Source organism: Hemiscyllium ocellatum, chromosome 6 (genome assembly GCF_020745735.1).
Source record: "Hemiscyllium ocellatum isolate sHemOce1 chromosome 6, sHemOce1.pat.X.cur, whole genome shotgun sequence".
NCBI lineage: Eukaryota > Metazoa > Chordata > Chondrichthyes > Orectolobiformes > Hemiscylliidae > Hemiscyllium > Hemiscyllium ocellatum.
In genome coordinates, this window is record NC_083406.1 from 7,025,873 (window position 1) to 7,097,961 (window position 72,089).

The 72,089-nt window shown below is 44.8% G+C and overlaps 1 protein-coding gene across 1 annotated transcript; it reads left to right on the forward strand.

Moving 5' to 3' along the window:
* The first annotated feature begins 33,091 nt into the window (after positions 1-33,091).
* On the forward strand, positions 33,092-43,327 carry LOC132816353 (protocadherin-8-like). Its single transcript, XM_060825807.1, has 4 exons — positions 33,092-35,728; positions 39,100-39,185; positions 40,836-40,972; positions 42,830-43,327. The coding sequence occupies exons 1-4, from the start codon at positions 33,233-33,235 to the stop codon at positions 43,180-43,182; spliced, it is 3,072 nt and encodes a 1,023-aa protein (XP_060681790.1). The 5' UTR covers positions 33,092-33,232; the 3' UTR covers positions 43,183-43,327.
* Positions 43,328-72,089: the final 28,762 nt, after the last annotated feature.

Below are 72,089 nucleotides of genomic sequence, written 5' to 3' on the forward strand. Positions count from 1 at the left end.
TTACTTACCCAACCCGAGGGTTTTTTTTCCTTTGCATATATTGAAGTAATAGGAAAATTATATCAACTTATTTTGTTCTCCTTAGTCATTGTGGAAAATGGGTACTGATGTGATAGGAGGAAAAATGTTCATAAGAAAGTAACTGGGATGTAAATCATGTGACCAGCAGCCATTGCACAATCTGATTTGTACCATGTAATTAAGAGAGTTTTAGCTATGCTTTTTCTTGTAACAACAATTGTTGAACATTTATAGTGACCCTGTCAGCTAAGTTATCCTGCAATATATCTTAGATAAATAGAATCTACATTTGGTTTACACATCCTGGTGAGAGATTGGTAAGTTAATATTAAGCAAATGTAGAAACACAACATGCTGGCAGCAATGTAAGTTTAAAGACCACAGGAAGAGCCACTGGGAAAACTTTGAACAACACAGAGACAGTATACAACAATAAAACCCTAAAGGTTCCTCTACAAACTGTTCTAACTAAACAGTGAGATATAAGATTTATAGATTTGATGTCATTCCCAAACAAAAAAAAGTATAAAACATGAAAACTCACTTGAAAATAGAACAGGAGAAAACAGACAGAAAGAAACACACCAAATATATTGCTGAATCTCCTTGCAGAATAGCAAGATTGTAAATCCCCAACATATTGACAGTATTTGGAAAAGAGAGGCAACATCAGAAGATGATGACCAAATCTCTTAATGTGGACTTAAAGGCCATGAATGGCTGACACAAATTTACAGTTTTTCAACAAAGGTTGAAACTATGGTTTATTGATGGATAATTGAGACTCATCCATGACAGACAAAATTAGTGCAGTATTTTGTCTGTGCAGTACACTGAAAGAGATTGTATTTCACAATGGACCACAGCATACTGGCAGAACTCTTGGGAACATGAGTGCTAAATGGGGTATAAACCATGTCTAGCCACACTATCACAGACCTAACAATCTCAGCATGCAAATGGTTCACACCGTGAAGACATTAATCATTAGCTACTTGGAGTGAAAATAGGATTTCCATTTTCCTAAGCCATACTTATGTGTGTACCTTAAGATACAGACATAATCTCCGTGGAAATCATTGTCAGAAAGCAAGTTAGAACAACCTTGAAATTGTTTCAAAATAATTTGTTGAATAGGCAATGCTTTGGAATGTGCTGAGAATGCAAAAGAAACCATCTAGGTGTAAGTTCTTGCTTGTCATTTTATGTTTGAATAACACATACAATATCAATAATGTACTCAAATTTCTGCAATAACTCATGTTTCTTTTCAAATATAATATGCAGGTACCTACTTAAAATAAGTAGGTTTCCAGATATTCAAGCAGTTCATTACTGGATGTCTGTATCTACTCTATAACAATATGCCTTTGCCTTTCTTTTCTTCTGAGGTTATGTATTATTAACTAAATGTATTCACCACTGAGGGCAGATCAGAATTTCATTAAATCAGTGTCATTTATAACAAGGAAATTTGTGCTTGCATATACATAAGGCAGTTATACAAAGTTTTTGCATGTAAATGGTCTAATTTTCAACATAAAAGATCCCAGTTGGATTATATAACTTGTAGCTGTACAGCTCTCCAGGTAGTGCTGTCGTTCATATTGAATACATATTTAGAGGTGGATTTTTCTTGGGTTGGTCTGAAAAGAACAAAAGAAAATTATCAGAAAGAAACCTGCAACAGACAGGTGCCAAATGAGGCTTCATGCTGAAGGTACCTTGCCTGCTAATATGTTACAATATAACACCTAGTCAGAAATGGAGGTATAATTCAGAGGACAGATTAGTAATCTAGCTCTTGAATATCCATTGTGGTAAACATACTGTCAATAGTGGCTTTGTTTGCTGTGAGCTTTGACAATGTGCTCAGGAAACCATACAACAGATCCACTTTCTCCTTTTCCCGCAGGATCTTGGGGGTGCCATGGGCTGACCACTTCCAGATGGACTTGTGGTTAAAAGTGTTTTTCTTTGCAAAATTCTCACATGAGGGACAGGTGATGCAGAACAGTCCAATTACTTGGAACATTCTGTGGTGCTGAGGCCAGTCCATCCTTTGCAACATCGGGGACAGGTAGAACCTCAGGACATGGTGACACTTGGTGCTTGTGTACCAAGGGTCGACGTTCAGCTTGATGCAGTCGCAACAGAATGCCTCGTCACCAGAACTTTCCAGCAAGCACCAAGATATCACTTGGCTGGTGATCAAAGGGGCACCAACTGTGAGATCCTCCATGTACGTGCAGATTCTCTGTGTCACTACATGCTGCCCTTGAAGTACTGTGGGGAGTGAAGACTGTCATACACCTCCTGTTGGAATGCGAAGGAAACTGAAGAAAGATGCTATGGTTTTTACTGAAGTTCGTCCCTACGGTCTGTTCCCTGGGATACATGCTGAAACAAACATCGACTGCGCTTGGAGGACATTAACTCAGTAAAAGACAATCTTTGGTCTATCTGAAACTTGTTGCTGTTCCAGAGCAGCGAGTTGACCTTGACTAATCGTTGCAGACTTGTACATTTCAAGGCTCAGGACGACCAGCTGAGGGACATACTAAAGCCTTGGGGCAGCTGTTGCCAATTTGCAGTGGAGAAGGACCACTGTCTGAGGTCTTTTGGCCAAATTACAGTGCGGGTCCATTCAGTTATTGGACCCTCCTGGTGCCTCAGATATATGTATATAATATGCTACATAAGTAAGATGTATCTTTGGGTTGTTGGAACTGTTGGAAAAGTCAAACTCCATATGCTAAGACTGTACAGAACCAAACTGCTCCCGTGACTACGTATGTATTTAAAGATTTTTTTTTCTGAATAAAGTATATTTTTAAAATTTAAAAAAGTGGTTTTGTTTGCTGTGACCTACCTTAGGTCAAATGCATATGTAATATCTAATTTTCCAGAACCAGAGAAGCAAAGTTCATCAAAAGCGAGGCAACTTCTCGCAAATCCAGCACATTGATGTTGCACATTTGTTTATGCATTTCATTTGGATATTATTTAAATAACTCTGCTCCACATGTGAATGCTTGGAATGAGAAATGTAAATATAAACAGATTGCAGCTAATCTCTGTACAGCTGTCTTTACCATGTTCCAGATTTATTTAAAATAAACTTTTAAATAAATAGTTAATAGAAACTGGAATAAAAACAGAAAATGTGAAGGAAATGCATCAGTCTGCAACATCTATGAAGAGAAAGACAATGGGTGGAAACTTGTAGAGACCTAAATGGCATGGGCAATAGCAAGAAGTCTGGGAAAACTGTGATAGAAATCAAATGGGAGAAAGTGAGGACTGCAGATGCTGGAGACCAGAGTTGAAAAGTGTGGTGCTGGAAAAACACAGCAGGCCAGGCAGCATCCGAGGAGCAAGAGAATTGATGTTTCGTGCATAAGCTGTTCTTCAGGAATAGAAATCAAATGGTGTATTTCTCGAAATCAGGAGCAATTAGTTACATTTACCAACAGAGTTCTATATGTTAAGACAAGATACTCACGAGGCAAAGGTGAGATGCCTATTAAGGGAAATTATTGCTGGTTATCACCCTCGTTAACATTAAATCACACCTCATTAATAAGTGGGATCAGATCTACCATCTATCACTTGGAAACTAGAAACTGAGAAATCCTGACACGGGAGTCATGTACCTGGTGGTAACTTCAGCTTTCCATCTTCTCCTCCAAACCACCTTAATGGACATACAACAAAAACATCTCGGGGCACACTCTATGGACAGCTTACACATGTACCCCATACATAAACACGCTGGCATTGGACATCTGCCAGCCTCACCTCCACCATGACACGTCTCAAGAGTCATAGAGATGTACAGCACAGAAACAGACCATTTGGTCCAACCCATCCATACCGACCAGATGTCCCAACCTGACTGCCAGCACCCGGCCCATATCCCTCCAAACCCTTTCTATTCATATACCCAACAATTGCCTTTTAGATGTTGCAATTGTACCAGCCTCCACCACTTTCTCTGGCAGCTCATTCCATACCCGTACCACCCTCTGTGTGAAAAAGTTGCCCGTAGGTCTCTTTTATATCTTTCCCCTCTCACCCTAAACCTATGCCCTCTAGTTCTGGACTCTCCCACCCCAGGGAAAAGACTTTGCTTATTTATTCTATCCATACTCCGCATGATTTTGTAAACCTCTGTAAGGTTACCGCTCAGCCTCCAATGCTCCAGGGAACACAGCCCCAGACTATTCAGCCTCTCCCCATAGCTCAAATCCTCCAACCCTGGCAACATCCTTTTAGTCTTTTCTGAACCCTTTCAAGTTTCACAACATCCTTCCAACAGGAAGGAGACCAGAATTGCATGCAATATTCCAACAGTGGCCTAACCAATGTCCTGTACAGCCGCAACATGACCTCCCAACTCCTGTACTCAATACACTGACCAATAAAGGAAGGCATACCAAACGCCTCTTTCACTATCCTATATAGCTGCAACTCCACTGTCAAAGGTCTCTTTGTTCAGCAAAACTCCCTAGGATCTTACCATTAAGTGTATAAGTCCTGCTAAGATTTGCTTTCCTAAAACGCAGCACCTACATTTATCTGAATTAAACTCCACCTGACATTTCTCAGCCCATTGGCCCATCTGATCAAGATCCCTTTGTAATCTGGGGTAACCTTCTTCGCTGTCCACCACACCTCCAATTTTTGTGTTATCTGCAAACTTACTAACTAATGCTCACATCCAAATCATTTATACAAATGATGAAAAGTAGTGGACTCAGTATCGATCCTTGTGGCACTCCACTGGTCACAGCATTCCAGTCTGAAAATCTCTAATCCACTTACAGAATGCCTCAGCACTGTGATGCTGCCCTTTAGTGCACATTGGCAATAATAATTGCAGAGCAACTGCAAAGACATTTAATTTGTAAGGGCAAGCATCGTGATCAAGACTGGTCCAGGCTGCATCTCTTAGAGCTCACACACTTTGCCCCTCACCTCTTCTTACTTTGCCTTGCTTTTTTTTGCATATCCCCCCCCCCTCAGCCAGAGCATAATGGTTCAGAGTATGGCTCAGAGTATTGCCTTGCTGTTCAATGCCAATATGAAGCCAGGCAACTTGTCATGGTCACCAGCAGTCATCAGCCAAGGGAGTGGACATTTCACCATACCCCTTCTTTCAATGTCCATCTCATCCCTGCAGTTAACATGGCAAACACACTGCATGTCCTGTAAGCAAATGGCCATGTCTGGAAGCCTTAGGGAAGTAATTCTTAGCTCATGTCAAGGGAGGCACCCATCAGCCCGGGGTCCTGGTACAATAAGACAGGGGTTGTTTCCAAATTCAGTGCAAGGGCTTGAGCACAGTCCAGTATCCATGCAGGGCACAGTCAAGAGTACCTCTACAGACTGGGAAGTGGGTCATGATCTTGCCAATGCAGTCAGTCTGGGGAGTTGAGGGAATAAATTCAGGGAGCTAACAAGATACCAGTCAGAAATCTGACCATTCAACATTCAGGGCTATCTGATTATGTTGTTTAAGGCCCATGGTTAGTCTGGGAGGAAGGGCCTATCTACTAAATGTCAACTTAGGAAAGGTTTATTGGGGTGCAGGATGGAAGCTGATGCACGTAACGGTAAGGAGGCACTATGCAAAGAGAAATTAGAATAGTGGGGTGTGTGTGTGTGTGTGTGGGGGGGGGGTCAACTCATTATATGAGGAGCGGGGGGAAGAGATGATAGGATATGATCATGGGTAAAGGGTCACATGGGAGAGGGAAGTGTCAATAGCAAGCAGCATCCTGGTTTCCATGGGTTGGGGAAGAACAGCGGTTGATGCCTCATTCACATTATATACCAGGAGTGGGGAAAGGTGGGCAGATTCAGTCTCAAAGAAATGGGTTGAGTGGGGACTTGAGGAGCTACAATGTCTATAAGATTGACAGTGAGGGCACCAGGAAGGTCTGAGAAGTGGCTGCTGTGACCTTCAATAATCTTGTCAATTACAAGTGCATAATGAGAATGAACGTGGCTATAACCACACTAGGATTGGATGGGTAAGTGTTGTTATCTGAGGGGAGAGCTGCAAGGAAAAGCTCTGTGTCCTTCAAAGGGCAACTCCAGCAGATACGCATGTACCAAGGTGAACACACTTATGAGAATAGTGACCCTTGTGATCTCAGTCATTAGCTGACCATACGCTGCCCAGCTCCTTGCCCCAATCCTCCCTGACCATTTTTTGCCTGAATCTCACTGATGCCTGTGAGACAAGAGTACTGTCTGTGCCTCTGGAAAGATGGAGTTGAGTTGCCCAAGTCAGAGGCCCTGTGATTACCTCACTGCCTGCTCTGGGTGCAGCAATTGCTGACTTCATACGTTGGTCAATGGGCGATCATCTAGAGATGAGGATGAATGGATTCAGGACCTTTAAGGTTGCATTTGAAGCTATACAGTTTACAAATAGATGACGGTCAGAAATGAGCATGTATTCCCAAACATAAGACCATAAGACATGGGAGCTGAAATTAGGCCATTCAGCCCACTGAGTCTGCTCCACCATTCAATCATGGCTGACAAGTTTCTCAATCCCATTCTTCTGCTTTCTCCATATAATCATTGATTTATTTGACAATCAAGAACCTATCAATCTCTATCTTAGATATACTCAATGACCTGGCCTCCACAGCCTTCTGTGGCAATGAATTCCATAGATTCACCACTCTTTGGCTGAAGAAGTTTCTCCTTGTCTCCATTCTAAAAGGTATTTCCTTTGCACCCTCAGGTCCCAGTTCTCCAACCAATGGAAACATTTCCCCAGCATCCACTTTGTCCAGGCCATCCAGCATTCTGTAAGTTTCAATTAAATCCCCATTCATTTTTCTAAACTCCATCAAGTATAGACCCAGAGTCCTCAAATATTCCTCATATATTAAGCGTTTCCTTCCTGGGACCATTCTTGCAAACTTCCTCTGAACAAGTTCCAGAGCCAGTACATCCTTTCTGAGATAAGGGGCCCAAACGTGGTCTGACCAGAGCCTTATAGAGCCTCAGAAGTACATCTCTGCTTTTATATTCAAGTCCTCCCAAAATAAATGCCATCATTGCATTTACCTTCCTAACTACTGACCCAACTGCAAGTTTATCTTGAGAGAATCCTGGACTAGAACTCCCTTTGCACATCAGACTTCTGAATTTTCTCCCTATTTAGAAAATAGTCCAGGCTTCTATTCTTCTTACCAAAGTTCATGACCTCACACTTTCCCACAAAGCACTCCATCTGCCACTTCTTTGCCCACTCTCCTAACCGGTCCAAATGCTTTTTCAGCTACCTGTCCCTCTACCTATCTTTGTATCATCTGCAAATTTAGCCAGAATGCCCTAAGTTCCTTCATCGAGATCGTTATTGTATCAAGTAAAAAGCAGTGGTCCAAACACTGACCCTTGTGGAACACCACTTGCTACCGGCTGCCATCCTGGGAAGGACCCTTTTATCCCCACTCTCTGCTTTCTGCCAGACAGCCAAGTGTCCCTCCATCCTAGGACCTTGCCTCTTACACCATGGGAAAGTGAGGATGGCCCACAAGCCTCATTCCTGATGAAAAAACTTTACCAACACCATCCATGCCAACCTCAAATTCACTCAGACCTCTCCATCTCCGGCAACTGACTAACCACAGACATTTACTACAAGCCCACCGACTCCCATGGCTACCTAGACTACACCACCTCCCACTCTACCTCCTGTAAAAACGCCATCCCTTATTCCCAATTAATCCGCCTCCACCGTATGCGTTTCCAGGATGACCAATTCCACCTCAGAAAGTCCCAGATGGCCTCCTTCTTCCAAAATCGCAACTTCCCTTCCCACGTGGTTGATGATGCCCTTCGGCCCATTTCTTAGACTTCATGCACCACCGCCCTTGAACCCCACCCTGCCCAACATAACAAGGACAGGACCCCTGGTCCTCACATCGCACCCCAACAACCTCCGCATACATCGCATCATCCTCTATCACTTCCGCCACCTCCACACAGACCCCGCCATCAAAGATATATTTCCCTCCCCACCCCGATCAGCATTCCAGAGAGACAATTCCCTCCGTGACTCCCTCATCAGGTCCACATCCTCCATCAACTCACATTTCTCTCCTGGCACCTTTCCATACCCCACTGCAGGAAGTGCAAAACCTGCTGCCACACCACTCCCCTCACCCCCATCCAAGGCCCCAAGGGATCCTTCCATATCCACCAGAAATTTACCTGTGCCTCTATCAATGTTATCTACTGCATCCGTTGCACTCAGTGTGGTCTCCTCTACATCAGGGTGACAGGACGCCCTCTTGCGGATCGTTTCAGAGAACATCTCTGAGACACGTACACCCACCAATCCCACCGTCCCATGGATGAACACTTCAACTCCCCCTCTCACACCATCAAGACATGCAGATCCTGGGCCTCTCTACTTCCTCCTCTGATGCCTGGAGGAAGAATGCCTCATATTTCACCTTGGGAGCCTGCAACCACAACGGATCAATATGGATTTCAACAGCTTCTTCATTTCCTTTCCCCAACAGTTACCCCAGTCCCAAGCATCCAACTCAGCACAGCCTTGCAGACCTGTCCATCACTCCACTTCTGACCTATCACCTTCTCCCTCACGTTCATCCACCTGTCACTTTCTCAGCTACCTTCCCCCAACTCCAACCCCCAGCCATTTATCTATCAGCCCCTAGCCCACAAGCCTCATTCCTGATAGAGTCATAGAGACAAACAGCATGGAAACAGATCCTTCAGTCCAACCTGTCTACACCGACTAGATATCCCAATCCAATCGAGTTCCACCTGCCAGCACCTGGCCCATATCCCTCCAAACCCTTCCTATTCATATACCCATCCAAATGCCTCTTAAAAGTTGTAAGCGTACCAGTCTCCACCACATCCTCTGGCAGCCCATTCCATACATGTACCATTCTCTGCGTGAAAAAGTTGCCCCTTAGTCTCTTTTATATCTTTCCCCTCTTACCCTAAACCTATGCCCTCTAGTTCTGGACTCCCCGATCCCATGGAAAAGACTTTGCCTATTTACCCTATCCATGCCCCTCATAATTTTGTAAACATCAATAAGGTCACCCCTCAGCCTCTGACACCCCAGGGAAAACAGCCCCTGCCTGTTCAGCATCTCCCTATAGCTCAAATCCTTCAACCCTGGCAACATCCTTGTAAATCTTTTCTGAACTCTTTTCACAACGTCTTTCTGATAGGAAGGAGACCAGAATTGCATGCAATATTCCAACAGTGGCCTAACCAATGTCCTCAACAGCCGCAACATGACCTCTCACCTCCTGTACTCAATATTCTGACCAATAAAGGAAAGCATCCCAAATGCCTTCTTCACTATTCTATCTACCTGCGACTCCACTTTCAAGGAGCTATGAACCTGCACTCCAAGGTTTCTTTGTTCAGCAACACTCCCTAGGACCTTATTAAATGTATTAGTCCTGCTAAGATTTGCTTTCCCAAAATGCAGCACCTCGCATTTATCTGAATTAAACTCCATTTGCCACTTCTCAGCCCATTGGCCCATCTGGTCCAGATCCTGTTGTAATCTGAGGTAACCACTACACCTCCAATTTTGGTGTCATCTGCAAAATTACTAACTATACCTCTTATGCTTGAATCCAAATCATTTATGTAAATGACAAAAAGTAGAGGACCCAGCACCAATCCTTGTGACACTCCACTGGTCACAGGCCTCCAGTCTGAAAAACAACCCTCCACCACCACTCTCTGTCTCCAAATGGCTAGTTCTCCCTGTATTCCATGAGATCTAATGCTGCTAATCAGTCTCCCATGGGAACTTTATCGAACGACTTATTGAAGTCCATATAGATCATATCTACTGCTCTGCCCTCATTAATTTTCTTTGTTACTTATTCAAAAAGCTTAATCAAGTTTGTGAGACATGATTTCCCAAGCACAAAGCCATGTTGACTATCCTTAATCAGTCCTTGCCTTTCCAAATACATGTACATCTTTCTGATAGGAAGGAGACCAGAATTGCATGCAATATTCCAACAGTGGCCTAACCAATGTACATGTTGGATGGGTATATGTCCTTCAGGTCTATAGTTCCCTGGCTTGTCTTTACCGTCCTTCTTCAACAATGGCACCACGTTTACCAACCTCCAGTCTTCCGGCACCTCACCTGTGACTATCGATGATACAAATACCTCAGCAAGAGGCCCAGCAATCACTTCTCTAGCTTCCCACAGAGTTCTCGGGTACACCTGATCAGGTCCTGGGGATTTATCCACCTTTAACCATTTCAAGACATCCAGCACTTCCTCCTCTGCAATATGGGCATTTTGCAAGATGTCACCATCTATTTCCCTACAGTCTATATCTTCTATATCCTTTTCCATCGTAAATACTGATGCAAAATATTCATTTAGTATCTCCCCCATTTTCTGTGTCTTTGAAGTGCTTATGTCCAAAACATCAATTCTCCTGCTCCTCAAATGCTCCCTGACCTGCTGTGCTTTCCCAGCAACACAATCTCAACTCTTACACCATGGGCCCTTATCTTACTCAGCAGCCTCCTGTGCGGGTACCTTGTGAAAGGCCTTCTTGAAGTTCAGGTAACATCCATTGGCTGTCCTTGGTGAAACCTGCTCGTTACTTCCTCAAAGAATTTTAGCAGATTTGTCAGGCATACTCTCTCCTAGATAAAACCATGCTGACTTTGCCCTATTTTGCCATACATGAGAACTTATTTACAATTAAGGGTCACCCATGTGCTCTCAGTCTTCTCTCTCACACACACGTACTCTGTCTATAACTCGTCCCTGGTCTGCAGCTGGGGTGAAGGGACCCTGCTTGATAGCGGACCCCAATGGCTTTGTTTGGCCAAGCACAAAGTCATTTGTTTCTAGAGAGTCCAGAGATGCTGAGTGTGTCTTTGCCAGAGACAAGTGCTACCATGTCAGCATGGGCTCTCAAAGGGTTGAAGTTGGCAGGCAGGGTACGGGTGGAAGGATGACCATCTTTGAAGTGTCCTGCTGGAAGACTTCAGTGTGGTAAATCCTCTGGAACTACTCTGTCTCATTGTGAGAAAGGGGCATTTTGCTGAGGTCCAGGACCCTTGATCTCCTTTTGCCTTTCTGTTCCTGCTGAAGACCATTGTCTAGGGCTATGTAATGCAGCTTGATCAGTATATCCAGCAAATTGTAAGAATTCAATTATTTCTTAAAGTTGAATGGGATTTGACATAAAGGACAGCTCCATACCATCAAATGGCCCGGAAGAAAGAGCAGTCCAAACTTTGGAGGCTGGTTTGAAGAAATAGCCTACAACATCACTAGATACCAAGCTATCACAGTTGTTCATATTATTATAAGACCACCCCACTATAGGAATAGCAACAGCAAAGTTGTTAATAGGTAGAAAGCTCCGTACTAGGTTAAGTCTTATTTTTCTGACGTGTGACGTATAAAGTTTGGATAGTTGTGATGGTCCTGAAGAAGCAAATGGACCATACAAAAGCTGCGAATTTGCAAATGGTGAGGTAGCAAAATGTGCCCTTCCCCTCAGAACAGCCCCTCAGAAAGGCTTCTGGAATCCATGGGATCACCCTGTCCATCAAATGCTGTTGAGTCCTCAGAATCCAAAGTGGACATTACAGAAGTAGTTGCTTCAATACCTTTGCCGCTGGAAGAAATAAGTAAAATTCTGCCGAGGTGCTCCTGGTGGAAGAGATGAGCTCCCGTGTATTACACACAACCCGTACTGAGTCAGAGAAACCTGGCCCAGTGCCAACACGCCCTGAGTCTCTCCAAGGAAAAGGACCAGCCTATGTCCTTAGAATCAGAGGTGGAGGAATGCAGTGATGGTAAAGAGGTCAGCCTACTGGACCCCATACAATATGAGTTCACTGATTTGGGATGTTAATCTGGTCCAATCACAGAGTCCTGGCTGACAGATGAAAAAGGGGAATGAAGGGCACTGCTTGTCACTGGCCACTCGGGTGTTTATCTATCACTTGGGCTGGACCAGTGGCAGTGTGTAGCTGTGCAAGAAGAGGAAGACAGAGAAAAGAAGAGAGAAGAAGGAGGTGGAAGGAGGCGAGAGCTTGGAGTCCTGGGCCTAGTTTTGGAGCTGCAGCCTGGGCCTTGCCCAGGTCAAGTCAGTGTTGCAGCTGACCTGGGGCCCACACCCACTGCTGGTCTCTGAGACCCCACACGGGCCTGCCCCCACCACCGCTGCCTGGGACTTGCCTGAGGCCCCTTCCCACAACCTCCACCACTGGTACGACCTGAGGCCCACCTCCACCGCTGCTGCCTGGGACTTGCCTGGGAATCCCTCCCCAACAGGTCTGCCTCCACTGCTGGGACCGAGGGCCAGCCTGGGACTTGCCAGAGCCTGCCTCAACTGCTGCTGTCGCCTGAGGCCTGCCTCCACCACCACTGCCTGAGGCCACTCCCCAACCAAGGGCCTGCCTGGGACTCGACAGAGGCCTGCCTCAACTGCTGTCGCCTGAGGCCTGCCTCCACCACTGCAGCCTGGGACTCGCCTGAGGCCACTCCCCACAACCTCCACCACTGCTGCGACCCGAGGCCCACCTCCACCGCTGCTGCCCAGGACTCAATTTTGGGGCTGCCTGGGACTTGTCTTGGGGCCCCCCCAACAGGCCTGCCCCCAACACTGCAATTGAGGGCCTGCCGAGGACTTGCCTGAGGCCTGCCTCCACCACCGCTGCCTAGGACTCGCCTCGGGTGACTGGCCTCGGGCACCTCCCCAAGGACTTCATCGCTAATACTGCCAGAGGCCCACCTCCACCGCTGCTGCCGGGGGCCGACGGAGTATGGCGAGCCCGAAGGTCGCAGGGCCCAGCCGGACCTACGCCGGGGTAGCCGCTGCCTTGGGCTCGGCTGGCCCAACCCCGGCCGCAACTGCATCCCCCTTCAGGCACCTGACCAAACGCCTGGGGGTCAAGGCCTATCCCCATCCCAACATGACCATCGAGGCCTGCAGTAAGGCCATGGCTGGTGTGGTCGGCCCACTGGCCATCGTCGCTACGGCCCGCATGTACGGGAAGGCCGTCTTCTTCCTTAAGACCGAGCAGGCGGTCCACCTGGCCGTGGAGAGGGGGCTCACTGTGGGCGGGACATATTTGCCAGTCGACCCCTTGGAGGTCACGGCCCAGAGAGTCGTGATCTCCAACGTCCCGCCCTTCATTGCCAGCGAGCTCCTTCTTCCCCACCTCAACACCTTGGGGGAGATCCGGTCAGGTGTTCAACCGCTCCTGCTCGGTCTTAAGGACCCCACCCTCCGCCATGTATACTCCTTCCGACGCCAGGTGTTTATTTGCCTGGCCCGGGAGGAGGTCACGGAGGGATCCTTCACCATCCTCCACGAGGGCGCGGCCTACCGCGCCTTCTGGACGGCGGACGGCGTGCGGTGCCACCTGTGCCGCGAGGTGGGGCATATTAGAAAAAACTGCCCCACCCAGAAGGCTGCCCAGCCCACACCAACGGCTGCGGGTGGTGCCGCCGCACCCACTCCCCCTCCCCCAAAGTCAACACCACAAGCCCCGGCACCGGGGGCTAAGCCAGAGGCTCCCAATGCCTCAGCCTCTGGCAGGGAGGGGGGTGAGCGTCCGACCGAACGGAAGGCGCTCAGGAAGACGCAACGCGTCAAGCCCGCCCACGGGGAGACCACCCTATCCCCATCCCCTTCCCCTTCCCCTCCACGTAGCCCACGACCTGCCCCGCCCCGGCACGACAATGCCCCTGCGGCCGTGCCAGCGTCGCCCCGGCGCGGGAACCCTGACCCCCGAACCCCCAAACCCGTACCTGATCCCGGTCCCACTGACCCCGACCCCAACACCGACACCGACCCCCACCTCGTTAAGGAAACTCCTGGGGCTTCAATCCCCCCTCCAGAAACTGAGCCCCGCCCCACCCAGCCACCCCCTGGCACTAACCTGGGGGGAACCATCGCTGCTCCACTTCCTGCAGCGACCGTGTCTCTGGGCCCCGGAGAGGGAACTGGGCCCCTGCCCCGCCCGCCATCACCTGATATACCAGGGGCGGGGCAGGAAGTGACACGGCTGACCCTCCCCACCCTGGCCACGCCCCCTGCCTTCCCCCAGCCAATCGTATTCCGGGAAAGGTGGGGGGGGGGGGGACCTCGGGCCCCATGACCACCAAGGCGGGCGGGGAGGAGAAGGCTCATAAATTCCCCCCTGTCTCTCTGGGGAAGAGGCACTGGCCCTTGGAGGGGGGAGAAATCCCATCAGCGCGCCGGCGGCGCTGCCCCTCTCCAGGGGATGAGCCGACGGTGTCTCCCCACTGTCCTGCACCATGGCCTGACCTGCCCAAACCCCCAGGGGCGACAGCCGGGCCTTCCACTGCCATAACTTCTCCAGCCCCTGGGGAGGATTTTAATAACAACACGGGCCATGGTGCAGGTGACCGCCTCCTTTTCACTATTGGGTCGTCGAGCGGTGGAGGGGAGGGAGGTGTTATCCTCGCTCCTCCCTCCCAGACTGTTTTTCCGGGGGCCTTGGCCCTGGGGGAGGACCTTTTCCCCGAGGAGCCGGGCTTCCCGGTGTCGGGAGAGGAGCGGGGCCCCGAGCCTCTGCCGCCCGGCGACCCGAACTCGGGGCGTTCCGGGAAGGGGTGCGCCGAGGAAGGGACTGAAGGTGACCCTGGGGGTGGGGTCACTGGAGGTTTGAGGCCAGTTGGCGGTGCCGGACCAGCCCCCATCCTCTCGGTGGGGGAGGGGTCGGTGACCGAAGGCGACCTCCCGGAGGAGGGTTCTGGATCGGTGGCGGACACCGGGGATGACGCGGAGTCCGTCTCCAGCGACATTTTCGAGTCCCAGGTGCCCCCCACCGATCTCCCCCTCATCCCCCTCGAGGAACTCCGGGAATTTGTCGAGGAAACTCGGAGTCGCCGGGATAGAGCCCAACTGGCGCTCGACCGCTGGAGCTCCTTCGAAAGAGTCTACTGGTCGGCCCACGCTGCGCGCCAGGTGCCGGGGCTTGATGTTAACGAGCGAAAGCGAGTCAGGAACTTCCTGGGAGCACTCCTGGTGAGGGCGAGGGACTTCTGTGCCCCTCTCTCGTCCTCCCAGTAAAAATGTATATAGTTTAACTGTGTGTACTGGTGGTGGTTGCACTATACTTCCGACATGGAGACAACTATAGCCAGCCTCAACATCAACGGCAGCAGGGAGTCACAGCGCAGATTCCAGACCCTCTCGGTCCTTCGGGACGGGAGGTATGCGGTGTGCTTCCTGCAAGAAACCCACACTACCCCGGGAGACGAAGCCACCTGGCTCCTGGAGTGGCGAGGGGGGGTCTACATGAGTCACCTCACCCGCAGATCTGGCGGGGTGGCCATCTTGTTGGCCCCGCATTTTCAGCCGGAGATCTTGGGGGTCAGGGAGCCAGTGCCAGGCCGTTTGCTTCACCTGACGGTTCGGCTGGGGGGCGCGGTGCTTCACTTGGTGAACGTCTACGCTCCCCTGGCCGGGCCGAGGCAAGCGAGCTTCTTCGAAGAAGTGTCCGCTCATCTCGCTTCCATCGACGAGAACCAGTGCGTCGTCCTTGGGGGAGATTTTAACTGCGTCCTCGAGGACAGGGACCACGGCGGTGCCCGCACGAGTTCGACGTCGGGGAGGAGGTTGGGGGACTTGGTCAAGTCCTTGGACCTGGTGGACGTCTGGCGGAATCTCCATCCTGACTCCATCGCCTTCACCTTCGTGAGGCCTGGGGTTCGGAGCGTCCAGAATCGACCGCCTGTACGTTTCGCGGGCGTACGCCTCCTGTTTTCCGAAGGCCTCCACGCGGCAGGTGTCGTGCACGGACCATCACCTGGTGTGGGCGGAACTCCTTCCGTTCGGCGCCAGGTTGGGCTCCGCGTACTGGCACTTTAACAACCTGCTGCTGGAGGACGAGTGGTTCCGGGACTCGTTTCGTCGTTTCTGGGCCGGCTGGAGAAGGAAGCGGGGAAGCTTCCCCTCCCTGAGGCTATGGTGGGACGTGGGCAAGGCTCACGTCCGCGTCTTCTGTCAGGAGTACGCGAGGGGGTCGACGAAGAGGCGGAAATCCAGGATCGGGGAGTTGGAGAGGGAGATGCTCGACCTGGAGTCACGCCTCGGTCAGCCTGACGCGGACCCAGCCCTGCGCGGGGTGTACGAAGAGAAGAAGGCCGCGCTCCGGGACCTGCAGCTCGTCGGGGCTCGGGGCGCGTACGTGAGGTCGCGGCTCCAGCTCCTCCAGGACCTGGACCACGGCTCCCCCTTATTCTACTCGCTGGAAAAAAGGCGCGGCACCTGTCAGCAGCTCCTTGTGCTGCTGGCCGACGACGGGTCCCTCGTCTCGGATCCGGAGGGTATCAGGGCCCACGTCCGATCCTATTACACGGCCCTGTTCTCTCCGGATCCGTCCAGCGAGGATGCTCGCAGAGTTCTGTGGGAGGACCTGCCGCAGCTCAGCCCGGAGGACGCCGGAAGGCTCGACGCTCCCGTCACCTTAGAGGAGCTGACCGGCGCCCTCGACCGGCTCTCGAGGGGCAAATCCCCGGGGCTGGATGGGCTGACTGTGGAGTTCTTCAGGGCGTTCTGGGACGTCCTGGGGAGCGACTACGCACAGGTCCTGGGGGAGTGTCTAAATGCCGGAGAGCTGCCCCTTTCTTGGCGCAGGGCGGTCATCGTCCTGCTGCCAAAGAAGGGGGACCTTCGTTCGTTGAAGAACTGGCGTCCGGTCTCCCTCCTCAGCACGGACTACAAAATCTTTGCCAGGGTGTTGTCTTCTCGCCTGGCTTCCATGCTGGCCCACATGATTCACCCGGACCAGTCCTACACGGTCCCGGGCCGGAGGATACAAGACAACGTCCATCTGGTCCGGGACCTGATCCATTTCTGTCGACGGGCTGGTCTGCCAGCGCCTTCCTGTCTCTCGACCAGGAGAAGGCGTTCGACAGGGTCGATCACGAGTACCTGCTCGGGACTCTGCGGGCGTTCGGGTTCGGGACGCAGTTCGTCGCCCGGATCCGACTTTTGTACGCCGCCGCAGAGTGTCTGGTTAAAGTTAACGGGTCCCTGACGGCGCCCCTTCGCTTCGGGAGAGGAGTGCGTCAAGGCTGCCCCCTGTCCGGCCAGCTGTATTCCCTGTGCATGGAGCCTTTCCTGCGCCTCTTGCGGAGGAGGTTGTCGGGGCTGGTTCTGCGCGGCGCGGGCACGGGGGTGGTCCTCTCGGCCTACGCCGACGACGTGCTCCTCACTTTCACCAACCCGGCTGACCTGGGGAGGATGCGCGAGTGCCAGGCCGTGTACTCGGCGGCGTCTTCCGCCAGGATCAACTGGGCCAAATGTTCCGGGCTACTGGTGGGTCCGTGGCGGGTGGACTCCCGGCCGGAGGGGTTTCGGGGGTTCAGCTGGAGTACCACCCATCTCCTCTACCTGGGGGTCTACCTCAGCCCGACCGAGGAATCCTGGCCGGCCAACTGGCAGGAGCTGGAGGCCAAAGTCTCGGCTCGCCTAGGCCGCTGGACAGGACTGCTCCGAGTGCTATCTTACAGGAGCCGAGTGCTGGTCATAAACCAGCTGGTGGCCGCCATGCTGTGGTACCGGCTGGTCACTTTGGTCCCTCCTCCTGGCTTTGTCGCTGACATCCAGAGAACGTTGGTCGACTTCTGGGACAAAAAGATGCACTGGGTCGCTGCACAGGTTCTGAGTCTCCCCATTGAGGAGGGCGGTCAGTCGCTGGTGTGCGTCCGCACCCAGGTCGCGACCTTCCGCCTTCAGACCTTGCAGCGATACCTTTACGTCGAGCCTCCTCCTAGGTGGTGCGCCCTGGCGACGTATTTCTTCCGCCAGGTGCGTAACCTCAACTACGACACGCAGCTCCTGTTCATCGATCGTGACGGTTTGGAGGTCACCCTCAAGGTGCTGCCTGTCTTTTACCAGGACCTGATCACTGTCTGGAACATGGTCGAATCGCGTCGCGCCTACCCTCCGGCAGGAGTAGCGGCTGTCGTCAGGGAGCCGTTGCTCAGGAATCCGCACCTCCGTGCTCGCGGGTTCGAGTGGCTGTCGGAGGGGAGGGCCGTGGCGGCGAGGGTGACCAGGGTCGGGGACGTGCTGGGTGCCGGGGGCCTGGGCTGGACGTTGCCGCAAGACCTAGCGAGCAGGGCAGCGGTAGACGTCCGGTACGTGGCCACCGGCATCCGACGCCTTAAAACGGCGGTGCTCGGACCCGACGTAGTGCACCAGTTGGAGGACGCTCAGGTGTGCGGTGGGATCCCGTCCACGCTCACCCCTGCCCGGACGGAATTTCACATCGGCCCCAAGGTCCCGTACTTCCCGCGGGAGCCTGTGCCCCACAACCTGAGCCGCCTCCGTAATTTTAATTTTGTCCCCTTCAAGGACGTTAAAAGGTGGGTTCTGTACAGACTGCTGCTGCACACCGTCCACCTCTTCTCCCTCCTCCACCGCCCGGACACGCCCTGGCGTGCCCATTTGCCACCGGGCGGTGGGGATCCCCAGTGGAGGGTCCTCTACGCTGGAGTCCTCCCCCTTTCTCTCGGGGATCTGGGGTGGAGGGTGCTGCATGCAGCAGTCCCCTGCAACCGCAGATTGCGGTGGTTCACGGACTCCCAGCCCAACTGCTTGTTCTGTGGTGCTGTGGAGTCCGTGGACCATGTGTATGTTGGGTGTGGGCGTTTGCACTCCCTTTTTGATTTTCTTAAAAACCTCCTCCTTTGCTTTTGGTTGCACTTCAGTCCCACGCTCCTGATCTTAAGGCACCCGGTGCGGAGGAGGGAGGGCAGGTCTGAAGACCTCCTCGTGGGTCTGCTCCTGGGCCTGGCCAAACTGGCCATAAACAGGTCCAGGCAGCGGGCCATGGAGGGGGTCGTTAGGGCCGACTGCCTGCCCCTCTTCCGCGGTTACGTTAGGGCCCGGGTGTCCTTGGAGAAGGAGCACGCGGTGTCCACCAACACCCTGGAGTTGTTCAGGGAGAGGTGGGCGCCGCAGGGAGTGGAGTGCATCATTTCCCCCTCCAACGCGATTTTAATTTAGTCCTTGCCCTCCCCTTCACTGTTTTGATCACACAGCATTGCCTTTTGTGAAGGGCGCTGCTTGTCACAGGCCACTCGGGTGTTTTCCTATTTTTCCTGGTGGTGGAAATTAAATAAAGATTTGTACACCTTGTGTCTCTCACTGTGTCTCACACCTGCTCACACACACCATGGGTGCTGGGGAAAATAAGCACTACCGCAGTTAGGCAGTAGTGTGGGGGTTAAATAATCATAATAAAAAGAAAAAACAATAAAAAATAAAAATAAAAAAGGGGAATGTCAGGGATGCTGACATTCTGGTATTTGACTCTGAACTGAGGCAATACTAAAGCATAGGATTTTCATGCGTAAATGAAGGGTGACTTGGTGACAGATTCCAACATCTGTAGATTATTTAAACAACTCTCTCATTGGTTCCTGAGGAGCTGAATAGCTTTTGGGTGTGAACAAAGCAGTGAGAAGCCTTCAGACCACTGTCAGAGCAGGCTGCATGCCACCCTCTCTACAATATAAATACCTAAATTATGAAAAAAGCCAGCTTCTTCTCCCACCCAATTGTGGTAAACTGTTTCCCTTAGCCAATAATGAAGAGACTTTGTCATTTAGGTTCCAATTACTCTGTGCCTCCTATAAAGAAGTGATGGAATTTGGAAAAAGCAAATTGGAGATGAAAAGGTCTGGGCAAGGCAAAAGGGTTATTGTCATGACCTCTTTGGAGTTGTCTTTTTGAACTATAGCTCTCAATTCATTTTTTTTCTCTCTGCCCATAAAGCCAATGATATTGCGTGTGTGTGTGTATCAAGATGTCAGTATAGGGAGTTTTAAAAGTGAGCTAGAATTTCAACTAGTAGAAGCATCAGTTAATTGTTTAAAGCTATTTACTTTTGATTAGAATTTACTTACTTGCAATAGACAGTAATTCTTGTTAAGTACAAGAAACTTGTCAGTGTTTTCTGTTAACATGAATCCAACCAAGTGGGGACTTTGCCAGTGTTGATTAACCCTAGCAGCAGCCCTAGGGTTAATGGTACTTGAGTTTCAGCACATGCAGTCACTCTTCCCCAATCTTGAATCCTTAATCCTTTTACATATAATCATATAGCATTGAAATAGACCCTTTAGTCCAACTAGTCTATGCCAAACACGTTCCTAAACTAAACTAGCCTCACCTGCCTGTGCATGCCCCATTTCCCTCCACACCTTTTAAATTTTTGCACTTATCCAAATATCTCTTAAACATTGTAATTGTACCTGCATCCATCACTTCCTCTGGCAGTTTATTCCGCACATGAATAGCCTGCTATGTAAAAACATTGCCCTTTGTGTCCCTTTCAAACTTTTTCCTCACCTTAAAAATATGTTCCCTAGATTTTCCCCTGCCCTACAGAAAAGACTCTTGCTATTCACCTTTATCTATGCTTCTCATGATTTTATAAACCTCAATACGGTCACTCCTCAGTTGGACTGAGGGATCTGTTTCCATGCTATATAACTCAAGAGGTAATCCAGCCTTCATTAATTATATGCATCATAGTGCTGCATACTAAATTTTTTTCAGATTGATATGATAGATCTTTGTTAGGTAGCATATCAAAAGACATGAACCAGAGGTGAGTAAGACAGTGATAGTTGGATTTTTTTTCATCTCTCGGATAATGAAAGAATATTGTGAATGAACAGTAAAGTTGGTTTGAGGCTGAAGAGCAGTCTGAATGGTACTGAATGGGAGAACAGACTCAAAGCATCACATGGTTGATTCCAATTTCTTGTGTTAAATAAACATTCTATACATGCAATAATTCCAGAACAACTGAAACAAAACCTTAGAAAGAGAAAGTACTCATTAGGTCAAGCAGCATCTCATTTCACAGATCTGAAATATTTTTTTTTTCCCTTGTCAGATGCTGGCAGATCTATTGATTATTTCCAGCTTTTTGTTTGATGATCAGTGTAGACTTTCAAATGCATATGAATTTCAGAGTACTATACGGTCCTGATAGTAGTAACCTAAAATAAATAATGTGTAAATGCTCCTTTTAAGGTACACATTTTCTTTGTTTGTTTAGGGGTAAAGGCTATTTAATTTGGAATATAAAATGATAGAAATGGAAGTATTCCAGAAAATGAACCTTTTTTTGTTGAAACACAAAGGTGCAGAAGTGGAGCTTCCTGGTTGTGAAAGGTCCTGTGACTTGTGGAGAAGTCAAACTGTTTTTGTTTTGTGAGACAATCTGGTGCACTCAGACTTGTGGAAAGCTTCCAAGCCAAGATGGATCTCTCTTTCCCACCATCTCTGATATATAAACAAAAACACTGTCAAAACTCTGAAAAGAAAAGATTATAACTCAAACGAAAAACCTAGGTCCAACTGACCAGCCGCAGAATTGAGGTTATTCTGAGTCTGCCTGCATCCTCCACCATGGGTAGCATGGTGGCACAGTGGTTAGCACTGCTCTCTCACAGTGCCAGGTTCTATCAGGTGACTGTCTGTGTGGAGTTTGCACATTCGCCTCATGCCTGTGTGGGTTTCCTCTGATAGTCCAAAGAAAAGCAAGTTAGGTGAAATGGCCATGCTAAATTGCCCTAAGTGTTGATGGAAGTGTAGGTCAGGTGCATTAGTCAGGGGAAACATAAAGTAACAGGATAGGGGAATGAGTCTGGATGGGATAATCATTGGAGGGTCAGTGTGGACTTGTTGGGCCAAATGGCCTGTTTTCATACTGTAGGGATTCTATAATTCTATGACAACAACGTATCACTAAAAACAAAACTGAGAAAGTCACCTCATTTCCAGGCTTATGGGACTCTCAACCCACAAATTTGTTTCCCAACCATGATACTCTTTCAGAGAGGAGAAAGATACGGGAGATCAGAGTCAAGAGTGTGGTGCTAGAAAAGCACAACAGGTCAGGCAGCATCTGAGGAGCAGGAGAATGGTTTATCTGACCTAGTTGTGAATTAATGTGTGAATATGTGTTGGAAGGGGATTTAAGTGTCCATGGCACCACTAATAATCCATTTTGCCATTTGTTAAGGGATAGGTTGCTTACAAAAACTGCATTTTGTTTTCATATTCATTGATTAATTTTTTTTGAAATAGCAGTCAAAGTCATGCCATTAACCATTTTAGTGATTCAATTTTGTTTTTAATCAACCTGCTCAGAAATGTACACCTTAGGAGGCCTGAGTTCAAGTCCTACCTTCTTCAGGTATGTCTAATTCCTTCTCTGAATATGTTGGCTAGAAAATTGTTTGTGGTTCCTGTGGGGCAGGGCATTGTTCCTACCTCTGAACCAGGAGACCTGGGTTCAAGTCCCACCTAAACAGGCTTATTAAAAATACTAATGGGACTTGTACCCTCTCTTCTAGTGAACAGTGGAGCTTAATTCCCAATGCACTCTTTTGTGATTATTATCTGTCAGATTAGGTGTAATACAAATTGGAAACTTCTTTCCTCTTGTTAAGATTGCAATTTTTGTAGCATTGTTAATTGAATAAGCGCATTACTTTGATTCTAGTCATGATGGTTACCAAGGCAATTCATTATGACCTATAATCAAGTGCAGTTCTTGAAGTTTGCCAATTTTAGTAACAGGGCTGAAAATGTGTTGCGGGAAAAGCGCAGCAGGTCAGGCAGCATCCAAGGAACAGGAAATTCGACGTTTCGGGCATAAGCCCTTCATTTTAGTAACAGTCCAGACTAGATCACAGGCAAAACTGCCTTGGCACACATCCTTGATTGAAAATGTGTTGCTGGTTAAAGCACAGCAGGTCAGGCAGCATCCCAGGAATAGGAAATTCGACGATTCAGGCATAAGCCCTTCATCAGGAATGAGGAGAGGGTGCCAGGCAGGCTAAGATAAATGGTAGGGAGGAGGGACTTGGGGGAGGGGCGATGGAGATGTGATAGGTGGAAGGAGGTCAAGGTGAGGGTGATAGGCCAGAGTGGGGTGGGGCGGAGAGGTTAGGAAGAAGATTGCAGGTTAGGAGGGCGGTGCTGAGTTAAGATGACCTGGGGGGGGGGGGGGTGCAGTGAGAGAGAGACTCACTGAAATCCTTGTAGAGGGAGGAAGAGAGCTTCTTCAAGGAAGGCATCCTTGCAAGAGGATTCGCAGTAGGTTAAAATCACACATCCTGTCAATTTGATAGCAGGTGTGTTGGAAACATTTGAATCTTCCATCTTTAACTCAATTGTTAAGTGAAATAAATATTAAATAGAATCCAATCATTGGGATGTTTTTGACTTGGTTTATTATTGTCACATGTACCTAGGTACAGTAAAAACCTTTGTTTTGTGTGTAGTACAGGCAGATACCATAAGGGTAATAGAACAGAGCAAGGAATATAGTTTCTTCAGCAATGTGAAATTAATGCCTTGGAAATTCTCAGCAGGTCTAGCAGCTATCTGTGGAGAGAGGAAGTGTTAACCTTTCCAGTGCAATATAGCTCATATTTTGCAGAAAATTCCTCGCACTTGGGGTTTCAATACGGATTGCCCACATCTGGAGTATTTTGTTTTATTCCCTTTAAGCGGAGTATTTGTATGGAAGTTTTCCAGCAACGTAGCTTCCAGATGTAAAATATTTTCCCAAACTGTTAAACATTTCATTCTTTGACATAATTGGATGGTTCGGAGGATGTTAAATCCTTCTCCTCAGCATTGTTTTGCTAAACGCTAAAACATCGACTAAAATTTGGCGACACTAATGTTACAAAACTTGCCAGAAGCAAAGTATCAGAAATGTGTCAATTGTCGTGAACCTGTAAAACAACGGTGATGCGGTCTGCTTCTTTATAGGATGTTTTTCAAAAATAACATTATTGTCCCCCACTGCTTCACTTTCCCATCATCTGAAGACGATGGTGCTTTGTTCTATTCCTCGCCAATCTGTGCGGAGGCTTCTGCCAGATTTCTAATGACTTTTCAAGCATGATTTAAGGAGGATTTGCGATGCCTTTCTTGAACCCTGAATGTGCCCATCAGCCGTTGCTGCCTGGCTCTGACATTGTCAACCCCATTCACACGCACACACCTTTTGTTCACGGAGCGCTTCATTGACTTGAATCAGTATGCCACAATTCTGGTTAGGGTCACCAGATCAATGTGTTTCAGAAAGTGCTCAGTTCCATTCCCTCACATTTCTAACAATAAAATCGAAGATTTTTTTTTTAACCAAATGTCTCCATTGCTGGCGACACTATAGCGATGCACTCATTCATTACCTTTTCTCAGTTTGAGGAACTGGACTTTGTTATTGGCGTCTTTACTTCCACTTCTAAGTTTTGTGTCCCTGTGCAAGCAATTGTCAGGGGATCGTATTAAATTTCAAACTTAAGTGTACAAGCTTTGATCTTGCCTATTAAATAAAGTAATGAATTAGTACCGGCCAACTGGAAAACATTTTACTTGTGATAAGTTTATGGGGTACTTTAATGATAAAGAAAATATGGAATTTAACATCGAAAACATTTTAAATTTTGAAGTACAGTAGGTAAACGTTTCCTATTGTTTGCATAAAACACTGCTGCTATTTCATTATATCTAAATGCCTAGACAGCAGAGCTAAATGGGTTGCATAATGGGAAATAATACAGATTCTGACCTGGACCTGCCAGTTCCCAGCATCTTTTTTTGTTGTTTTGTTTCATAGAGCGAGTGATGTATTGCTGATAACTAAATCCCACATCTCGCTCTCAAGAGCCCTAAGGCGACTGTCAAACCGCGAGTCCTTGGGTGATCTTACCATTCAATTTCTCTGAACTAGGGGGAAAAAATTGACACATTTGGAATGATTTTTTTGCGCGTGAGCTAGGACGTTGACACATGATTGCCGGAGTACATTATAGTTCGTTTGCAGCGGGGGATTTAGAGATAAACCTGCTTGTTGTTTAGGGTTCTGATGTGCGTTAACAAAACAACAAAAAAAAGCCTCACAACAGCCAAATCAAAGAAAACTAAACTGTTTATAAACAATCTGCGTTCCCCGGAACTTCGTCTGCACAGCTTGGCTTGTCTGACAAAAAAAGGAGCTAATTTAAATAAACTGCTTAGGAGGAAGAAATAAACCAATTAGTTTAACAAATCCCAAGGCATTTCCTTTTATTTTGCTTTATATTAGTGATGACATTTCGTCGGGTTGACCTGCAATTATAAAGTACTGCAAAAAAAAGTTTTCTTCGGATAAGCGATAAAGTCTTGCTCATCACGTGATTTTACTTCCAGCTCCCTCTCTGCACGCGTTTTGCACAATACCGGCATTAGACACAGTTCGACTAAATCCAACTTCTTGGCATCCAGCATTTGCTTTCCCTGAAAGAAATGGGCCCATTGTAGCCGTGTTTACTCTCGTGATCACTGCTAAGTTACTTGGAAAATGAGTCTTTGAGATGGCTGCGCTTCTCTATTGACATGGTAACGAGACCATTAAGCCGTTCTTTGTCCTCCAGACAAGTGATCGGTTTTTTTTAAAGAAACGTTTCTCTGCGGGGATTTGGGTGGTGAGGACGCCTTTCACATACCCACCGACATAATCCCCGGTCCAGCTCTGGAAACGCAAACCTTTTGCAACAATCTAGTCTCGTTCCACTCGCGTGGCGTCACTCTAGTTAAATTATTGAAAATCACAATTTGGAAAGCACATTTAATAAAACTGTCACAATAAGTATCCTATATCATATTCGATATCTCAAAATGTGATTGGGATTCAGAGATCTGCTAACAATCCTACGATAACCCACTGCTAAAATACATCTTGTACTTTTCTAGAAAGTTCAGTGATTTTTTTGTGACAACTCCATCTTTCTGCACCCCTGCTAAATGATGTCTTACAACACTCGGATCATATTGTTGCTGTTATTGTATAAAAGCAATCTGCTTTTAAGAATGGCTGGGATTCGTGCTCCCCAATTAATTCAATGGAAAAAAAACTAACCCAGTACTGTTGAAACAAAAACAAAGACAGTTCTTTCAGAAGAGTTGTTGCTTTCGGTGTAACTTTTTTTTTGGAAATATTTAACCAATGAATGGTTTGTGTGTGGGGCAGCGCTTTTCTATTATGAAGGGAGCGTGCAAAAGGCACATTAAAAAGAACCAAAGTTGTGGGCTCGATTACATAAATTCAAACGACAAGACTCCTTACATCGCCATGGGCACAAACAAAGCTCCCGAGATCCCGAGGCATTTCGACCCGCTGAATTGAACTAAATGGACAGGGGGGGGGGGGGGGGTACAAACACTATCACGCGACCTGTTTCCTGATTCTTTAGCTCTTTAAAGCAGATGGTCTCATTCCCTCGAGTCGAACAATCCAAACCGCCTACTGGTGTTTTGTGTATCCATGAAAAAAAAACGGAGCCAAGTGTTAGCGTTCACGAAAGGTGGGAAATAAAGTCCCGAGATAGGCGTAACAGGCCTATCTGTGGGGTGGATCGCTAAATGTATTTTAATATCCAGCGCGATTGTATTCAATTCAGCACACATCATCGTTTAGTCAAAGAGTTAGGGCAGTTGATTGTGTCCGCCTAGAAACACAGAATGGATCCATGTGGCGATTGCTCATTATATTAAACTTAGCGCGGGACCTCTGTGGAAATTGTCGAATATCCTTTTTAGTTCCCTGCATTGAAATAAAACAGACACTGATGCCTCAAATGGGGTGCCCTGCCAAGCTATTATAAACGTATCGCTAACGAGACTTTCATAAGCGATTGAACTAATCTGAGCATTGAAACCCCGGTAAATCTGCTAATGCTTAAACAAAATCCTATTAGAAACGGCTGTTCTTCACCTGCCACTATTTTCTATTCAGGCTGCTTTGCGCGAAAGAGATCAGCGGGAGAAGTGACCAAAAAAAAACACAAAGAAGTATTGGAGTAAAATGCAGCATTTATCACGAACTAAATTGGTACATGCAAATCCAACCAAATGCAGCTAAAGTTCGGCATGGGCCAAGTTTGTAAACAGAAATAGTTTCAGTTTCAGCCACACTCTGCCATCACCATCCTTGGGGAATATGCCCAGTCCTATCCCAGACCATTGTCACTCAGTAAGTACAGCACAGAAACAGACCCTTTGGTCCAACTCATCCATGCTGACCAGATATCCTAAACTGATCTAGTCCCATTTGCCAGCATTTGGCTGATATCCCTCTGAATCCTTCCTATTCAGGTACCCATTCCAACTCCTATTAATCAATGTACTGACCAATGAAGGCAAATGTGCCAACTGTCTTTTTCACCACCCTGTCTACCTGTGACTCCATTTTCTAGGAACTATGTACCTCCATAGGTCTCTTTTCTTCAACACACACAGCACCCTACCATTAGGTGTATAAGTCCTGGTCTGGTTTGCCTTGCCAAAATGCAACAGCTCACATTTACCTACTCCTTGACCAATTGGCCCATCTGATCAAGATCCCATTGTACTCCAAGATAACCTTGTTCCCTGGGTACCACACCACCAATTTTGGTGTAATCTGCAAACTTACTAACCATACCGCCTACCTGTACACTCAAATCCAAATCATTTATATAAATGACAAAAAGCAGTGGAGCCAATGGGATAGAATCAGGGGAGTTTAATCTTCAGAGGTATTACACATCCACTTTGGACTCCATGAAATCTCATGGATCAGGTCAAACACGGGCATGGAAACCTCCTGCTGATTATCTAGACCATTCTCTTTCAGCTGATGAATCAGCAGCACTTGGGAGAGTCCACTGAGGATAGCAAGTGCACAGAATGTAGGCTGAGAATGGGAGTTCAAATTCATCAGCACACATGGTTCAGCAGCACAATGACTAATCAATTACACTGGGCCTCTGGTAGGTAGCAACAACTGCACAGATCTTTTGGAAACAAGCTCTACCTTTATACTGAAAATTCTGGGCATTGTGATATGTGGCACGACAACTGTGCTTAATGGGAAAAATTCAGCACAGGGATAAGAACCCATAGTTGGGCATCCATTAAATACTATGGCTCATTAGCAACAAACTTGTATTCCACCACAATCTGTATCTCTATGGCACAGCATACACTGTATTCTATCACTAAGACCAAACCAGGGGACTGGCCTCTAGTTCAATGAGAGGTCAGGGAGAGGATTCCAGTTGAAGCACCAGGCATACCTAGAAAAAAATGAGTTGGGAATCTGGTGAAGCTCCAACATAGAGCACTGCATATCATAAAAGTGTTGGAACCCAACAATAACCCATCCAAAGTGCTGAAGACTTATGTTTCAGAATGAGATAAACCTTTAACTAATACATCTAAAACACAGACAAGGTGAAAAAAACCCAATAAAAACAAATTCAATCCAGTAAATTTACTATCACATCTAATTATCATCTACAGCAAAGTGTTAGAAGATATTATGTACAGTACTACCAAATGACCTTACCAATAAACGGCTCAGCAAGGGAAGCAAGCACAAGGAAATAGCACCTCTTCAAAGTTCCTCTCAAAGTTACCCATCACCCTGACTTGGAAGTTATGTTACTGCTGCTTCCATCACCACTGAAACATCCTTTCTAACAGCACCATGTGTGTACCCACACCACACAGAATGCAGCAATTCAAGAAAGCATTTCACCGCCACTGTTACCAATAAGCTGCCTGGATGTGGGCGAGTACAGCAACCAGGGATATGCTATGAAGGAAACAAGGCATAAGTGAGGACTGCAGATGCTGGAGATCAGAGTCTAGATTAGAGTGGTGTTGGAAAAGCACAGCAGGTCAGGCAGCATCCGAGGAGCAGGAAAATCGACATTTCAAGCAGAAGCTCTTCATCAGGAAAGAAGGAAACAATCAGAGTTCATGTAGGACAAAAAAGGTTCAGACTGTGAAGAGTAGTTAGAGGGACATTATTCACCCCATCTCCTCAGTAGCAATGATAAAAGTGTTATAATTGTATCCCTGCTATATTGTACAATTAATGTACATTATGCTTTCTGGTAATTTCAACATCCTTTGAATGAACAAAAAAATGTGACATATATTAGTGGACACTGTTTAGCTAGAATAACAGCAGCTACTTGCATACACCCAGCATTTAATATCCCAAGGTGCTGAATAAACTAATGACAAAGTAGGTTAGTAAATAAAATTTGACACAAAGGAAATATTTGGATGGGTAAGCAAAACTCTAGTTTAAAAAGTTATGTTTTCAAGAGTGGCTTAAAATATAAGAGAGCTAGAGAGGTTTAGAATGGTAATTTTAAAGTTTATAGCTGAGGTGGCAGAATCCCTGGCCACCAACATGGAACAATGAATTGGAGTAGAGAGATCTCAAGAGTTGCAAGGCCAAAAGAGGCCAGAGAACTACAGAGGGAAGAAATTACTGAAGGTTTTGAAAGCATTGATGAAAATCAAAACAGAAGCTTTGTTGAATGGGGAGTCAATACAGGTCAACAAATTAATATAGTTCAGGCTGGTGAGTGAAAGGGACTTATTAGAAGTTAGAATACTACCATTGTGGATGAATGCTCATTTATATAGAATGTAAGGTGAAAGACACATTAAAATATTCAAATTTTGAAGCTCAGTGTTAACAAAAATATCATGAGGATTTCAACAGCAAACGAACGGATGGGGACAGCTGATGTTACAGAGGTAGAAGTAGGGAGTCTTGTTGGTGGCAAAAATATTTTCTAGAATTCCACTTCAGATCAATGTGAAAGCTTTCAATGACTTGGCTCAGCTTCAGACAGTAAGAGTTGGTGGTTTTCAGAGAGGTTGTAGAGAGGACTAAAAACAATAGCTTTGATCTTCCCAACATGGAGAAAATTTCTACTCATCCTAGATATTCAGGGAATCAATATATGGGACTATAAGGTGAGAAAGTAAATCAAAGTAGAGGAATACCCATGATCTGAGTGAATAGCACAGGAGACTCCAACAGCTGAATGTTCTCCTGCTCATATTCTTTACTGTTCTATCAGACAAGCACAATAACAAAAATAGGGTGATGGTGATGGGGAGGGGGCTGTCCATTCAGTTCCCAAAATGTATACAAACTTTTTTTTCCTGTATGAGTTAAAAGTGTCTTTATTCTTTGCAACTGCATGGTAGCTCTGGGATCTAGATATGGATATTTTTCTCATCTTTTGCTTTTCTTTTATTTCTGCTTTTCATATAAAATTCTGGCTTTGCAACCAAGATTGCACTGGAAAATGGTGACTTTGTACACATTTCACTGTTCTCATGTATTCCTATACTTGAGTACATGTGAGAATAAAATCTAATTTTAATTTCAATATGGTGCTTGATTTTCTTTTCACTTAAAGTGTACAAAACAGATTGAAAACTTTTTATATGTACTAATAGGTTTTTATAAATAAAGTTTTTTATGCAAGGTGCAAATAACAAATATGGTTAACATGTGAAATTGCAGTTGTGTACATTAGTACAAATGTCTTATAACCTTAACTTGAAAATAGACATATAGTTATATATACGGGTGGTACAGTGGTCAGCTCTGCTGCCTCACAGCGCTAACGGTCCCAGGTTCAATTCCTGCCTCAGGCGACTCTCTGTGTGGAGTTTACACGTTCTCCCCGTGTCTGCGTGGATTTGCTCCCCACAATCCAAAAATATGCAGGTTAGGTGAACTGGCCGTGCTAAATTGCCCGTAGTGTTGGGTAAAGGTACTACCTTTAAGGTATGAGAATGGGTTGTGGGTCGGTGTGGACTTGTTGGGCCGAACGGCCTGTTTCTAATCTAATCAGATGAGTGCTTGTGGATTACAGTTGTATTTTGTGATAACTGTTAAAGTCGTTAGTGTATAGTGCTGTTTACAGCTTTAGTATGTGAAACAAAGACTTAATACAATAGTAAAAATAATTCACAGCATTAATCTGTAAAACTCTAATAAGATTGTTCTATCACTCTGTTAGATTACACCTAATCTATATTTTATCTGCATCTACTCACTTTGATCGTGAAACTTAAAGCCGCCAACTATCAAAAGTCTGACAATTTGCATATCAAAACTGAACTCACCCATTTTCAGTTTTTGGGGGTAAAAAATGTTTCCATGTTTGTATAACTCTGACTCTACACTTGAAGTGAACTATTTCTTGCCAATCCCCTTGGATGCTGACTGACCTGCTGTGCTTTTCCAGTACCACAGCATCTCCTCCTCACCTTCTCCTTTGCTCTAATTATGCCCTCTTGTGTTAGACTTCCTCCAGAAGAGCAAATAGGTTCTATCCATCTTACCAAACCCTTTAATCTTGAACACATCCATTAGGTCAAAGTCTAATCCTCTATATTCAAAGGAATACCAGCACAATCTATGTCAACTGTCATGGTACGGAGGTGCCAGTGTTAGACTGGGGAGGACAAAGTCAAAAGTCACATGACACAGGTTTATTTGAAATTGCAAGCTGTGTTCTTTCAGAGCCCTGTTCCTTCTTTAGGCAGCTATTTGTGCCGTGTGATTTTTGACGATGTCAACAGTCCTCATTGTGTAACAGTTTCAACTACAGTATATTTCTGATGAATCGACAATACATATTTTCTATGGGCAATACATCATTCCCAAGGTCTTGTTGCCAAAACTAAATGGCTCAAAGGATAGAAGCAGAGCATTAATGAGCTGTGGCATAACTTGCTCCCTTTTGCAATTCACTTACCTTAAGATAAAAATAAACATTCCACTGGATTTTGAATTATTTTTATGCCTGTCTGCTAATTTTAATTGGGCCCAAAGTCTACCTACTCTTCCACAGATCTTGACTGTTCATCATTTAGAAAATTACTACAGATGCTGGAAATCTGAAATAAACACTAAGTCACACCAGACTCAAAATGTTAACTCTCATTTCTCTCTCCACAGATGTTGCCAGAACTGCTGAGTTTCTCCGGATTAGTGGTGCTGGAAAAGCACAGCAGTTCAGGCAGCATCCAAGGAGCAGTAAAATCGACTTTTCGGGCAAAAGTCCTTCATCAGTTTCTCCATCATTCGCAAGACTATTTGTTGCTTTACCTGCTTACAAAGTAAATCATCATATATTATCACATCCAGAATTAATTCTGCTCTTCAAGATCTGTAATATTTCAACCAATTTTTTTTCTTGTGTCACTGGACAAGCACACCATGCAAACATGGGTCTGAATCTATAGAATCACTTCTCTGTTCCCCTATCAAAAATTCTACCATAACTGAACTTCCACTCTCCTGTGTGCTCTCCTGAGCTGCCCGCTTTCCCAGGCTGTAATGCTCTAAACTGTAGCATCCCAATATATCATCCTATCAGCACTGGCAGACAGTTTGAGAGTATTGCACTTCTTGGAAATTCCTGCGCTTCATTCCTAATATGCCAGATAACCACGCCTTTGATTTGTTCCAAACTCATTATTAATAGAGTAAAGCAGAAATGATGCAAGTTTCACCAGGATGAGCAGTTCAAATTCATAGCACGAGCAGACCATAAGCTAACTATCCAAATTAAAGTACCGTGCACGCTTAAAAACCTTGACATGACAAGTAAATCTCTCTATATTAAAAATACACCCACTTCCAGGGTAGTAACTGAAATCATTTAGCATTGTCTCCTTTTCTCAAATGTACCCTACTTTTCTAAATAGTGATGGCATTTTCAAATTATTGAGCATTACAAAGAACGTACTTTATTTCTTTATTTACAATATTTATTGGACATTCATACAAATACCCAATCTGACACCGTGCCCTTAAAAAATTGACTCGGCCTGTCATATATCTTATACAGCTTTTACATCTTATATAGTCATATTGGTTTCCACAGTTTAACATACAGAACACAAACAGCCAAGTAGTTAAAAAAAGTAAACCACACACAACAGTGGTTTTTAAGCATGCACTAGAATTGATGTACTGTATTGGATATCTTCAGCCTCCTCAGTGAGAAAGACTGTCCCCATCTCCTGAAATACGATTGGCTGTGCATTGTTAACATTTCCAGAGGACTTGTCAATAAAATAGCGCTGGGCCCTCTCAGTCTGCACACTTGGAGATTGATTCTCAAAGTCTGAAGTTCGCTTGATACTTTGAGGCGCGCAACTTGAGTGTTTCAAGTGCACGCACGACATTAAAGACATTCTCTGACTGTCACTTTGAGTTGGGGCGTAAGAAAAGCAAGTGAACAAAGTAACAGAGAATATGAGCGGTGGGAGCGGTAGAGTCAGGGTTGCTGTGCCGGTGTGCAGTCCCTCCAGGGAGCCCCGCTGCCTGCTCCTTCTCCTCCTTCTCGCCCCGATCCTGAGCGAGTGTAAGACGGTCAGATATTCCACGTACGAGGAGCAAGAGGCCGGCACGGTGATCGGGAACCTGGCCGCCGACCTGCAGCTGGAGGCGGCCGGCGGGGCTGAGAGCGGCTTCCGCCTGATGCCCGAGTGTAACGGCTCGGTGCCGCTGACGGTCAGGGTGACGGTGAGGGAGAGGGACGGTGAGCTGACGGTGGCGAGCCGCATTGACCGGGAGCAGCTTTGCGGTCAGCAGGAACCGTGCCTGCTGCTGCTGGATGTGGTCAGCTTCTCCCGGGACAGGTTCCTGCTGATCCACGTGGAGATCCAAGTGCTGGACATTAATGACCATTGGCCCGAGTTCCCCCACAGCCACATCGAGCTGGAAATCTCCGAGAGCTCGGCCCCGGGCACACGGCTCCCTCTGCCCGCCGCTCGGGACGCCGACACCGGCTCGCACTCGGTGCGGGGCTACGAGCTCTCGGTGAACGGTCACCTGGAGCTGGAGCTGCCGCCCGGGGCCGGGCCCGGGGCCGGGGAGCAGCCGCTCCCGCTGCTGGTCCTGGTGAAGCCCCTGGACCGGGAGACCCAGGACGAGCTGAAGCTGCAGCTCCGAGCCCGGGACGGGGGCGAGCCGCCTCGGAGCGGGGACGCGCGGCTCACCGTGCGCGTCCTCGACGACAACGACAACGCTCCGGCCTTCGAGAGCGGCTCCTTGGAGCTGGAGCTGCCGGAGGACACGGCCCCGGGCTCGGTGCTGCTACAACTCGAGGCCCGGGACCCGGACCAAGGCGCGAACGGCGAGCTCCGGTACAGCTTCAGCCCGAGGCTCGAGGCCGCGGCTCGCCGCCTCTTCCGCCTGGAGCCGCGCTCCGGCCGCCTCAGCCTGCACGCGCCGCTCGACCACGAGGCGCGCGACCGCTTCGAGCTGGAGGTGGAGGCGCGCGACCTGGGCGCCCGGCCGCGCGCCTCGAGCTGCCGGGTGACGGTGCGCGTGCTGGACGTCAACGACAACGCGCCGGAGATCCGCGTGAGCGCGCTGTGGCCGGGGCTGGCGGGCACGAGCACGGGCACGGGCACGAGCGAGGCGGCGGCGGCCTCGGGCCTGGCGTCCATCACCGAGGCGGCGGAGCCGGGCAGCTTCGTGGCGCTGGTGAGTGTGTGGGACCGGGACTCCGGAGCTAACGGCCGCCTCTCGGTGTCACTGCTCGGGCCCCGGCAGCTCGAGCTGAGAGCGGCCTACGGCAACAACCACCACATGATCCTCACGGCGGAGCGGCTCGACCGGGAGCGGCACAGCGACTATAACGTGACGCTGGTGGCCGAGGACCAGGGCCCGGAGCCCCGCCGCACCGTGCGGCCCTTCACCGTCACCGTCACCGATGTGAACGACAACGCGCCCGCCTTCCCCCGCTCCGTCTACCGCCTGTCGCTGGCGGAGAACAACCCGCCCGGGGCCCAGCTCGGTACCGTCCGGGCCCGTGACCCTGACCTGGGCGTGAACGGCCGCCTGACCTACCGCCTGCTGCAGCAGCGGGAGCCGGGGCCGGGGCCTGGGCCTGGGCGGGGGCCCGGGCCGGAGCCGGGGCCTGGCCTGCAGCCTCCTGCCGTCGCTGTGGAGCCTCACAGCGGCTCCCTGTTGGCGCTGCGGCCCCTGGACCGTGAGGAGCTGCCCGAGCTCGAGCTGCTGCTGCAGGCGACAGACGGCGGTTCCCCGCCGCTCAGCGGCTCCACCACCGTCCGCCTGGTCATCACCGACCGGAACGACAACGCGCCGCTCATCACTCACCCCCCGGGCCCGCTCCCGGCCCCGGGCCCGGGCCCGGCTCCTCCCGGGAACCGCTCCGCCGCCGCCGCCTCCGCCGCCAAGATGGCGCTGCCCGGGGGCGCGCCCCGCGGTTACCTGGCGGCGCGCGTGCGGGCCCAGGACCCGGACGAGGGGCCGAACGGCCGCCTCAGTTACCGGATCGTGAGCGGGGAGCCGCCCGGGCTGTTCACCATCCGCTCGGACACCGGGGAGGTGTACCTGGGCCGCCCGCTGCCGCCCCCCGTGTCCCCCGGGCCCGGGGCCGGGGCCCTCCGCCTGGTGGTGGCGGTCAGTGACGGCGGCCTGCCCTCCCTGTCCTCCACCGTCACCCTGAGCTTCACGGTGGGGCCCGAGCCGCCCCCCGAGGCTCCGGCCGCCGCCGCCGCCTCCCCGGGCCCGGGACAGCGGAGCTGGGACACCTCCTTCACCGTGATCGCGGTGCTGGCCGCCGGCTGCGTGGCCTTGCTGCTGGCCATCGTCGGGATCGCCTCCAGCTGCGGCACCGGCGGCAAGACCGGCCGGGAGGGAGACGCTGCGGCGGCGGCGGGCGGAGACAAGGCGAATGGTTACCCGCCGGGGGAGAGCGGCAGAGCAGCGGAGCCGGAGGTGAGTATCACTGTCAGCAGCTTCAGTCAGGGAGCTGGCCATGGTACCTGTCCTCATCCTCCCCCCTCACTCACAATAACTGTTAGTGTCTCTGTTTCCCTGATGTCTCCCCTCCCTCTGGTCTGAGTCATCAAGCGCTGGCCATGGTACCTGTCCTCATCATTCCCCCTCGCTCACAATAACTGTTAGTGTCTCTGTTTCTCTGATGTGTCCCCTCTCCCTCTGGTCTGAGTCATCAAGCGCTGGCCATGGTACCTGTCCTCATCATTCCCCCTCGCTCACAATAACTGTTAGTGTCTCTGTTTCTCTGATGTGTCCCCTCTCCCTCTGGTCTGAGTCATCAAGCGCTGGCCATGGTACATGTCCTCATCATTCCCCTTCACTCACAATAACTATTAGTGTCTCTGTTTCTCTGATGTCTCCCCTCCCTCTGGTCTGAGTCATCAAGCGCTGGCCATGGTACCTGTCCTCATCATTCCCCTTAGCTCACAATAACTATTAGTATCTCTGTTTCTCTGATGTGTCCCCGCTAACTCTGGTCTGAGTCATCAAGCCCTGGCCATGGTACCTGTCCTCATCATTCCCCCTCACTCACAATAACTATTAGTATCTCTGTTTCCCTGATGTGTCCCCTCTATCTCTGGTCTGAGTCATCAAGCACTGGCCATGGTACCTGTCCTCATCATTCCCCCTCGCTCACAATAACTATTAGTGTCTCTGTTTCTCTGATGTCTCCCCTCCCTCTGGTCTGAGTCATCAAGCGCTGGCCATGGTACCTGTCCTCATCATTCCCCTTAGCTCACAATAACTATTAGTATCTCTGTTTCTCTGATGTGTCCCCGCTAACTCTGGTCTGAGTCATCAAGCCCTGGCCATGGTACCTGTCCTCATCATTCCCCCTCACTCACAATAACTATTAGTATCTCTGTTTCCCTGATGTGTCCCCTCTATCTCTGGTCTGAGTCATCAAGCACTGGCCATGGTACCTGTCCTCATCATTCCCCCTCGCTCACAATAAGTATTAGTGTCTCTGTTTCTGTGATGTGTCCCCTCTACCTCTGGCCTGAGTCATCAAGTGCTGGCCATGGTACCTGTCCTCATCTTTCCCCTTCACTCACAATAACTGTTAGTGTCTTTGTTTCTCTGATGTGTCCCCTCTACCTCTGGGTTGAGTCATCAAGCGCTGGCCATGGTACCTGTCCTCATCAATCCCCCTCGCTCACAATAACTATTAGTATCTCTGTTTCTCTGATGTCTCCCCTCTATCTCTGGCCTGAGTCATCAAGTGCTGGCCATGGTACCTGTCCTCACCTTTCCCCTTCACTCACAATAACTGTTAGTGTCTCTGTTTCTCTGGTGTGTCCCCTCTACCTCTGGTCTGAGTCATCAAGCGCTGGCCATGGTACCTGTCCTCATCAATCCCCCTCGCTCACAATAACTATTAGTATCTCTGTTTCTCTGATGTCTCCCCTCTCCCTCTGGTCTGAGTCATCAAGCGCTGGCCATGGTACATGTCCTCATCATTCCCCCTCGCTCATAATAACAATTAGTATCTCTGTTTCTCTGATGTGTCCCCTCTATCTCTGGTCTGAGTCATCAAGCACTGGCCATGGTACCTGTCCTCATCATTCCCCTTAGCTCACAATAATTATTAGTATCTCTGTTTCTCTGATGTGTCTCCTCTACCTCTGGCCTGAGTCATCAAGCCCTGGCCGTGGAACCTGTTCACATCATTCGTCCAGCTCAGTAACTATTCACGTTTCTGTTTCTCTAGTGCGTTCCTCCGACCCCAGTCTCTGGTCTTAGTCATCGAGATGTACAAACCCTTCGGTCCAACTAACTCATTCATGCCACCCAGATATCCCAACCCAATCTAGACCCACTTGCCAGCACTTGGCCCTGTAAACCTTCCTATTCATATCAAGATTTGTGTGGTGCTGGAAAAGCACAGCAGGTCAGGCAGCACCTGAGGAGCAGGATTATCGACGTTTCGGGCAAAAGCCCTTCATCAGTCATTCCTGATGAAGGGCTTTTGCCCGAAACGTCGATTTTCATGCACCTCAGATGCTGCCTGAACTGCCATGCTTTTCCAGCACCATTCTAATCTTGACTCTGATCTCCAGTATCTGCAGGACCCACTTTCGCCTTCCTATTCATATATGCATCCCGATGCCTTTTAAATGATGTAATTGTACCAACATCCAACACTTCCTCTGGCAGTTCCTCCCATACCGGCATCACCCTCTGCATGGAAACGTTCCCCTGAGGTCCCTCTCACACTAAACGTGTGCCCTCGAGTTCAGAACTCCCCCACACTAGGAAAAAGTCTTTTCTGTTTACTCTACCCGTGCCCCGCAAATTTATAAACCTCTATAAAGTCACCCCTCAGCCTCCAATGCTCCAGGGAAAACAGTCCCAGCCTACTCAGCCTCTCTCTACAGCTCAAATATTCCAACATCTTTGTAAATCTTTTCTGAGCCCTTTAGAGTTTCACAACATTCTTCTGATAGGAGGAAGACCAGAATTACACGCAATGTACCAAAAGTAGCTTAACTAATTCCTGTACAGCCGCAACATGACCTCCCAACCCCTATACTCAATGCTCTGACCAACAAAGGAAATTAAACCAACGCCATCTTCACTGTCCTATTTACCTGCAACTCTACTTTCAAGGAGCAATGAATCTGCACTCTGAGGTCTCTTTGTTCAGCAACACTCCCTCGGACCTTACCATTAAGTGTATCAGTCCTGACCTGATTTGCTTTTCCAAAATACAGCACCTTGCATTTATCTAAATTAAACTCCATCTGCCACTCCTCAGCCCATTGGCCCATCTGATCAAGATCCCATTGTAATCTGAGGTAACCTCCTTCGCTATCCACTCAACCTCCAATTTTAGTGTCATTTGCAAACTTACTAACTATACCTCCTATGTTCGCATTCAAATCCCTTATGTAAATGATGAAAAGCAGTGGACCCAGCACTGATCCTTGCGGCACACCACTGGTCACAGGTCTCCAGTCTGAAAAACAACCCTCCACCCTCATCAACTGCTAGTGTTTATGATTCTCTAGTGTTTGCTGTCTATATCTGGTTTTGATCATCAAACGCTGGCCATGAAACTTGTCCTCATTATTCCCCCAGCTAAATAACTGTTTGTATTTCTGTTCTGTAATGTGTCCACTCTATCTCTGGTTTTGATCATCAAGCACTGGCCATGGTACCTGCGCTCATCATTTCCTTAGGTTAATAATTAGTGTTTCTGTTTCTCCAGTGTTTCCACTCTAAGTCTGGTTTTGATCATCAAGCATTAGCCATAGTACGTGTGCTCATCATTTCCCCACTAATGCTCTCTGTTTCTGTTTCTCCAGTGTTTCCACTCTATTCCTGACTTTGCTAATCCGGCTCTTCACCCAGTCGCAATCTGGCAAGGAAAGCACTTTACTTTGGATAAAAGGTTAGTACTTCAGCTCAGACAAAGGTTATTAGATTTGTTCCTGGGATGAAGAAGTTGTCTCATGAGGAAATGTTGAGCTGATACTCTTAGATATTTAGAAGACCGAGAGGTGATCATCTCATGTTCTTAGGAGGTTCAGCGGAATAAATACCAGGAGAATGACCTTCTGATCTTGTAATTGTGGAAAATATTGAAATGTTCACCATTATTGCAAGTCAAGACCATGAGGACACCCCAACTTGCATACGTGTGGGAACTTGAACCTTTTGATGGATAGCTCAATGCTCCTCCCAATATCTCTCTCTCTCCCTCCTTTTCTCTTCCAGCCCTCCCACCTAAAAAATACAGACTGACTTTAACATTGACAATGTGGTCAAAGACTTGGGCCCAACATCACGTTAGTACGCAGAAATTAACTCCAATATATTCCTCCTGTGAATCACAAGCATAAAACCTGGGTTAACAGCAAAGTGACAGCCGGAGTTCTATTGGAAGACCTAGACATTTATTTATACCTAACATATAAACAATTAACACCTAACTCTCCAGAAAGTCGTGAAAATATTAGACATATTTAAAATAAAATCCTTAAGAACTTTAAATATCTCACCATAACTTCAAGCATTGTGGCTTTAAGCAGAGTTACCTGACCTGAGAACATCAAAAGGGGATGGGATAAAAGCAAAACACTGCAGATGATGGACATTAAAAGTAAAAGAAAGTGCAAGAGAAACTCAGCAAATCTGGCAGCATCTGTGGAGAAAGAAACAGAATTAACATTTTGAATCCAATATAAGTCTTCAGAGGGGATGCCACATTTTCTCCTGACCAATCTTCTGTGTGAACGCCTGCAACAATAGCTCAATCCTCACTCTGAGACAGTAAGTCCTACTGGAATGAGGAAACAGGTGAGAGTACATCTTCAATTGCAACCAGCTTCAATCCTGAGGCATTGTAGTTGAATCACTGCTTCCTGTCTTGTGGGGAATCCATAACCAGGCTGTACAATTTCAAAATGAGGTGTCTCCCAGTTAAGACAGAGATGAGGGGACATTTCTTGTCTCTTGTCCTATTGATCAGTTATTAATAGTCGCTGTATCTTGGAGTAAGATTCTGTGTAACTACTTGGCATTATTCTGTATTTTCTTTGGTGAGGTGGAAAGAAAAGAGAGAGAGAAATCGGGAGTAACGTCATGCTATCCATCCAAAGGTTACAGTTTCCATACATATACAAGTTGGGGTGCCCTGCTACAGTGGCAAATATTTCAACATTTTCCACTGTTACCAGATCAGAAGTCCTGGACCATTCATCAAGTAATTACTGTGCTAAACCTCCTCAGAACATGATGGTAATCTTTGGAAATCACTACTCTGGCGTGCTGCAGAGGTTAGGTCATTGAATATATTCAGGGCTGAATTGGATGTTTGATCATAAAGTGAATATGTGGATTTTTGTGACACTCGACAGGAAAGATGAGTTAATGCCACAATCAGATCATCCATAATCTTATTGAACAGTGGAAAGGGCAGAATGGCTTTTTTCTGCTGTTTTTTATGTTGCTGTGCAATGGTCAAAGTTATTAACTTTTAAGTCGCACATGCTTTTGAAAAGTTGAAAATAATTACTAAACTTTTGTGATTTCCTTTCAGTGAACTTGCACATCAAACCCAGGACAGGTTCAGTGGGAAGGACAGTGGGAAAGGAGACAGCGATTTTAATGACAGTGACTCTGATATCAGTGGTGTTGGTCTGAGTAAAAGGAGTGCTCTCAGTCAGAAGCACAATGGTAAGCCTCAATTTTTAGCATAATTCTCTAGTTGATAGCACAGAACCTTGTGTATTGGTGAAGAAAGAGACAAGCTATCAAAGCATTTTGTCTTGTATTCATCAGGACAGATGCAAGAATGCCAAATTTCAAAGGAACAACAATTTATACTGCGTAACAAAAGGGTACTAATAGTAACTTGGCTCGAATTGGTTGAGGCCATGGAGAGTGCAGCAAGGAAGAGTTACTTCCCAAGCTTTTGCTTAAAGTCAGAAAAGCAAGTTCATGTCTGGTGTTGCGATGGGGAATTCATGACATAATTTGGTTCATTTATGTTTGCTTGGGCCTTCATGGATTCACAAGCAAGACTGTTCCCACTTCAAACACAAAGATGATGTCCAATCATTGTGCCTTTTTCATTTAATTAACAAATAAATTCAGTAATGTCATATGACACTATGGAAAAATATTCAGCCCACTTTATAAAAAATAATTTCACACTGCTATTGTTTACATTCATCATAAACATTTTACTCTTAAAACTTTATTCTTAACACCATTTGTAGATTTTTGATAATATTTAAAATAGCATTTGCATTTGGATCCATTAGAGTGGATTCTAGTTAACATGTAGCATAGAAGAACCTCATTTGCCAATTTCTGTGTCAGATTTTAGCACTGTTCAGTTAATCCATTTGCCTATTCTTTACAGACAACTCTATAAATGTTTTCCCCCATGTTCTTTTGCCAATTAAAAAAATTGATATCAGATGATTATCAACTTGCTTTATTAGTTGAATTTCATACTATTTGCATTATACCACATTGCCCACTCTTTGAACTAGTCTGCTGTGTTTAACTCTTGTTTACACATTCCTCTGCTCCCTGATTATCTATTTGTAATGAGTAGTATGCAGAAAATTCTTCTTTCATGAAAATCACTACATAAAAATTTTAAAAGCTATTGGAAGTCCAAGCACATTTTATTTTTGTAATTCTATTTCATACTCAGCCTAAACAGATAGTTCACCAACTGCAATCTGATGTATAATAACCTTTGTTGTAGCTTAATTTTAGTGAAGACAGGAATCAGATTAGGACCTGGCTTCCGAATTGTACTGCCAGTTTTGTACCACTGTAAACCTGAAAGCATTTGTGCAGCATAGTGGCTCAGTGGTTAGCACTGTTGTCTCACAGCGCCAAGGACCCAGGTTCGATTCCAGCCTCGGGTGACTGCCTATTGTGAGGAGTTTGCACATTCTCCCCACAATCCAAAGATGTGCAGGTTAAATGAACTGGCCATGCTAAATTGTCCATAGTGTTCAGGGATATGTAGATTATGTGTATTAGTCATGGGTAAATATAGGGTAGGATAGTGGGTTACTCTTTGGAGGATTGTGTGGACTTGTTGGGCTGAAGAGCCTGTTCTCATACTGTAGGGATTCAATGAGTACAGTGAAACTGCAGTTTTAGGATTAGGGCACAGGCTTTCAGTTAAGGAAGAAGGAATAAATATCAGTGAGTTTTCTGTTTGAGACACAGCATACCTGCAAATCCTATGTATGTTTGTTGATGAATTTTAACACAGTCTGATGTATCCAGAATTATCCTATTTGGTGAACAAACATCAGGTTAGCCTTTATTCTTCTCTTCCTTTAGGTAATAATACAGAAAACAGATGGTACACATCACACTACCTCATTACTCTAAGATAATTATAATAACATTTTTATTTTTAAACAATGAAGTTTTAATTAAAAGTGTCTAGGCCTGAGGCAATTAACATTGCAATTGTTGTGAGTTTAAATAAATTGCAATGAACTGTTAATATTGTAACTAAAAGAATAATGAAAAGTATTGAATGCCTCTCTTGGACAGGTTTATGGTCCTGTACCAATGAGTGCAAGATACTTGGCCATTCAGATCGCTGCTGGAGTCCATCTTCTCGAGGGCCAAGTATTTACCGTTCCACAACTACTACTCAGCACCTTACCTCTTTGGGGAAAAGCACGTCACTCCCTCGAGATTTACTCCGCAAAGATACATACTATCAAGCACTTTTGCCAAAAACAGCAGGCCTACAAAGTGTATATCAGAAGATCACTTGTGATGAATCTGAAACCACAAACTCTGTTATTGTACCACTCTATCATTCTGTGGGATCAAAAAGTCACATTCCACCAACTAATATCTCATCGATCAATGTATCCAGCGTGCATTCTCAGATCTAAGCAGATACCAGAATAGGTTTACGAACTTTGAAATGTTGTAATAAATCAATTTATTCATCCTGTATATAAAAGCAACAGTTTATTTTTATATTGATTCCATGTGAAAATTTCATTCACATGGAAGGTGTAAATATCAAATACAGAAACTTGCAATGTTAAAAATTGTAATTTTTATCTTTTAATTGATACTTTGATTTTATTGTGTTCTATTTTCTATTTTACTGTATAATTTAATTTGTAAGTAAAACCACAAAATTATGTAAATAAAACCTGTGGTTTGTAAATGTGTTCCACATAATTTTCTAATCAAATTTCTTTTTATGATATACTATGATTCTCTTTTTCTTTGGAGACAGTTTCAAAATTGTAACGCTGAATGTAATGGTATCATCCCAGATTTAGTAGGAAAGCAGCAAATAAATGAGTGATATATTCCACAAAACATTTATTGGATGTTTTGGGATTTATCAATTACTCATTTAATATCATTGGAAAATGGATTTGCTCAGCTTTGGCAGAAATCCAAATATTAACGAAACATGTCAGAATTCAGAAATATAAATAGAGAATGCTAGAGTAGTAGATCAGGCTGAAACCTTTTATTAAATGTTAACTGTTGCTCATGGTAATTCACCCTATTTGGAGTTGAAAAGGCCTTTGGCAACCGAGAAGGAGAAGAGTCGATGTTTCGAGCATAAGCCCTTTCGTTACGAATGTGGAATATATCACTCAAATTTTTTCATGGGCGGCACGGTAGCACAGTGGTTAGCACTGCTGCCTCACAGTGCCAGAGACCCGGGTTCAATTCCCACCTCAGGCGACTAACTGTATGGAGTTTGCACATTCTCCCTGTGTCTGTGTGGGTTTCCTCTGGGTGCTCCAGTTTCCTCCCACAGTTCAAAGATGTGCAGGTCAGATGAATTAGCCATGCTAAATTGCCCATAGTGTTAGGTAAGGGGTAAATGTAGTGATATGGGTGGGTTTCGCTTCGGCGGGTCAGTGTGGACTTGTTGGGTCGAAGGGCCTGTTTCCACACTGTAAGTAATCTAATTACTTCATAGAATAGTAAGTAATCTAATTACTTTTTGTTGCTATTCTGTTAAATCTGGCATTATCACATTATGGTCCTGAAGCATAGACTCTCCTGCTCCTTGGATGCTGCCTGACAGGTTCTGCTTTTCCAGCACCACACTTCTCAACTTTGGAGCTCAGCATGTGCAGTTCTCACTTTCACCTACTTTCTTTGGAGTCACAAGTTTGTAAGTTCAAGTACCACCCAGCAACATGATCATGAGGGATGGCATTTAATAGCCCTCCCCAAGGCAGATTTTGTGACAGGAAGGGCATTTTATCAAATGAAACATTCCCAACTCCACCATGATTAAGTTCATGGCGAATCTTCAATTGGTTATGATTCCAGGTGAGGAGGGACTAACTTGCTATCTTTTATGCAATCCCCTCCCTTTGTTGGTCTCCACTAATCAAATGGAAACCAAAAGAATCCTTTCTTCATGAATACCTTTCATAATTCCAATATATTTAATGTTTACTAGGACCCAGTTTAACAAGGCTTCTCTGAGTTAAAGAATACGTTTGTTATTAAAATAGTCACAAAAATAAAATGCAGCATCATGAATGTAGATTAGAAAGAAGATTAAGCAAAGAGGCAATAATTAGGAAAGATACACAAATTGACTGTGCAGAGCAGATGGTGGAAACTTGTGGCAAGTAAGTTTGGTGATTCTAGCAGTGTTGACGCAGATAGATGATTGGTTGACGTCAATTCTGCAGAAAAGAGTTATTGGTAACAAAAAGTGAAATTGCTGGAGAAACTCAACAGGTCTGACAGCATCTGAAAATAAAACAGAGCTGACATTTTGACTCTGGTGTTCCTCCTTCAGCATTGGCAGTTCTTTGTTTCTTGTTTCTGAGTCTTGCAATGTCCAGATTGACTGTGGTTTTTGATTGCTGGAAATGAGCCACCACTCAGAGATTTTCTGTTCTTTTCCTCTTTACCTACATGACAAGGATCATCATAGAATCCCTACAGTGTGGAAACAGGCCAGTTAGCTCAACAAGTCCACACCGACCCTCTGAAGAGTGACCGACCCTTATTATTCACCGTTTACCCCAGGGTAATGCACCTAACCTACACACCCTTGATCACTATGGGCAATTTAGCTTGGCCAATTCACCTAATCTGCACATCTTTGGATTGTGGGAGGAAACTGGAGCACCCGGACGAAACCCACGCTGACATGGGGAGAATGTGCAAACTCCACACAGACACAGTCGTATGAGGCAGGATTTGAACCTGGGTCCCTGGTAGTGTGAGGGAGCAGTGCTAACCACAGAGCCACCATGCAGCACCCTGTCAAGTGCATGATTGCAGCTTTAATTTTCATAGCTCTGAGCCAGGAGACCTGTGTTCAAGGCCTACCTACTTCAGAGATATGTAATAACACTTCATAACCACTTCTGCAGTGGACCTTGTCAATTTGTAGATTGCAAATGTAAAGCCCATTGTTTAAGAAAGGCAACAGAGAGAAAACAGGGTACTGTTAGCCTGGTGTCAACAGTGGAGAAAATACCAGAACCAAATTATAAAGATTGTGATTACCAGATATTTAGAAAATAATTGTCCAGTTGGACAGAATTAATATGCCTTTATAAAGGAGCAATCATGTTTGACAAATTTGAGAGCATTTTGAGAATGTTGCTAGCCGTGTCAAAAAGATGGAATCATTGGATATGATGTACTTGATTTCTGAAAAGGTCCTATGGAAAGAGGTGAGTTTAAAAAAAAACTCACACATTGGTTTTATGGTATTATACTGGTGTGGATTTAGGATTAGATAACAGGTAGAAAAAAATATTAAGAATAAATGGGTCCTTCTTAGTGTTAGCACGGATGAAATGATATCAGTCTGAGCCCAGAGTGCGGTTCAACAATCAGTAACGTTTATTGATACAATAACACCGGCGGAGACCATCCGAGGTTCGAATCTCGGCTGTTCTGCTGTTCCCGCGCGCTGCTACACATTATATACCTTTCTTTGTCAGGATGTGAGGATTTTGATGATGAATGGGATGATAGTTCCCCATCATCGCTGGAGTGTAGGTGCAAATGGTGGGTTTCTGCCATCCCAGGAGAGTTGCAGTGTACACACAATAGGGTGCTAATTGGATTATGTAAACTGGTCCGGGTACTACCTGCTTGTCTCTCTCTGTGAGGGCTGGAGGCTAGCACCCCCCTTTGTTCCCTTGGGGTGCTGGTGTGTATTAGTCTGTTTGTTCCTGTCTGGTGGATGCCTGTCCTTTGTGTCAGGATGGTTCTGTACTGATGAATATGAGTGTGTTTCAGTCAGTCTCTTGATTTGATTAGGAGATGGGTTTCCATATTAATTAGCTCCGGAGTTTCAGTCTATGAGTCATGGTTAGTGTCTGGCCTAGTGTGGATTTGATCTGTCCTCTGGCTCCCACCTCCCAGTCACGTGAGCGGACCGGCAGCTGCTGAGTGGGTTTAAGCTGCGGCTGCCGTTTGAAACACAAAATGAATTCCTATAGTTTTACCGATGTCGGCATAGTCCCGTGGCAAATGCGGGGCGGCTCTGATGCCCGCTTGCATTAGGTTGGCAGGCTGAGAGTTATGGGATATTTAAAACCAGTGCTTGGAACCGAACTGCTCAAGACCATTAACAATGATTTGGATGTGGGAGGAGCGGCGATTAAATATCTCCAAGTTTACAGATGATACAAAACTTGGTGGGAAGATACTTTGTGAGGAGGATGCCTTGAGACCTAAAGTGGCCTTAAAGGTTTGGCAGGCAAGAACATGGCAGATGGAATATAATATAAATAAGGATGAGGTTAGCCACAATAGGAGGAAGAGAAATACAGAGTATGTATGTGGAGGCAGATTGGAAAGCATTGATGTTTAAAGGTACTTAATTGTCCTTGTTCATAAATAACTGGAAGTTAGCACGTAGGCTCAGCAAGTAATTCAGAAGGGAAATGGTAGGTTAGCCCTTATCACAAGAGGATTTAAAATCTTAGAATCTCAAGAGTTAGGTAGCAGGCCATATCAAGCTTCCAAAGAGCATGCCACCCAGACTTTCCTCACCCCTATAACCATACATTTCCCATGGCTAGCCCACACATCCCTGGACGATTTAGCTTGGCAAATCCAACTAATCTGTTTGTGGAAACTCACACAGACACAGAGAGAATGTGCAAACTTCATTCAGAAGAGTCACCTGAGGCTGGAATTGAATCTGGGTCCCTCGTGCTGTGAGGCAGCAGTGTTAACCACTGTACTACCACGCCACACCATTTTGGTCCACTGTTGCTTCAATTGTATAGAACACTGGTAAGATCCCATCTGGATTATTATGTGGTTCTATTCCCCTTACTTCAGGAAGGATATGCTTGCCACAGATGAAGCATAGCAGAGATGCATCAATTTGAATCCTAGAATTGTGGGACTGTTCTGTAAGGAGAGATTTAAAAAAAAACTAACCCTGAATTCTCTGAAAGTTAGAAGAATGAGAGTCAAATTTACAGAAACTTTTAAAATTCTTAAATGCCTAAATAAAGGAGATGCAGAGTAAATGCTTCCCCTGGTTGTGGGGTCTAAAACCAAGGGAACTAGTTTCAGATTAAAAAGCATGCTATTTAGGAGGGGATGAAATGGAATTGCTGTTGATGTTCAGAGGCTGATGGCATTTTCTACCTCACAGGGCCATGGAAGATCATTCATTCAGCAAATTCAAGACAGTAATGAGAAATTTATCAATAGCTAATGACATCCAGGCTAATGGAGATAGCACAGAAATATGACGTTGAGGTGTGATCAGCTGTGATCCAGAAGTTAAAAATCACACAACACCAGGTCATAGTCCAAAAGGTTCATTTGAAAGAACAAGCATTTGGAGTGTTGCTACTTCATCAGGTAGCTACCAAAAGATTATTCTTCCCAATAAACTTGTTGGGCTATAACCCGGCATTGAAGGGCTTTTGCCCGAAATGTCGATTTTGCTGCACTTTGGATGCTGCCTGAACTGCTGTGCTCTTCCAGCACCACTAATCCAGAATCATTGTATGATTGTAACCTTGTCCACCCAGTCCAACACCAGCTCCTCCACATCGTGATCCAGAACGGCAGAGTGGGCTCAATGCATTGAATGGCCTACTCCAAGTGTTATGAGGTTGCAGGATTATAATTTTATTCTAAAATAAATACCAGGAAGAAAATTTGTATTTCAGATGCCCTTTCTCAGTTATTGCCACATGAGAAGAACAAGATTTTAAAAAACTAGAAATAATGATCAATAACCTCACAAATATATATCACCACTGAAACTGAGTCAAACATCACATTCCCGACTCAGGCGACTGACTGTGTGGAGTTTGCACATTCTCCCCGTGTCTGCGTGGGTTTCCTCCGGGTGCTCCGGTTTCCTCCCACAGTCCAAAGATGTGCGGGTCAGGTGAATTGGCCAAGCTAAATTGCCCGTAGTGTTAGGTAAGGGGTAAATGTAGGGGTATGGGTGGGTTGCGCTTCGGCGGGTCGGTGTGGACTTGTTGGGCCGAAGGGCCTGTTTCCACACTGTAAGTCTAATCTAATCACATCTTGATCACTTTCTCAGTAAGTGATCCAGTAAAATATAGCAAACATTATCAGCCTAACAGAGATAACAACTCATTAGAAAATAATTTCTTATTGATCAAAATAATCAGAGAGAACTTTTCTGTTAGAACTGCAGAAGTACAAGTTCAGAATCAGGTCAGCTATATACTGATAGGCACCTACAAAAATGCAAAGTGACATGTACATTCATCTTGTACCAAAAGCATAGGAACACACAGCAGAATTCTGGTCACCATGGTGTGCTGTGGGAGCTAATTTATTCTCACACAATCAAGAATTGTGTAATTGTTGTAATAAATGAAATTCCCTTCTATCTAAGAGTTAGATATTGTAGAGCTGCAACAATCTTCTCAGCAATATGGATTCTGCTTGCTGAGCCAGCGATTCTTGAACATATAATGCAACTTAATTCACCCCAAGGGAGTTTAAGGTCTTGGCCACATAAATGGGTTTGACATAATCATTTCATCAATACGTGAATCAAAAGAGTTTGGCTTGATAGAAAGACACATGTGGATGCAGACATTCAAGAGTAGCACCAACACAAAAAGGAAGATGCAAACCTTGCCTAACTGTTACTTAAAGACACACCTCTCGAGACTTACATAAAATCACCTGCAGAGCTATTCATTGGCAGAAAGCACAAGGCAAATTACCAAGCAAAATATACAGTCACACAACTGGGGATAGTAAAACAACAACTCGTTGATGCACAGGTAGAAGGAGGTCAACACTTCAACAAACATTCTTGTCTGAATTGTTGAGTGGAAAAACTGTATAAGTACATAATCCACTCACGAAAATTTGGACCGGAACAAAAATGTTGTTGAAGATATGATTTTGAAATGGTTAAGCAACAAGGAGGAACAGAGTCCAAACCTTTGGTTGAGCTGGAAAAATAGAAAAGGTAATCAACTAGCAAGAGTATTAATAACAAATGGTACATCAGTGACAACATATACAACTCTTACAAAGTCAGGCACAACATTGCTAGTATAACATACCATCACTGAGAGTATTGCATGTCAAATCCATGTGGTGGAGGCAAACGATCCTACCATCTGTGTAATATCATGTTTTGAGAAAATAAAACAAGCTATAAAAGACTTTAAAGATGGCCAGTTTATTTGTAAATGTCATTTGTTAATCTTTAAACATAAAATAAAAAAAGGTATTGATCGACCAGTTGTATTGATATATAAAAGCCCAATTATTTTTAAAGAAAGGGAGATGTTACATTATGTTTGGGACTATATAATCACGTGCACATAAAGCCAGAATGGCACATCAGTCAGGTGCTGAACAATAATACCTGTTGCATATGGTGTGATCTACAAAATACATGTATTTGTATATAATACAAAATACAGGAAAAGTCCTGATGTACATTGCCCAACTTAATTCCAATCTTTGACAATATAGATACAAGAATTTTTCAACTAATGTTTACCTTTAATTTTCTTTGAACCCTTAGTTATAAAAATTATAAAAGATTGGAGGTAAAGCATACTTTTGTTGAGTGGGATAGCAGGTGACAAGAAGTCATGATATCAGACTACCGTGAATACATCTAACTGTGTTTAGTAACCTTAATTACATGTGCTCCATATCACGGTTTCAGGAAAATTGCACAGAATGAAGTATTTGCTAAGTGTAAAGTCAAGTTCAATTTTGCATGCAGGGCCATGACAAATCCAGTATGCCTGGAATACAAAATATAAGCAGCAAATTTAAAACTGACTACTGTTAATACATAGCAAGTGCAGAATCCTTTGGTTTTGATCAGCTTCCTGTTTTGGGTACACGCTCTGCTGGGCTCCAGCACTTATCCAGGCACACCTCCAGTTTCCATAGACAGCTAACTTCAACAAGCCACATCTTTCCTGTGCTTTCCTTGAGCTCAAACCTTGCTCAGTTTTATGTAGTTATTCCTATGAATGGGTTTTTAATTCCCACTCTCAGCTTTATTACCTTATTAGCAGCACTTGACTTCTTGGGAGCCACCCCAGCTTCTTGGACATTTCCTACAGGCCTGCCTGAAACAACTTACGGAATTTAGCCTGAGTTCTAACAGTACCCAATTGTTCTTGACTTCTCACTGAGTCTCCAACTATATAGTTTAGCTGCCTTTTCAACAATACATTGCTGCATGGGGATCGCACCTCTTTCTTCTCAGACTATTTTGAGCTCTCCAACTACACAGAATTCATGCAGGTTAGTTGCCTTCCTTGCACTATAGTTAAAATCAACACTTCCCAAACACACGCTACACTTTATCTCCTTCACAAACTCAAAGGCATTCAGTCATTACTTGTTTCCTGTGAACTCCTCTTCAATGACCATTGAAATATCCTGAATGACATGTTGAAAACCTTACAGTGAGCCCTTCCACTATTAGCCAGTGAGCAGAACTGAATGTTGCCACCTATCAATGTTTAGAACTGAATGTGCTCTAAATGTTAGATATTTTCCAATCAGCCTGTATAGATAGGTTACTACACTCTTTCGGAGCAGATTGGACTTCAACCCAGGGCTCCTGCCTTAGAAGTAGGGAGACTACTATGGCAGCCAAGGAACCCTTTCTGGGGCCAAGCTAATCTTCTTTGCTGCTTTCCAATTCTAGAAAAGAGCTTCTAGAAACACTGTAAAGAGTCTGAGAGAAGGGTAGTGCCATGTAGGAGGACTGAACGTGAGAGAGAATGGATGTATTGAGGATATTCTGGAATCTGGGAACAAATGACATGCAGCTTTAGAGATTCTGAGTTGTGGACGGGGTCCTAAGATTCATGTCCCCAAGGAATATCCCAGTGTGGCAGAATTGAAAAGCGATATCTTCAGGATGGGATGTGTTGGGATCTGATGAAAGCAAGAAGAGACTCCCAAAGTCAAGTAGAAATGTCAAGAGATCAGGGCAATGGAATCCAATCTGCTGCCAACCTCCTCCATATTCCCAGACTTCCACTTCCTCCTTAAATTGTCCACAACCCTTGTTTCAAATTTAGATGGTCTCTCCTTCATTTTGTTCACTGTCAGCCTGCTTGTCATATTTCTATATCACTAATTTAAAAGATTTCAGTTTACATTTTCGATATCTTAAAATGACTGAAAGGTAACTCATGCTTTAATGATGTGTATTTTCCTGCACACACTCATGCCATTATTGTCACATTCGTTTTATCAATTTGAATAGTAATTTCTAAACATATACTGCTATAAGCAGTCAAAAATAATCTTGTGCAATGTTCAACAGTTCATGGTTTATTCAGTTTCTATGTTTCTGTATAAAGATTCAGTGAAAGATTTGAAATGATGTAATATTTAACTGAATTTCCAACAGTTAATCTACTTTTTGTGTAAACAATTCAGATGTTTCAGATACTCTGAATAATAATGTAAAGATAAATGTCAAGAGGACCTATAAATGTGTTGTGAAAACAAAATCATTTGAGCTGAAGAATGCCAAAGAAAATTCTTCCCACAGAGTTTCTCTCATGGAGATTCTAGTGAGATTATTCCTGCTTAGATTTTTTGCAATAACAATGATTGAAAAGTTAAGCTTTTTTTCAACCAGGAGTAACATTTTCATGACAAAATAAGTCATAACATTTGTTGAATAATAGCTTCCCTTTGATCCTGAATATCAAATTTTGAGGAAATTTTAATTTCCTCAGAATAGAACTTAAAATTGCTTGACTTTAAAATCATTAAAAACTCCTAAAAATTTGTTTATATCTTAACATCTCTCTTAATTGCAATTGCATGTCCCAATCTGTCTTTTATTTTCTATACAAATATTATGTGAAATAACTTCCTGTTTTTTGAAACTTCCTGCTTTGCTTTCCGTGAGAATGCCCAGGTCTCATTGCCTGATCTTCTAGTCTGCGAGATGAGTCATTTTAGATTCAACACTTTAACTTTGTTTTACTTTCTTCACAGATGCTGCCAGGGATCCCCAGTTTCTCGAGGTTAATTTGTAACCCATCTTATTGCCAGTGCTTCAGATCCCCACTAAATAGCACAAAATTCAGTGGTCAGAATACAAAACATTTACACAGACAAAAAGCATCATACTGATGAGATAACCAACATTTATGACATTAAAATTAAGAAATTGGCACAGACTATAACACACAGGTAAATGTTTATTGGCAGCTTTTACAATTCCTGGGTCAAATGTTCAATGTCCATAAAATCTCGGCTCGTGGTAGCTATGTCAGTGCAAACTTGATGAGTTGAAGAGTCTTTTCTGTGCTGTGTGAATCTATGAACATGCATGCTGAAGCAATGGCCCAAAATTTCCAATTACTATCAAAACAGATTTGTCTGATGGTAATCATGTCACTGGCCAGTTATTTTTCCATGTTTTTTTTAAGAATTTGGTCTGAAAACCTCAATCTAAGCCAGTTGTCTAAGCTTTAATGTCATGCAAAGGAACAAAGCCACCACCATCTGTTATAGCTTTTGTTATTTAAACAAAACTCACTGACTGTTTACTCATCCTCAGAACTTCTCTGTGTCTTCATGGTGTTACTTGGTTGCTCAAGCTCCTCTGCTCTGATGAGTCTAATTTTATCTTTGCAAATTTGTCTAGAATTTATTATCTTTTACTCTAGAGGGTCTGGTTTAGACTGCTGTGCTTCAGTCTAAAATATTTTGGACATCTCACATGATATAGTTTTCTACTGATATTCCTTCTAGTATTTTCAAACTTGTCAGCATGATTTCGGGTTTTTTTTACAAACAATAGTTTTGCGCTAAAATGAGTTAGCAAGATACCCTTTAGCATGTGCTTTGGAACAGAAACTTGGAGAAATTAGCTTCAGTATACTTACATGCTGAAAGGATAATGCTTCAAAGAGTTGTTTTACATTGCTCTCATTTATTGCCAGGTTACCTCAGCGCACGGGGGTGGAATAGATGCATCCATGTTCAAAAATACTTATGTCTGCTTGATTGCATTTGGTCTGCTCATAAACCTGCCTGAGCAAAACCACATATCTCTTCAGAGCACACAATATTTGAGTAACTGGGTTTTTGAAACTTAATATAATTTTTAGTTCAGTGGTTGAATGTCTGGGTCAGATAATCAAGGGATCAATTCCCATTGTAGAAATGAGCACAGTGTCTAGGTTGACAATTAACTGCTGCACTGAGAGAGAACTGAATTGTCAGTAGTGTTATCGTCTAGATGAAATGTTAAATGACAGTGCACCAACTGCCTGTTCAGATACTTCAGTGCACTACTAAGAAAATTAGGGGTGTCATCTTTCAGATTTCATTAACTTTTTCAGGTGGATGTAAAGATTTCATTCCATTTCAAAGGAGTGGAGGTCTGAGTCTGTGCCAGTCTCTTAACTTTAAATACTATAAATGTTGATTATCTCAATTATCATGTTTTTTGTCTGTGTAAATGTGCTCTGCACAAATTGATTGTCACATTTCCTATATTATGACAGTGATGGCACATCTAAAAAGTACTCAGTTGGCTGTAAAGCACTTAAGGATGTCCTGTGGTCATGAGAGAAGCTATATAAATGCGTACATCGAACATTACAGTGCAGTACAGGCCTTCGGCCCTTTCTTTCCTTCATGGAATAGCATGAAACCTCTCTGGCCAAAATGGCTCTCTCTACTAAAAATTGACTAACTAGTAATTTGAAACAAAAACAGATATTGTTGCAGGTCTGGTAGCATCTGTGGCAAGAAAGCAGAATTAACATTTCTAGTCCAGTGACTCTTCATCAGAACAGGTCTAAAATAATTGGATTGAAAATGTTAACTTTGCTTTCTTCCCAACAGAAATTCCCCAGCAATTTTTGTTTTCATTTCAGATTTCCAACATCTACAGTTCTTTGTTCTAACTAGTATCTTCTCTGTTTGATATTTGTGGCATTTCAAACTACACAAATTGGCAGCTGCATTGTCTGTAAAGCAATAGTGAGTACATTTTAATAACTTATATTTGAGGATAGCGTGAGGAGTTGAAATATATGGCTATAACCTTAAGTTCTTTTTTATCCTGGTTGAAGGAAATAGAAAGTGATTTCATAAGCTAAAATGAAAATCTCGAAGACTAATTTTGAAACAATCATTTGGACCAGTCAGTACTCTGCAAGAATTAAATATAATGGAAACAGAACTGGACTTAATTTGATGGAATGCATGAATATTATTTCCAAAGTTCATATATTTCATCTTCAAGTCAGGAATTGTCCATTTCCATACGTTACCAGCTTTGATCCAGGACACAGACAGAACAAAGAACTACAATATTTAGTCATGATATATCCTTTAGCATTTTATTTAGTAAATGCAATACTATTTATTCCTAATTTAAAGTAGTTTCATTTAAATTATCTTTTAATTGAAAAGGAAATTATGCAAAAATGTCAATTTAAAATGCATTGAAAATGTATTATCTAATCTGTTTCTCTTAATTCAAATTATTGGTTAATTTCAATTCAAATTCACACTCCAAATGGTCCTGAACAGAAAAATCTGCCATTGGATGTCAGATCAATATTTAATCTGGTGTCCACTTGAGAGCAATTTGTTATTAAGTGGAGACAGAAAAGTTTGAGAGAAATCTAGCAGCAGTTTTGGGCGAAGTTTGCGAGTTACTAGAGATATATAAGATGTCTGCCCTGGGTGATTCAATATGTCGAAAAGGGCCATAGTGAAATAAAGAAAGTGGTGGTATCAAAATTCAGAATGCTTCATATCATCCGCCATCTACTCAATAATTAATGATAGGACTGTTGCAGATTACCAGTTGAGTCTTTTTCTCAGCTTGCACAAAAAAAAATTATCACACGGACTTATTCCAATGTTGAAGTAATGTTATCGAGTCTATTCGAGCAGTTCAAAGCAATTAACCTTTTTAGACTTTCCAATTTATTCTTGCCAGAAAAATTCAATGAATTTTCCAGAAGAATTTGTAATAGATCAAGGGCAAAATCTAGTGAGGCTCCGGGGGGTCTCAGTCGTGACTGGAGAGCTGACACAAATCCCATTCTGCCACATCTTGTTCCACTCGAGCACTTAACAAGCTAATGAGGGACTTCCCCTCAGATCAAGAACCTCGGGGGTAGAAATTTAGCTGCTGCCAAAATAGAGGCTTTGGATCATGGAGGAACCAAGGCACAAGGGAGTGATTGCATCGGGTTACAGGGGAAGCTGTTCTGGGGAAGGGTTGAAGTCATCAGGAGAGTGAGGGGGTTCAGCCACAATGACAGCAGTCTATTTTAGCACGACTAGGATATTAAAACAAAACTGTTGATAACTGGGAAATCCAGTTAGCATTACACAAAATCTTTGACAGTATTTTTTTTAATCTACCTGTAAACTACAGAAGTAGTGTAAAGGCATTGATAACTGTTCTTTTTGAGGAGTTTCTGCAGTAACTTGGCTGTGTCATACTGCACAAAAGGCTTGCTGATGCTTGAAAACAGTGGATCATTGTGAAATTTCTCTATATAAAAGCAATAGAGAAGATATTGTGAGCACTAAGTCAGACACTAATAATCTACAGCTTGTATGATTTACACAATAACATGGCAGAAAACATGTTTCACATGGAAAATAATTGCCATTCGTGATGCTAGCATGTCCCTGCACAGGTTCTTCTTCAGGAAATCTATGTGATCTAATCAACAGCTAAAAACAGAAAATATTCCAAACTACTAGAAATTCATCTCAGCAATGGAGAAATTAATTAAACATGGAAAAGTCCAGAATCCTAATCAGGCACTGCTCAGAAACTCTAATGCTGCACTCGCACTAAAAGGTTCAAGATCAGTGTCTTCCCTGCTGCTATCAGACTGCCAAATGAACTTCGCTAATTTCAAATCAAATCCTAACATTGCTTTGTGCACTTCCTGTGCAGTCATAACCCTTTATGCCTCATTCTGTCTCAGCACTCCGTGATCTGTCTGTACTGCCCACAAAACAAACCTTTTTTACTGTACTCAGGTACATGTGACAATAATAGACCAGATCAAAGGAAAATGAGAATGCCAGTACACATGAATTTTCAATCCATTGCTGATGTTAACAAAGAAGGCCTGTTGGTTGAATTGCTGATACTCCTCCTGAGGGGATCACAGTGAAGGAAAGCCTAAACAAGAGTACAGCAGTGTCCTTCACTCCATGGACATTTGATCTTCTGTGTGACTGCTAAGGAATGGACTACCAATATACCCATAGTATTCTGATAGGACTTTAACATGTAATAAATTTGACTGATAATTTTGTGTATGACGTTTCATCAACAGAACCAATTCAACTATTTGTGACATAACTGAACAGGTTTGATCATGTATGTTTCAATAGCATTTTGATATATTTTGTGCTCTTATAACATTTGTAAAGTTGAGGTCTTCTTACTTTTCTATATTTTGGACTGCGTACTGAAATTAGAAAATAATAGTTTGAAGCCAAGGATTACTGCAATTGAAAGCAAATAATCAACAATAATTGTAAACACTGTTTATACAACAACTGGTTCCAACAATACTTGGAGCTAAAGGGTTGTATATAAAATGGAGCTTCAGTTGTCAACAAGTAGCTGATTAATTCACAGGCCAATGACCTGTTATTAATGACAATGGCTTTGGCACATCAGCAACAATGTGATTAGCTCTCAGATAGCAGAACATCTTGGGCTGCGGACAAGATATTGAGAAGCCATGAGACCTTTAGTAACTTAGGCGCTTTCTTTGTCCTCTGCAGTAATAGCCACTTTACACATGAAGAAAACCAATTTACCTTCCACTCAGCATTTGCTGTAGTCTCTGGCTCACAAGTGGTAAACCAGAGACCTTGTAAGTGTGGAACCAGTGCCCTGCACATGTTAGAAGCAAGCAGTGGAATCTGGAGAAGCTCAAGTGAGAAACTGCATTTTAATCAGCAATGGAACCACCTCAGCAGCCTTGTAAGCAAGAGCCATTAAATTGCCTTCCAGTTTCTCCCTTCATCCATAACACCCATGTGTTGTTTCACGCATGTGAGAGAGAGAGACAGACAGACAGAGAGGGAGGAAGAAAGATTAGTTATAGCTAGTTGAGTCATATGCCAAAGGTTTATAACTGTGTACCTGCAAATGAAGTATATTGCATGTAATAAATAGTAAATTGTTTGGAATACCACGTCCAGCAGTCACACAGAAGATGAGATGCCCACAGACTAGAAAGGTGCTGCTCTCCTGCCATCTTGGATCCTCTTGTTTGAGACTTTCCTTCACTGTCACCTGCACCTACCACACCTCCACCCCCTCACAGTAAGAAAGATGGCACCTGAGGATCAGTGAATTCATCAGAGGATGGTCTGGTGCTGGTGGTGGCGAAGCAGTGGCGGAAGGGCATCACAGTGACATTAACAAGGTGGGGCCAACAGCAAGAGGCGTGGTTATTCAAGTGCAGGTGACGGCAAGGCGATGGCAGAGGAGTATCCGCCCAGCGGTGAAAGATGGTGCCTGAGGATCAGGGACTTGAATGTTGGCTATAGGCAGCAGCGAAACATTGGAGGTGAGATAATGGCATAGGCATCCCTGATGGCAATAAGCTGGCTCATGATAGATGGACTCACTTTAACCCAGATACATTTTTCAAAACCTATTCTTACTTTATTCAAAATGACACTGAATTGTGGTGACAAATGAAAGCTTTTCATTGCATTTTACTGTCCTTTTACTGAAAAATAAATGGAGACAATCAGTCATTCATTCATTCTTTTGAAGTGCAGAAACCTGGCCCATGCTTTCTGTCAGTCTGGGCCTAAAAAACAGGGAAATTTCTGAACTTTCCACACTTCCAAAGTGTGAAGATTAAAAGTTAATCTTTTAACTTTTGTCATGACGCAGGAATAGCAGGCTTTGATTTCCAGCATGCTACCCTACTGAGGCATGATCTGTTCCTCTGCTGGTCTGTTGTGTTACTTCAATCAAATTACTGAAGTTAAATGACTGAACAATTCCAATTTATAAGAATAACTATTTTGGATTAATGGGATGAGACTTGTGTTCACTCTTTCACTTACTTCCTGCTGATCATGATATTGAATAATAGTATGCAAACTAGTACCACGAACAACATTAGTTATTCAAAGTGAAGTATACACAGACATCTAGGAAGGTGCATATATCATTGACATTATTGCTGTTTCTCCATGATCTAAAGAAATTGCAATTGGGCAGGTACGGTTGTTCAGTGCTGTGAGAGGAAACATCCATTTCTGTCCAAACAATGTCCTCCAGTTTAGATTGAGGAGCACCTTCAAGAATACGAAGATTGAATGCGTAAAGATGAACTAATCATCAGAAACTAGTTGTTTACTTACTCCATCTGGAGTAAATTTCTGGCAGCATTTCTTGTTTTCATGAGGTTGAGGATCTTGGGGTAAAATTAATTACAATTTATTTCCAGAAAGCTTGACTAGTGGGAATATCTACATGATTTCATAAAATCCATTCTTCAAGGTAATCTGGTTGAAAGCTGATTAGTTGTCTATCAAGTTGTGCATTTATTCATCTTAGTGAGTGCCAAATTTTGCTACTCAGCGTAACATGTCGATAACAATATCCTTTATTGTCAGCATACCACACACAGAGATTTGATTAACACACCAAAACACATCACATTGCAGCTGCACGCCTCATAATGTCTAACAACTATTATTGTTTGTATTTAAATGCTCATTACAAAACTTGACTGAAGAGCAGCTTAAAGACAAGGATAATGGATGACACAATTATTTAGAATGTATGTAAAATTGTTTAACAGGTGATAAGAAAGAAAGTGAAAAGACGAGACACTGCAATGAAAAGTTTTGAAATGAAACAAATGTGCTTCTTGCGCTATTAGGTTAACATGAATTCAATTGAGGAAAGCAAAACAGGAAATGAATTGCTTTATTACTAAAAAGCTAAATTATGTTTCTAACAGTGTTAGTGTGACTTGCTTGAGGTGGTCACATTCAGGGACACAAAGGATATTAATTCCCAGTTAGAATGGTGTTATGATGAATTGCACATCTTAATAAAATTAAGTTTGAAATCTTTGCAAGGTAATAAATCTTCTTGAAATTTCGAATTAAGTAATCCTTGAAAAACCTTTTTTTGTCAAAATTAAATTTAAGGATATCATCCACCACATAAAGATGAGTGAAATATATAATCGTCATTATGGGCAGTATGGTGGCTCAATGGTTAGCACTGCTGCCTCATGGTGCCAGGGACCAGCTTTGATTCCACCCTCGGGTAACAGTTTGTGTGGAGTTCACACATTTTCTGACATCTAATTGGTTTCCTCGAGGTGCTCCGGTTTCCTCCCACAGATCAAATATATGCAAATTAGGCGGATTGCCCATGCTAAATTGTGCAGTAGCCAGAGATGTGCAGGCCTGGTGGATTATGCATGGAAAATGCAGGAAGAGGGTGGAGGTTAGGTATAGGAGGGATGCTCTTCAAAGGGTTGGTGTGGACTTGATGGGCTGAATGGCCTGCAAGGATTCTATGATTGTTTGAAAATGTTATTTGTTAGAAGTTCCTAATCCCCAAAAGCTTTAGTATGATTTCTTCTTCTTCAACAAAAATCCTGATTCTTGTTATCCACAGTTTTTAGAATGTTTACAATTCAATATTCTCAGGTATATCTACTGCAATCAATCACACGGGTTTAGACCAGTTGCTAGTATCTGTAATGTAGAAGGTCCTTGTTCTTTTTTACCACCATTAATTTTTCACTTAACATTGACTGTATGCAAAATTTAACTAGTAATGTTTCTTCTTAGCCAAGGCTTTACTTTCAGTCCAAGTTGTTGAGAAAAATATTTACATCAAATAGTTGTGCCCCAAAAGTAAAGTTCCCTCTTACTTCAAATCATAAAATCTCAGCATGCTAGATTTTTTCACATGAAGCATTAAATAGCCCTATATTTATGAAATTACACTGAGCATCTATCAGCATAAATCTTTCTTTCACTCCTTATCAGGATGAAATCTAATTCCAAATAATATTTGTGAATTGCCCATTTGTTACAAAAATTGTGATAGTTATTGCTGAAGAACTTGAGGACCCTCCTAATAGGGAATGATCTGCTGTTAGTGACCATGACATCAGGCAAACAGGGCTTCATGCTGAGAAGGGCAAAGTGTTTAAAAAGCTCCATTTACATTTAAATGGGAGTGAAATGACACTGGTTCAGGTATTGCCAGCTTTGTTCCTGCCAGGTTAGTTTCGCATTGCTCCTTCTGACCACCCACCGCCATGACAACCATGGGAGGTCAGAGGGTAAGCTTTTAATGAATTTCTTTCGTCCATCCGATAGGTGAGTTGGGTAATTTCACTTCCCCAACTGACCCTGCTCTCCTTTAGTGCTCAGTAATGTTAATGGAGTTAGGACTAAAAGTGCAGAGTGGCACAAAGACCCCCATGCCAATTCTTTGGCTGTCCTACCTCAGAAAAGAAAAATCTACTCCCCTCCTGGGTTCTGAGTCAGTAAGTTCCTAAATGACATAAACACGTAAGGAAATATGATTACAGTGGCACATGAACTTACATCTTCCCCTTTCAGGGTTTGTTGTTGTGTAAAGGTAATGTATTTGGCTGTTTGACAGAATTATGTCTTCATAGTTTGTTTTGTTCTTCATTTAGCTCACATCAGTGATATTCTTTACCGTTACTTTTCTATCTGTCGATACTGGGTGATAATTGGTCTAAGTTGTCCAATGAATATGAAATCATAAATTGATTATGATCAATAGTGGGGGGCTCCTGAGGAGCTGGCCAATAACCTGGCGTCTGATGCATTGCAAGTAGGGGAGAGGGAAGACTGACTGGCTTTTTGCAGGGGGATAGATGAACTTCTACTACTTCAGTCTCAAGTCCAATATAAATAAGGGATTTCACAGCTGCATTGTGAGCAGCCTGGGCTCCAGTTCAACCTTCACAATCTTGTTCTCCCTTGACCCCCGCTGAATTACCTGAGGATGATCTGAATTGTTTGTCTTTTCCTCCTGCAGTTCTAAGCCACCCACCACCACTATGCAATACAGAGCACAGCATGCCACCATTTTGAAATCGCTGATTGGTGTACACCACTGGGACTCTCTATTCTGCCCAGGCACCTGAAACACAATTTCAGTCCGATGATGGCTTGATCAATCATACGTCTGTTGGTGATGTGGAATTCATTGTGTTTTTTCATTGAGTTTTCAGTGGTCATGTTCTTCACAAGCATCAGGAGCAAGGTTTGCAATGAGTATTCTTATCATTTACCTTCCAATCCTTAAGTCTATGTTTAGGCTGGAAGATATCAGGAAGTCTGCACAGATACACAGTTTTAAAGCAAGCAACTGCCTGGAAGTCTTATACCTATCAGGAAAAAAATTGTATTGCATTTTCATAGCAGCTGTACATGATAGAGCAGAAGCAATTGAGATTGACAAAAACTGTTTTGTGGAAAGACAGCCCAATTATGAGTACCCATTCATTCTGGATGGCATTCTCCATGACAGGGTAGACATAATTGTCAGCCCAGTCTGGTACGGAATCTCTCACACCCGCAAATGTATATGTTTCCAGTGGAGCAGGAAAGGTTGGAGGTAAACTACTTAGGGTGATTGAGACGCTGACAGGCTCTATAACCAGTAATCACCAAGCTCAGTTTTCATCAGATTTTCTTTTAGGATCCCGCAGATATCTGTCATCACCTGACGTTGACATTCTGAGACACTGCTGATTGGTGAAGCTCTCCTATAGACCTTCTTTTGTGGATAGTCCTCCTTCAAGTTGCACTTCTCTGAAGCCCGCTCTGGGCTGCCTTCCCCCTCTGCTGGTTCCACCCTGTGTTTATCTCCCTTTCACTTGGATACTTTCTGTTGGTGTTTTCTCTTTCTCTCTCACGCGCGCGCGCGCGCACACACACACACACACACACACACACACACACATGCTTTCACTCTTATTCTCACTCTCACTCTCTCATTCTCTCTCTCACTCTCTCCCTTAATCTGTCACTTTCTCTCTCTCGTGCTGGTCTCTTCCTGGTCCTCTCTCATCTTGTCTCCTCTCCAGTGCTCAATTAAAGATCTTGAAGTGATCAGTTGATGTGTGTGGTGTTGTAACTTGGTCTTTATCTGAGGTCCAGTATAAATCAGTGTGTACAATACCCAGCCTTACTTGATAGAACAAGCCTCCAAAGTGTGGAAAGTAATTTTTCTACAAAAGCACAATGAACAAATCCTTTACACGAGGAGGTGAGAAATCAGCTGTCAGTACAGAATATTTATTGCCATCTTTGTCTGAGATTGATTCAGCCCCTCAGTTTCCACCACCTGTCTCAGTTTCTCTGCTGAATTTCAGGAAGATCAGAAAATTTCTGGATCCCATGTTAAACCGAAAACAGTGTGTTAACTTTGTTCTAATTGTAAAAGGAGCATATGGACCAATTAGAATGTAGCATACGGTATACAATGGATTAATGGTTATATTACTGGACAAATAGTCCAGAGGCTTGGATTCAAATTCTGCTGACAAGTACAATGTAAACTGGAGCAGCTGGGGAAGAAGTTAATTCAATTAGTTAAATTAATCTGAAATTAAAATGATAATGTGATGACTGTGAAACTGTCAGATTGCTTTAAGAACCCCATCTGGTTCACTAATGTTCATCAGTGAAGGAAATCTGCCCTCCTTGATTAATTTGGCCAATATGGATCATGAGACCAGCAGCAAAATAGGTCACTTTTAACTCCTTCTGAAATGATTCAGCAAATCATTCAGTTGCATTCAAGAAAATGGCTGTGACAATGAATGAAAGAACACTGTCAGACAGGGATGTTCCCTCTCAGTCGAGGAACACTTCAGCGGTCAGGGAAATTCGGCCTTGGATCTTCAGGTGACCATCCTCCCCAAGGTGGACTTCGGGATACACAACAATGCAAAGTGCCTCAGCAGAGGCTGATGGCCAAGTTCGTTACCCATGAGGATGGTCTCAACTGGGACCTTGGGTTCATGTCACATTACGATTGACCCCACTACACCATACACACACACACACACACACACACACACACACACACACACACACACACACACACACACACACACACACACACACACACACACACACACACCTGCTCTCTCATGCGAACTCACACTTACACTCCTTACACTCTCTTTCTCTTTCTCTCTCATGCCCATACACACATACATCTACAGGGTGAATTTGTATTTGCAGAATTGTATTTGTAGATACATTCAATTTTTGCTCAAAAAGTGTACAATCTGCAGCCTGTCAATGCAGGCTGTCAATCCATACAACATTTTATAAATTCCTACTTTAGAAATGGAATAGGCTAACTCAAATTTGGGATACAGGCAGACTCTAACCTCATACCTTTCATACACTGTCTGAGTTGAGATATCACCTTTTTTTATAATACCTTAAGTTATCTCAAGAATGTGACTTAAAAGAAGTTCTGGGATTTACATATTAATGAATCGAAACTTGCAACCCATTCTAAAAGATGAAAGACGTAACAGCAATCTAGGTTTGTTCAATATATTGTTTTAATTGCATGACACTGTAATCTTTTGCTATAAATTCTGCCTCTTACGATCCTGCTCTACAGTCACCTGATGAAGGAGCGGCGCTCTGAAAGCTAGTACTTCCAAACCTGTTGGACTATAACCTGGTGTTGTGTGATTTTTAACTTTGTCCACCCAGTCCAATACTGGCACCTCCACATCATTCAAGAAAATGACATTGGGCAGTTAGTGGTGGGCAATTAAAAGCTGGCTTTAACAGCGACCATATCATTCAAGTAAACAAAGTGACGATCTGCCTCTCCTGATGGTGTTGTATACATACCATCTAACGCCTAACGGTTCAATGTGAATTAATTGCAAGTGTAGTGAGATGGATTTGGGATGAAGCAAGAAATGGTGCTCAGCTTCATAGAGAGAAACCCTCCATGAAATGCAACAAACAAAAAAGAAGACACTTAAACAAAATATGGTAAGGTTCAGCCTTTCTCTCTTCCTCCAACTCATTTTTCTCTAGAAAAGAAAGAACTGTCAAAGGTTAAGTTTGTAATGTTTGGAGCGAAGTCAGCCAAGTAACCTCAGAGAATATGAATTCCCTGATTGGGGGTGTTCGTCTGGTTCAATCAGGGAACCCTGGCCGACAGATATAAACAGGAGAGTCAGAGGTTCTGTTCACTCTGAGAGCTGGCTCTGAGGGAACTGGGTAAAAACAATGACTGCAGATGCTGGAAACCACATTCTGGATTAGTGGTGCTGGAAGAGCACAGCAGTTCAGGCAGCATCCGAGGAGCAGTAAAATTGACATTTCGGGCAAAAGCCCTTCATCAGGAATAAAGGCAGAGAGCCTGAAGGGTGGAGAGACTACAGATTCAAAAACACAAGCAACATTGCTCCTTCAAGATCCTCTGCTCCACGCTTGCAGCAATGCACCAGCACCTAACCTCTCTACAGTCAGCCCTGCCTCAGCTGAGGGCCACACTCTCTCAGAATTGCAAAGGACACACTCTGTACTACATCCTCAGGAGAATTCATACTCTCAACAAACAGTATTTCAACTGCATCTCAAGCATCAAAAACTGTAAGTACAACAAACTTTTATCTACCCACCTCCATAACCAGCACTCCTCAAACATTCCAGAAGATTCCCCCGACCTCTGGAACTGCTTGGATGCCATTGGTCATGCAGCTGGTACAGCTTCTACCCCCACGCTGATTGATGATGTCACTTCCACCCCATCATGGCCACTCCCACAGCCACTTACGCCCCTCACAATTCCTCATGCATCACACATGACATCACTTCCGCCCCTCACATCATCGCTGCTGTCACACTGTCAGTGATTTCTGCCACCCCTACTGCCGTGTCTGCCACCACTTCCGCCCCCACCAATGCCACTCACCTGCATTCTGTTGACACACCCCCAACAGATCCCACTGTCACCATTCCTGGCCCCAGAACCCCAAGGGGAACACTACCCCGGCTCATGACTCCACTCCCATTCTCTCCACCATCACACCCACTCCAGTTACAGGTTCAGCCCCCACTCCCTGCTCCACACCCATACCAGATCCCAGCTCCCAACCCTGCCGTGTTTTCACCATCCCTCCAGACCTCCCCTCACTGAGGACAAACGATCAGTCCTCAGCAAAGGACTCACCTTCATACCCCTCCATCCACGCATAATGAATTTAATACACGCCGTGACGTTGAACACTTCTTCTGCCGCCTCCGCCTCTGATCTTATTTTCACGATCAGGACTCCCACTCACCTTCCGAGGACCCCTTCACTCACCTCCAACACACTGCATCCACCTGGACACCCCGCGCTGGCCTATTACCTGCCCTCGACCTCTTCATTTCCAACTGCCGCCAGGACATTAACCGCCTCAACCTGTCTACCAACCCCCCCCACTCCAACCTCTCACCCTCACAACGCGCAGCCCTCCAATCACACTGTTCCAATCCAGACCTCACCCTCAAGCCAGCAGATAAAGGGGGCGCAGTGGTAGTCTGGCGCACTGACCTCTACACCGCTGAAGCCAAACACCAACTCGAGGACACCTCTTCCAACCAGCCCCTCGACCATGACCCCATCACCAAACCATCATCTCCCTGACCATACAGAACCTCATCACCTCAGGAGATCTCCCACCCACAGCTTCCAACCTCATAGTCCGGGAACCCCACACTGCCCGGTTCTACCTCCTTCCCAAGATCCACAAGCCTGACCACCCTGGCTGACCCATTGTCTCAGCATGCCCCTGTCCCACTGAACTCATCTTGACCTACCTCAACACTGTCCAATCCCCCTAGTCCAGGAACTCCCCACATACATTCAAGACACCACCCACGCCCTCCACCTCCTCCAAGACTTCCGTTTCCCTGGCTCCCCAATGCCTCATCTTCACCATGGATATCCAATCCCTCTACAACTCCATCCACCATGACCAGGGCCTCCAAGCCATCCGTTCTTTCCTCTCCAGATGTCTCCAACAGTTCCCTTCCACCGACACTCTCATTCGTTTGGCAAAACTGGTCCTCACCCTTAACAATTTCTCCTTTGAATCCTCCCACTTCCTCCAGACCAAAGGGGTAGCCATGGGGACCCGTATGGGCCCCAGCTATGCCTGTCTCTTTGTTGGCTACGTAGAACAATCGATCTTCCGTAATTACACCGGCACCACTCCCCACCTCTTCCTCCGCTACATTGATGACTGCATTGGCAGCACCTTGTGCTCCCGCGAGGAGGTTGAGCAATTCATCAACTTCACCAACACATTCCACTCTGACCTTAAATTTACCTGGACCGTCTCTTACACCTCCCTCCCCTTCCTGGACCTCTCCACCTCCATTAATGACGACCGACTTGACACTGACATTTTTTACAAACTCACCGACTCCCACAGCTACCTGGATTACACCTCTTCCCACCCTACCTCTTGCAAAAATGCCATCCTGTGTTCCCAATTCCTCCGCCTCCGCCGTATCTGCTCCCAGGAGGACCAGTTCCACCATAGAACACACCAGATGGCCTCCTTCTTTAGAGACCGCAATTTCCCTTCCCACGTGGTTAAAGTTGCCCTCCAACGCATCTCGTCCACATCCCGCACCTTCGCCCTCAGACTCCACTCCTCCAACCGTAACAAGCACGGAACGCCCCTGGTGCTCACCTTCCACCCTACCAACCTTCGCATAAACCAAATCATCTGCCGATATCTCCACCACCTCCAAAAAGACCCCACCACCAAGGATATATTTCCATCCCCACCCTTTTCCGCCTTCTGCAAAGACCGTTCCCTCCGTGACTACCTGGTCAGGTCCACGCCCCCCAACAACCCACCCTCCCATCCTGGCACCTTCCCCTGCCACCGCAGGAACTGTAAAACATGCGCCCACAGCTCCTCCCTCACCTCCATCCAAGGCCCTAATGGAGCCTTCCACATCCATCCAAGTTTTACCTGCACATCCACCAATATCATTTATTGTATCCCGATCCGGTCTCCTCTACATTGGGGAGACTGGACGCCTCCTAGCAGAGCGCTTTAGAGAACATCTCCGGGACACCCGAACCAATCAACCACCCCGCCCTGTGGCCCAACATTTCAACTCCCCCTCCCACTCTGCCGAGGACATGGAGGTCCTGGGCCTCCTTCACCGCTGCTCCCTCACCACTAGACACCTGGAGGAAGAACGCCTCATTTTCTGCCTTGGAACACTTCAACCCCAGGGCATCAATGTGGACTTCAACAGTTCCTCATTTCCCCTTCCCCCACCTCACTCTAGTTCCAAACGTCCAGCTCAGCACTGTCCCCATGACTTGTCCTACCTGCCTATCTTCCTTTCCACCTGTCCACTCCACCCTCCTCTCTGACCTATCACCTTCATCCCCTCCCCCACTCACCAATTGTACTCTATGCTACTTTCTCAACACCCCCACCCTCCTCTAGCTTATCTCTCCACCCTTCAGGCTCTCTGCCTTTATTCCTGATGAAGGGCTTTTGCCCGAAACATCGATTTTACTGCTCCTCGGATGCTGCCTGAACTGCTGTGCTCTTCCACCACCACTAATCCAGAATCTGAGGGAACTGGGTCAGTGTCATATCCAATGTAAATAAAGAGTGACTTGGTGATGAGATACTGACCTTGGTGGAGTTATTTCAAAGCTTATTCCTGTAATTACATGATAAAAACTCTTGCCTCCTGTCTAACCAATCTTCTAAACCAAGTCTGTTCATCAAAGCAACATTTGACATGAGATTCAAATCTCTCGGAATGTTTTGTCTCACCAAAACATAATAGATTTTTCACTGTTAATCTGCAGCTGAAATATAATACCAACACCACTTATTTATCAAATTATTTGTGATCTAATTCAATAGCTTATATTTTTTAGCAAAAGACAAGCTTTGAGATTACTGCTACCATATATACTGCTGCCAACAAGGAAACGTGTAGAAGTATTGCATAAGTGAAATAAATAATCAAGTCAATTGCCTGGGAGAGAAATGAAAGCAATCTTCAATGCAGAGAATCCTTTGTTGGCAGAAACTCAAAGCAGCAGTTCCCTTTGGCAACCTAATGGGCAAGAATTTGGCTCAGTTGCAATACCCACTGCATATAGTGGCAGTGTATCACAGGTGCATAAAATGAAGCGTGTAATTTAGTGCACTAGTCCCTTAATGAGCAATTATACAATTATGTTGGCAAGAACTACGACAAAATTACTAAGCATCATAATGTACTACACTGAGCACCATCACAGCAATTTTGACCAGTTGGAAAACAGATTGTTAGGCAAGCCTTTGTTGTGCATTTGGTCTGGCAGGAAGATTTACATTAAATGCCCTTCGTTGGCTTTAATTCTAACAGTGGCAACGTAAGAGGCTCTGAGAATGGTTTCAAATAAGGATATTAATTTTGCTGTGTTAACCTTTTGTTCCTGACAGCAAATAAAATTAATTCTTAGCACCACATTACTTCAGGTAATCTGGCTTGTATCAGCACCAACACAAGCATCAAAGGCAAATTCATTTGTATGATTGAAATTGTTTTAACATAGTTGCCATTGTATCAAATCTTAATGAGCATCAGCAACTTGCACAGACAGTGCAACTTTACAGTAGCAAAACACCCAAGGTGCTTCATACGAGTTTGATGGTGAGTTTCATTAGATGCTAGAACATTTGACCAAAGGTTTGGTCAAAGAATATAGGTTTGAAGGAATATATTAAAAGATGGAAGTGAAGAAGAGTTTTAAATTGGGTGCACTTCAAAAATAGGCTTGTGAATTGTGATGTTTAAATTCCCAGTACTGCTTCAGTGTCATACAGGGGAAACAACTTCAACATTGTGTCACTGGCAGATTTCAAATATTTCTGCATGTTCCCTGCACTCTTTGCTGTTTGCTAGCCTTAGCAGGGAGCCCAATACAGTTCAGACTTTATGCTGGTCTCTTTTGCTTCATCTGTACCTCGTGAATGGAAATTGCATTTGGCAACTAGAGATGCCATAGGCTGGGAATTCTGGAATGTCTAACAATTAACAATAGCTGACCAGAGCCTGGATCAAACTTTTTAAAATGTTTCACTGTAGACTTTGTTGGACAAGGTGGAAAGAAAGAAAGACGTTTTCCTGTATTTGCATCGGGCAAGGACACCTTCCAGACATGTCATGAGAAGCCATTAGAAACCGATATTACTGGGTCTTGATACAGTGCTACTTGAAATTTAATGACCTTTATCAGAGTGCACAAAGTCAGTAAACCCATATTCAAATGTAAAGACCTCCAACATTTTGGGCGGCACGGTGGCACAGTGGTTAGCACTGTTGCCTCACAGTGCCAGAGACCCGGGTTCAATTCCCGCCTCAGGACATTCTGCACATTCTCCCCGTGTCTGCGTGGGTTTCCTCCAGGTGCTCCGGTTTCCTCCCACAGTCCAAAAATGTGCAGGTTAGGTGAATTAGCCGTGCTAAATTGTCCATAGTGTTAGGTGAAGGGGTGAAATGTAGGGGAATGGGTTGTGGGTCAGTGTGGACTTGTTGGGCCAAAGGGCCTGTTTCCATACTATAAGTAATCAAATTCAATGGGCATAGGATGGTAGATGAATTGGAACAGGTGTCAGCTAGTATTTTTTAAAAAGTGATGTAGACATGGAGGCCCAAAGAGTGAAAATAGTGCTACATTTAGATTTAATATGGCTAATAAGGAGGCTGATTCAACACGTGAGTTGAGATTGTCCCGGGACTCTTAAAGCCAGAAACCCTGAACTGAGGCTGTGGTACTCAAAGAAATGCAATGAATTGACACCTGTATTTAAGATGAAATTCCATCTCATAAAGACATTTCTCAATCGCTGTACAACTGTCACCATCATCGCAACCTCAACATCCTTTCTTCAACATGCAATCATACACTGATTCACACCCATCGCATTGTTCTATCACTGATGATATTTGACCAAGAAATAGTACAGGAAGGGAAATGTGTTATTTCTTTAAAATGCGTATGGATTGTTACCAAGAAAGCTTGAAAAGGATTTTTTAAGTGATTACATCAATTATTAATGGATAAGCTGTATTTGTTTTGGATATCAGAAATATTGGTCCTCTTGGCCTACAGACCCTTAATCTGAAAGCGTGTCAGCAGGAACACTGATAAGAAATAAACAGCATGGCTGTCCAGCATAATGGAGTAGCAAAACAGTGTTACAGCATAACACAGTTGTTAGAGGGTAGCACGGTGGCTCAGTAGTTAGAACTGCAGCCTCACAGTGCCAGGGACCCACGTTCCAGCCTTGGGCGAATGCCTGTGTGGAGTTTGCACATTCTCTCCATGTCTACATGAGTTTCCTCTGGATGCTCCAGTTTCCTTCTAAAGATGTGCAGGTCAGGTGGATTGGCCATGCTAAATTGCCATTAGTGTTATGTGCATTAGTCAAAGGAAATGGGTCTCTTCAGGTTACTCTTTAAAGGGTCAGTGTGGATTTGTTTGGCCAAACTGCCTGTTTCCGCACTGTAGGGAAACTAATCAAATCTAAACGCCTTTTTTGTTCAGCAATGAGCTGAGCTCTCTTCAGAAAGATCAGTTTTATAGGCATGGAACATGACAGTGATCTTGTTAACTCCAGCTGCTTTGATTACAGACATGCACAGCACAAAAGTAGACCATTCAATCCAACTCATCCATACCCAACCAGCAATCCTAAATTAATCTAATTGCATTTGCAGCATTTGGTCCATATCGCTCTAAATCCTTCCTATTCATGTAACCATCCAGATGACTTTTAAATGTTGTAATTGTACCTGCCATCGCTTTCTCTGGCAGCTCTTTCAATACATGCACTGAGAAAGTTAACCCTCAGGTCCCTTTTAAATCTTTCCCCTCTCACCTTAAGCCTCCAGTTTTGCATTCCCCTGCCTGAAGAAAAAGACGTTGGCTACTCACCCTATCCTCGCCTCTCATGATTTTATAAACCTCAGTAAGGTCACCCCTCAGCCTCTGATCTGTTGCGTAAGACTGTTAGGGCACTGGAGCAACTTTATGATGATGCCATGGAGCTGGTCCTCATTGGGCATAAATAGTATAGCATGGGCTGAGGTAGGAAGGAAGAAAAGAAACAGAGCTGTACAGAGTTACAGCATAGTAACTGTGCACAAAAGGGGCTTTCAGAACATCAGGTCAGATCCACCTGCCTAAACATTTTGGCTTGAT

Excerpts from the sequence above, each read along its gene's own strand:
- LOC132816353 (XM_060825807.1), top strand. The coding sequence starts at position 33,233 with ATGAGCGGTGGGAGCGGTAGAGTCAGGGTTGCTGTGCCGGTGTGCAGT. Across the intron at positions 39,186-40,835 it reads CACTTTACTTTGGATAAAAG|TGAACTTGCACATCAAACCC; the intron begins GTTAGTACTTCA and ends ATTTCCTTTCAG. Across the intron at positions 40,973-42,829 it reads TCTCAGTCAGAAGCACAATG|GTTTATGGTCCTGTACCAAT; the intron begins GTAAGCCTCAAT and ends TCTCTTGGACAG.